Source organism: Sphaerodactylus townsendi, linkage group LG15 (genome assembly GCF_021028975.2).
Source record: "Sphaerodactylus townsendi isolate TG3544 linkage group LG15, MPM_Stown_v2.3, whole genome shotgun sequence".
Classification (NCBI taxonomy): Eukaryota; Metazoa; Chordata; class Lepidosauria; order Squamata; family Sphaerodactylidae; genus Sphaerodactylus; species Sphaerodactylus townsendi.
Window position 1 is genome coordinate 8781023 of NC_059439.1, and position 70764 is coordinate 8851786.

The following is a 70764-nucleotide window of genomic DNA, read 5'->3' on the forward strand; positions in this document are numbered from 1 at the left end:
CAGACTTACGTAGGCAAACGCATATTTTATTATTGTGTCTTTCAGCATGTCAGGATGTGATGAGTGTGTGGTCTGTCCTTGGGAGGTGGCTGCCGGCTGCTTCTGGCTTTCTGCCTGGGATGGGGATTTTCGCTTGTAGGTTATCTCTACTTGCCTGTGGGAAACTATGCTTTGTTTATTCTGTATTGCTTTGAGTATTGGCTTTGTTTATTCTGTATTGCCGGGAATGTGATATGCCACTGTGTAAAATCTTCTATCAGAGGTCTGAGGCTCTCAGACCTCGCATTGCCTGTATCCGACTATGATTGCCTGCACAATAAAGAACTGAGAACGGTTACTTTGGCCTGGACTTTGCTAGTTCATTACACAGCAGAAGAAAAAGGCTAGCGGTTGCACAAGGACTCCTTAAATTGGATGCCCTCAGCCTCACCTCTTCAGACAGCATATGGCAAATATGCTGGCGCTATTTTTCTCACTTTTGTGGACTGCTGTTAAGCCCCACCCTTTTCCTTACCCATGCAAAGAGGGACTAGAATGGCATTTAATTAGGAACTAAATTAGTCTTTAAGGTGCCACAGGTCCCTGTTTTTTCCTCTGCAATCCACTTTTTTACCAGTAATGGCCAGCTTTCTAGAGCATCTGTACTTTGCTTTTGTTTTTGTGTTTTGCTCAGGGACAAGATGTTAGATGTGTTTGTGCATAGGTGTGTTTGTGGTACCTGAAATGACTTGATGGAGCAAGTATTATTCTAGCTTCTCTCTTGTCACTTTAGCATTAACAAGATGATATACATGTAAGATTACAGCTTCATTTTATAGCCCTTTTTATCCTGTTCGTCTGACTGCAAATGTATTTCCAGTTGTAATGGTGATAGATCCTGTGATATAGGCACACAGAGCATAACTCAATATTGTGTATTCAAAAAACCTTTATCCTTGTTGTGTAATAATTACAAAAATGCAGCCATGACCCTGGATCTGTTGAAATCAAGGGTTTAGACACTGGCTTCAAGAAAATTAGAATTTCAACTTACTGGAACAAGAAATACACAATATTCAGAAGTAAGGATTTGCTAAACCAGTAAAGAAAGAATGTTATATACCCTGCACCTTCAGCAAAAAGAATGAAAAGCCTAATAAACAAATATGAGAAATCTACTTCCATTTTGAACAAATATGTGAAATCTGCTTCCATTTTGAAACAAATATATTTGAATATAGTCAAATTTATATTTGAAGGAAATCTTTCACTTGCTATAATTGAAAGTTAGAACGAAAGAGCTCACAAGAAATATATTAGTTAGCTAATTTCATATGACCCGTATCTGGCATATGGAATTTCTGGTAGAAATATTCTCATGTTTTCTAGAGGGTTTTCCAGAAAACAAGAATTCTGACATACTCACAAAAGTGAAGCCGGTTAGAGCCCCTTGTAGTAGGTTAAGAGTGTTGGCAAGATTTCTTGAATCATTCAAGAGTAAGCCCTGTTGGCCAGCTAGAAGAATTTGGTAATTCGGACATTAGTAGTACAGATATTTTATGGACAAAGAACTTTTGCTTCACCCTCAAATGGTGTATGTCACTGTGAGATTGCTAGTACCATTACATGGCAAAGTATGAATTAAACTGGCTTTTAAGGAAGCCTTGGGAAATATTTATGTCATTTTTCATTTGTTAGAATTCTCCTGTGGTGCTGCGCTGATTGCCGATCAGTCAGTTTGTACATGTGAAAGAAACAATGTGACCTTAAACTGTTTTTTAACAAAAACGTGTTCTTCAAGGGGGCCACTGTCCCATCATATGTGATGAGAATTGCCCTTTGAAGCACTGGTATGACTTTACCACTTGCCAACCATTGTCAGCCATTTGGTGTATTAATTTTGATGATGGTGCAAGCAGGCATCCGTCAGAATAGTACTAGAATGTATCCTTTAAAATGAAAGTATTTAGTTCAGCAGAGATAAATTTCTCCCCATTAGATTCTCAAATGCTTTTTAAAATTCCAAAAGTAAATAAATATTGGGAGGAAAATAAACAAAAACAAAATATATAAACAGACATATAATAATAATCTAATAAGAATTCTGGGTCTCAGTGTAAGATCTTTAACCTTCTCTTGGATCTCTAAAATAATTACTAGTTATAGGAATATATATTAGCTGATAGCATTTACTCTTAACTTTGACAGATATGAGGCAGTCATGAAGTCCATTTATGTTCTTCCTAACATTTATTTCTGAGATCCATCCATAAATAATCTTTGGGAAGTTCAATGCCGATTTAGGTTTTGATGGATGGGATACTGCAGGACCGCCTCATTACTAATCTTACTTCAATATCAGGCAGGCTTTTCTGTTTAGTCTGTAAACAACCTTCATCTGTTGCTGCTAGGTGGAGATCAAAGCGCAAAGAAACAGATTTTTTCCTTAAGCGAGGGTTGTCCTTAAAGAAAGAGCCTTCCCATTCTTTAATTACTTCATCCACTTTTTCAGTCCTGAAAGAAATCAAACATTACATACAGGAATTAATGTAAAGCATGTGCTCGAGGTAAGCTTTTTATTAAGTAATGAAAAAATTACATGCCCTGACCACACACGGAGATACATTTAATAAACCAAAGCAGCAGTACTGTGCAGAACTTCAATTGTTTGTATTCACTAGAAGGGTTGCACGGAGCCTTAAGCACGAGTGTGTGTTTTGTGACTGCACATATAAAGCCAGTGCACAAAAATGGTGCATATGTGCATTCCACTGAACATATAGGGGGCGTGGGTTTTGTAGATGTATTCCTAGAGATGGACAACTTCTAAAAATTTTGAAGCCCAGGACAAAACACCCCACATTATTTTCTGGAAAAGAATTGAAATACTGATAAAAATGAATTATATGCAAGCAGTTGAATCCAGCAGTGTGTTTCCCCATGTGAACGGAGCACAACTTTCTCACTTCTCCCCTTCCAGTTTTTTTTAAAGTTAAACCATGTGAGGGAAGTACATGCTGTAATGTTTTAAAAAAATAGAATACTGGATAAAAAGTAACTTTATACCATTAAAAACAGAAAATCTTTCAATAACGTGTTGCCATCATATATATTATATAGGCTATTGATTGTGGACAAAATTAATCACATTTAAACAATAAACTCTATAATTACTATTTTGTTTAAGACTACAGGACACCCAGGTATTATTGTTTAATGCTACGTGTTTACCTTTACACTCTGCCTCCCTTAAGAAAGACTTCTCCCCCCCAGGTTTGTGCGGAAAGGTGCGATGGAAAGCAGAAATGAGGGCAGGGGCGTCAATATTTTCGGAATAGACCCATTGATTATACCCAGAGGAATATCCCACCCAAGAGACTAAATATTGCAAGCGTTTGCGATTAAAACGAGAGTCCAGGATGGCGTCAATTTCGTAATGCTTGTGGCCATCAATTATAGTCGGCGGGGGTCTCTCCGGCGGGTCGTGCCAGGCATCGGAAACGGGACCCTCCTTGAGCAAACTGGAATGGAAGACAGGATGGATATTACTTAGAGAATTAGGCAAGTCCAATCGGGCAGTGACATCATTAATCCCTTTAGTAATCCTAACACCTCCCCCGAATCTTTTGCCCCGTTTTGAAAATTTATACGCGTCTCTGAGATTTTTGGTAGACAAATACGCCCAGAAGCCCACACGTAAAGGGAAATCCGGCGGTGCTTATCCCGCTTGAAGTTTTTTCAGGAAGTCTTTAGCCTGCTGTAAAGGCGGTCTGGACCCGTTTTGCCACCCCTCGGCCAGAGATAGAAATCCACTGTTGGAACTCCGGAGGATTCAGCTTGCTCCGCGGATGATAGTTGTGGCTTAGCGGAGAGGAAGGATCGACCAGACACAATTTCCGAAGGGGTTTTTGTACTGCCTATGAACGCCGCATTGTTATTATAGGCGTATTCTGCAAAAGCGAATTAAACCACGCACCAATTGTCTTGGTGATAGTTGGTGTAACAAGCGTAAATACTGCTCCAGGGAGTTCTGTTAAGATTTCTCTCCAGACTCACCGTCTCACTTTTGAGCGGCATTGGTAGTAGGCGGCAACTGCCGGGGCGAAATGACCCCAACAAGCCCAGGAAAGCTTTCCAGAACTTTGAAATGAATTAGGGGCCAGCGATGGGAGATACCACCTTGAGAAGGCAGAGGTGTAGGCGATAAATGTAATTAGCTGAGATCGAACAGACAGCTAACTTAGGGGCCGGAGGGGATGGAAGCACATGGGATGAAATGGGCTTGTTTAGAAAATAAGTCCACCACCACCCACAAGAACCCGTGTTGCCTTGACTTTCTGGCAAATCCGTTAATAAAATCCATGGAGATGACTTCCCAGAGGCGGGGAGGCCACCGGGAGAGGCTTCCAACAGACGCATGGGGAGTTTTCCGGGAGCGGATTTGGCTTCCGCACAAACAAGAGCAACCTTTGATATATGTCTCAATGTCTTTAGCCGTAAAATTCGTGCGCCACCAAAAGTGTTGGCAATGGGACCCAAATGCAGAAGAGTTTAAAGGAAGCCAAAATGTCCAGCCGAGCCGGGCATCCATGGCAGCGAGCCTCAAAGGAGACACCACCTGCTACGGAGGAGAGCCGCGTACCAACAATCCCCATGTAAAACACCACTTCTCCGAGGCATGGTGGAGTCACGCTTCCTCCGCTGGTGGCTCGCAGCCCCGCCCTCACTCAGAGTTCAAGTAGGAAAGGAAGGAGATCAGGCTGGGAGATGGGGCGGGGAAGAAGGAGGAGTGGGCGTCTGAGATCGGCGTGACAGCCAGCCCCAATTGGGAGGGAAGAGAACAGTCGCGCGGGATATCTGGTAAAGGCAGCTCCACCCCCCTCCCGAACGGTAGCGAGAGCGCATCAACCAGTTTATTGGTTTTCCCAGGGAAAAAAATGGACAGTGAGAAAGCGAGAAGAAATGCGGCCCAGCGGAGTTGTTTTGCAAGAACATCTTGAGGAGTGGAAAGGGCGGCCAAGATTCTTGTGATCCGACCCAAACTTGAAAGGGGTGTTTAGCCCCCTCTCCAGCCCAGTGGCGCCAGGTAGGAAAGATGCTACTTTGATGGCGCCCATGATCTCTTTATCCCCTACAGTCCAGTTGAGCTCAGCACCGGAGAATTTCCTTTGATAGAAGCCGAAAGCACAACGGAACCAGCCTATCATCTTTATTTCTCTGCAACAGGGCTGCACCAAAGCTTTGTCAGAGGCATCCACGATGAACCACAAAGGGAAGATCTGGGTCAGGGTGTTTTAGGATAGGTTAGGTAGTAAAGAAGCTGATTTTAAAAGTTGAAAGGCTGTCCTGACATTCTTTAGACCAGGAAAGGGGCCCGGGCTTGGCAGCCTGTGGATGCTTTACCCTGTGAGATGCGTAAAAGAGGTCTGTGAGTGCAGGAGAGTCAGTTCGAGCTACGAGATGGTGGGGTATAAAGAGTCACAATAGAAATTAGCAAAACCTAGGAAGATTGGAGTTCACCTTCCGATTGGTAGGGGAGGCGAGGCCATTGGAGGACTGCTTCAATCTTAGCAGGGATCCATTTTAGCCCCTCGAGGAGGAAGAGATCCGGTAGCAAATAGTCGAATAGAGGTTTGGGTGGAAACAACATTTAGAAAGTTTGGCAAAGAGGGAGTTGTTGAGCAAGCGTTTTAATGCTTCTGAACCAAGGCTTCCATGCTTTCTTCCATGGTTTGTGAATAAATTAAAACATCATCTAAGTATACCACTACTCCCCTTGTTATAATAAATCATGTAGAACTTACCGTTGATAAGGAGACCATACAAAGCTCGAGGGGGCCCCACTTAGCCAGCGAAGATGGCATTATTAAGTATTCATACTGTCAAATTTTGTGTTAAATGCAGGTCAGGAAATGTTCATAGCTAACTTCATAATCCTGAGCCCATAGTAGTAAGCTTCTCTTAAGTCCAACTTAGTAAAAAGCAGCGTCCCACTTGCCCAATGCATCCAAAGGGTCCTTGATTAATGGCAAAGGGTGTTATTTTATTGGACAGGAAACCGCATTGAGATACCTCGGTAATCCGTGCAGGAGAGCCTTGAGGCAGACCGATCCTTTTTTTTAACAAATAATGGCCACAGGAGACACAGCATGTGTGTGTGTTTGGTAGCTTCGTCATTATGAACCCACGAGCAAAAGGTTCTTGTCCTAAGAAGGCACGAAGTTCCTTCTCCTCATTAGGACTCATCGCGGTAGAATTCTACCCTTGGGCAGTTGAGCCCTGGCTGTATCTGATTTTGCCAGTCCAGTGTCTCTATGGAAGGTGGCAATTGGTCGCATTCTTGCTCCTGAAATACCACAATGGCTAAATCTTGGTAAGCCCGGTGGAATGCCGGTAGATTCGGGGAGCAATTGGAGCGTGCACGCTAGCCGTGAAACCAGGGGGGGGTATGTCATTAGGAGGTGAAGGATTTTCCCCAATTCATGTATGTTTCTCCACTAGGGGAGGGTCCAGTGAATTCTAAGATCCGTTCTTTCCAAATGAATTTTGGTTCTAATGCAACAGCAACAACCACGGCATGCCCAGGACTATGGAGTGTTTGGCCACCGGCGCCAGAATAAAACTAATTTTTTCTCCCAATGGTCGAAGCGCTTGGCTTGTGAGGAGGGACGATTTGCGCGTTTTGAACTGGGCGGTCCTTGACCCCGAGAGGAGCTGCCGATCCATTTGGGTTGAAGCGGTATGGAAGCTTGGCCAGGGGACTCCAGTCCTGGGTAGTCAAGTTCCTCCGCCACCTGGGGCCGCATTAAACAATGGGAGCACCCAGAATCTACAAGGAGCTGAGGCTATAATCACGAGTGTGCTTAAGCCAGGGGTTGGCCAGAAAGCGGCAGAATCGTAATGGGAGCGCTGCCTTCACATCACAGCATCTGGAGTCGAACCCATATCCATGGGGGGGGGGGGGCTGAAGAGAGGCAAACAGCTGCTTCCCCCTCTTCTGGGTGCGCCCGGTAACCGCCTTGGAAGCCCGAGCCGTTGAAGTGGCCCGGTTTTGCGTGGTGGTAGCTTGGCGAGATCCGGATGCCTAGCGGCCGGAAGCTGGTTAGCTTCTGTTTTACAAGGCAGTTGGCAGCTAGATGACCCGGTCCTCCCGCCAGTAAAGACACAATCCCAGGCGGCTGACGGCGGCTTCCGGAGGTGGTTTCGGTAGAGGCTGCTGGGCAGACTGCGAGTGCATAGCCCGGTGGTCGTAAATGCTTGGCCCGGGTTTTGGGCGTGGGCGGCCCCCGGCGCGGCGTAATCCAAGCGAGGGCATACTTGAGATCCCTAAGTTGAATCAATCCAGCAATAGTGCGGGGGGATCCGAATAAGGAACACCGTTTCAACGCAGTTTGCCCGTCGGCGGCATCCGAGAAGTATTCACATTTCATGCGCTCCAGGCCGCACTCAGGAGAGTCCGAGGCAGCCGCCCGCCTGAAATTCGCGAACCCAGAGCAGAATTCGGTAAAGGAAGGCGGTTGCCTTGCTGAATAGATTTGATAGTGCGGATGGCTTCATTTTTCCAGCACCGGATCTTGGAAGGCGGAGCCCTTAAGGCTTGGAGGAGCATGCAGAGCACCGTCGCGAAATATCCTCCCCTTGCAGATCAAAAGAGTCACAAACCAGTCGGCTGCCTCTCCATCCCTAAAGGCGGAACCCGATGTCCACGTATTTTTTCAGCGTTTCAGACCGGTACAAATGCGTCATAGTCCTCCCATGTGGGCATCGAGTTGTAGGATGAAAGTAGGGGAGTTTAGAAGCTGAGTCCCCACATGAAGCCGGGCAGGTATTGGAGGTCTGTAATATCCTCTCTCCACGGCCCTTGGCCACGCTGGGCCGGCGGTAGCGCATAAGGATTGAGGCAGCTGAGCGCCAGGGAGGGCGGAATCGGTGGAAGGTGGGGGGCACCAGCAGCCCGGCGCCGCTGGATGTTCTGGTGGTGAGACAGAGTCTTTGGAAGGTGGCGAATCGCAGGCGGTAGCAGGTCCCAGCAGCGTTAAGCCCCTCTGGCGTTGGCTGTACCAGTGACGAAGCGTGGAGACTCCAACCTGGGGGGGCATCTTGTCCTGCTGCTTCTTCAGCTCCCCTTTTCCAAGGCGGCTAAAGTCTCTTTCCTTGCGAGATCAAAGGCATCCTGAGTGCGCATGCAAAGCTGCTTTCTCCTGCGTTCCAGTTTTGCCAGTTCGAAATACCTCGGTTGAATAGCTGCGAAGGTTAGATTCACTTTCGCGATACAGCATGGCCTTAACGCTTCGGCGTTGGCAGCTCTAAGTCCAGTTTGGAGTGTTCCAGGACCTTATCATGGACTGATAGATTCTGCATATATTGCCGTTGCAGCTGGCGTCTTTGGCATGGTCCAATTGAGTTGGATTTCTTTCGCGGCTGCTGTTCCCGGTCTTTTGCAGGTTTTTCACGCTCTTGCTTACCGCGAAGCATGCTCCGTTCCTCTTCCCATAGCTGGCGTTCACGGGCCAGCCATGCTTCCTGGGCATCTCCGCCCAGTCGGCCCACTTCACTCATCCAGCTCTCTTTTGGCCAGGGAGGGAATAGATCCGGATGGGAAGGCAGGCTTTCTTCGGATTCCTCTTCATCAGAGATGTCACAGCACCTACGTGTCCACCGCGGCTGTCCGCGAGGCGCCTCAGGTGCAACTGCTAATCCGGGATCTAGGGGGGGGTCCCGATTCGGAAGCTTCGAAATACGGATACCTCCCAATCCCCGATACAGTCCGTGGTTTCAGCGGTGAAGGTCTTACAGGGCCGAGGGCCCCAGTTGCTATGCCGCGGTGGATTCTTAGGAGCATCCACCAGAAATCACGAGTCCAGGAATGGATTCAATGGACTCCCTGTGTTCGCCGCTATGAAAGGTGGCGTTCAGAGCCCCGTCCTCCTCCGTGACAGGTTGCATCTGAGGTTTGTAATCCACTGCGAGAAGCGGGCAGATATCCGATCCACAGGCTTCGATCCATAGACAAGCGCCCCAAGCGACTCATGCAAAAGTCCACATATGATGCGTCTCCAAAGATTCCCTACGTCCCCAGCGGAGTAAGGGGAAGACTTCGGTGTTGACGATACTAGGGCGGGGAAAAGAGTTACCAAAGCGAGACCCGTTCTCCCGCCCGGTTCCTCCAAATCCATAAAGGAAAGCTTCGGAGACCCTCTTTGGGGGCTACCGCGCACCTTCCACAGATTCAGGAATATTCAACCTCTCCATGCCCGAGACACCGAGAGGTCCGCTGCACTGGGAAGATAGATGAACTAGGTTTCCTGCCACAATGTAAGGAATTCCATAGAAGCAGAAATAAAAGGCTTTTTTTGGTGTAAAGACCCGTTTATTCCAGACATCCTAGAAAGCTCGCATTACCGCGGCGTGGCAGGAATTAAGAGTCTCCTTGCCAGAAGCACAGGTTATAACTCTGTCCATCCCATCCCCCCTCCCGGATTCCCATGGGAACGGAGTTCTCATCTCTCTCGCAGAGATAAGGTCTCCGCCAGAGTCTCCGCCGCAGATGCTGGCCCATCGCCCGGGTTATGGAATGCAGTCAAGGCCAGGCGGCTGTCCCGATCATCAACACCATTGAATCCTTTACAGTGTTTTAGTGAAGAAAATCGTGTCTTGGAAAAATTGAAGAATTGCTTGTTTGAATAGTATTTTTCTCTAATGTTCTATCCCCCCCCCACCTTCACATCAGTCTACATTCCTTTGAAAACCTCTTAAGACATTCTGTGTATTTTTCTTACATACTAAGAGGGATCCAACAGCTCAACAATTAACAATCTTAAATGCTTGTCTGTAAAATTATAATTCAGCGTTCCATGATATGAAATAGAATAAACTGTGAGAATCTGTTTTTACAGCCTTGTTTAGAGCCACAAGTACAGATAAATTCTATTGACGTAAGCATTATTTAATTACGCTTGTAATTAGTTTTTAGCCACACCCCATTTTGGTATTAATATTGCTAAATGCCTCCGTTTTCTGCATGTGGAACAAGCCTTTGAAGACCACATGCTGTTTATGTGAGTAGAAATAAGTACATCTATCCTATGGGCCCTATTTTGTCCAGAGGTGAGACAGATACCGTTGGATTTTATGGTATCCCTGTTTCGATGAATACCTTTGACCAGGCTGTTGAAAGACTGCAATCATATTTTCTTTGCAAAATTCTTGGTGTTCCAAAATGTGTCATGCGATGTGATATGCCTAGAAGCATATCAAAGACTTTTAGCAAAAAAACCCTTGGCTGCTGACAATCAAGTTTTGGCTTTCATTGCACTATGTACCTAATAGCCTTACTGCACCCATCTCCCAGGTTGCTCACCCCACCAGCACATTTGCCAAATGTGCTGGCAGGTTGGGCAAACACACCAGCATGAGGTTGCGCTGGCTCCACTGAGCCATTTGGCCCCGCATCCCTTGGATGGGGCTATAAATGTGCTACCCTCGGCAAAATTCTACAGGAAATTCCAGAAAATTCCTCTTGCAGCTAGACTATACCCTTGCGGCCAGCACCATTTAGAATTGGTGGCCCATGTTTTCCTGTACACATCATTCTGCTAGGTGATCCAGTCCAAGTTTATAACCCTTGCTTGGGAGTAAGAAATGGCCACTCTGATGAGCATAAGGTATTTTTTCTTATGGTTGCCCAATATAGTAGACTTATTTGCTAAGTTCTGCCAGCAAGCTGTGAGAAGTCGTGAATGTAATACATCACTCTCTGAATGCCTAAACATTGAATTTTATTGGTCTGATTTTATTGAACAAATATTTTATTTCATTGCAGCCTTTAATATTCCAATGAAGGTCTTGAATGAATTTGATTTGGGGTTGTGCCTTACTCTTGGAATGACCTCCCCCATGAGTTTCACCTGGTACCTACCTTTCCTTTAGGTGCCAGACTCCCAATGCAGAGACTGGGCCCACCTCTGGAGCTGGCACAAAGGGCAAATATGCCGGCGGAGGGGTACCCGAGCAGGCGCTGCGTGGCTCTGTGGTGCCCAATCTGGAACCTGCTATCCTTCCCTAGTAGCTGGCAGAAAAAGCTTCACCAGCATGGTGGAAGGTGTTTCAGGGGCAGACCAGGGGGTGGAACTGACCTTGGTCAGCTTCCACTGCCCACCCAGGCCCTGTGCCCCAACAGAGCTGGCCTTGGAGATATGCCGCTTTTTTCATGGCGTATGCTTTAACCCCGATGGGGGATTTTTGCCAGCAGGTGTTTTTTATTTTATTTTTATTTTTGGGCTTCCCTTCCTTGGTGATCTCTGATCCAGCTATCATGCTTAGCTTCTGAGATTTGACTAGTTCGGGCAATACTATGCTACTTTTCCTCCCAGGCTTTTAATTAAAGGGTTTTATATCTTTTAGCCATTTTATGGTGTGCTTGTGGCCTAAGATTTTTTTAAATCTGTATCATTTTAGTTCGCTCAGTGTTCATGTTATACTACATTTTATGACCTAGCTTATTTTTAGTGGCTGTGCTTAAATGGTTTCATTTTATTGTTTTAATTGTAAGCTGCCTTGGGCAGGTCTCTGGAAAGGTGGCATTATTTTCTAAGTAAATAATTTCAAGTGTATCTACACTCAGTAGTTTTTATCCATGCCTGAAAAATGATTCAGTGAGAAGGGGCACTTTTTCTTCAGGCAGCTGGCAAACCTAGAGGCAAGATGATGCAGTAGCTTCAGGCAAAAGGCTTTTGGTCATTGTCAAAATTATAATGGACTTATGCAGTAAGGTACGTGCAAGAGAAATTCCTGATACATTATGAAGTGTCATGTCAATGAGTTAGAAATGGAAATTTAGAATTGGTCTCACAAGCAATAAAACATTCAAGGTTGGACTTAAATAATGATTCCTTATGACTTATATATGCTCTGCTTTGCTGTTTTTTACTTACTGTATCTTGCCATGAGCTTCTGCACGCTCCTTCACAGCACCTCCATTTAAGACTGCTTGCTTGGTCAGTATTTCTACTTTTTCAATCTCATGCTTCTTTAGCTCGCTAGCTGTATAAATGAAAATAAACCCCAAAGTATTAGATTTCTTCCCACTTAGCAACAACAGACTAAATTACCAAATAAGATATGTCACATGACTTGTTCTGCTTTATCCAGTGTTCAAATGGTTCATCCAAGAATCACTTGTATTCTTGTGGTTTTTTTCTTTGCCCTGAGGCTCTGGTACAAAAGAACTGTGACATGTAGATGTGTGTATCCCCACCCACAGCCCTTGTGAAAATTCAATTAAACCTTGAAAGAAAGAGAATTGAGGAGAAGGAGGAGGTTCTTAATTTTTTCACCATAACTATTTTTGTTCAAAATGCACCACCCTCAAGACCTATTCCTCTTCCTAAGATTGTCAACCTTGAGGTAGAACTTGGGGATCTCATGGTATTACAACTAATCCCCAGATGGCTGGTGTGATAGACTGCAGAGAAAAGTATGATTTTACAAGTGCAGGTCTGTCAGGAACCATTACTGTTTACATCCAGAGTGAGGCATAAAGTCCCAGGAACAGGGAAGCCACTTGATTGGCTGAGGCAACCTGCACTCTGATTAAGTAAAAGATTTTATGACACTGAGAGGGAAAAGGATGGAGCACTGTGGAGGACAATCTGAGAGGTTTGGGGAGTTTGAAGTTCCTGAAGTAAAGAACTATTAGACTTTGCTGTGACAAAACATAATAACTCTGAGGAAAGTAGAGGTGGTCAATGTGTGATTCTGGCTTGCCTTACTGTGTGACATCCCTGTGTGCTCTGGTGGAAAGCAAATATACACAGACTAGGAAAACTGGTGGTTGGGTTATTGAGGAGCCCAAGCTGAGGAGCCACATATATATAATTAGTCAGGGATACATCTTCCAGAAAGAGGGAAGAAGAATCCTAAAGATCAGTTAATCTGCTCTATGGGGTTTTGCTTTATTTTCTTCTAAGGAGAATGTTTTTGTTTATTTTGGGGGTTCTATTTCTGAGGGCTGAGTGACAGTACTGAAGAAAATGTATCAAGCTTGATAGAACCCAGTGTTGATATCCATTAGCCAGAATATGATCTAAACAAACTGAGAACTAAGTAACGACGCCATCTTTAGAACTTCTGAATTTACCATCTACATTTACTGAAAGTGAACAAACTTATTTAAGCTTGTGCCTGAGAACAAATACTGCTTATCTACCAAAGCTCTCTTTTGTAAATACATATTTTTGCTGCCTCCTCCAGTCCTTCTACCCAGTTATTCATCTTCCTCCCTATCTTCTCTCTGTTAAATAAACCTTGTATTCTGTTTAAGATATCTATGCTTCTGTATTATTATTTGAGCCTTATAAAGTAGTTTGCCAAGAAGAGTTTTTAAATAACAGGCATCTTTCACCTCTGAGAGTACAACAGGGCTGAGGGAAAGTGCTTTCATTAACTTATGCTACCATATTAGAAGCAGCTCAGTCTCTGATGTGAAAAAGGTGGAAAAATCTGACAGCCGAGTCAGAGAGTGGTTTCCTTTCCTTGGTGATTTGAAGTCTGCCCCTCGCTAAACCCTCCCCTCCCCAAGGTCCACTCCTCAAATTTCCAGTAATTTCCCAAGCTAGAGTTAGCAAACCTATCTCTTCCCCTACAGAAGAAAAGTAGCTTTAGGTGCCCTGCTGTTAACAGGAAAACAGGGAACTTTTTCTTCAGCATCCTTTGTTCATATTTGCAATTTTGACTAATTGGCATGGACTGGATCCAGCACACCTGAGATCTTCAGGCCATGTGGGGACTGCTAGTCTAGACAGCCAGCATGTTTTTAATGCATGTGAATTGTTTTGTACCTTGTTTCTATGAATGCTAGAAACTGAGGGCTATCTTTCCTTTTTTTTTCAAGTGGGTGATTGTCCTTGAGAACCCAGATCTAATGAAGCCTTGCCTAAATTGTGTACTCCCCTTTTATTTTGTTGCTTAGTTTTAAGAAAACTCACGTGAAGGCAAGATAAATGCTATTCTGCTAGTAGTAGCCTTTTTGGCATCTTTTCTTTCTTTGTGTGCAGAACAGCGATACCTAGAAAAAAAGGGAAGAAATTAGGGGCCATTCATAGTTATATCTCTTAAGAGAATAAAACCCATGAATACTTGCAATGGATAAATTATGTACAAGAACTAGAGCTGGTCTTAATCTCTTAATATAAGAATGTGCGGATTATTGCATAAAAAATGGATTAAGTATAAACACCATGAAAACCAAAATCATGATTTTCTCCAACAAATACAAAGTACACAGATGGACTATACACAGAGTTCCCATCGAACAGGTTAAAGCCTTCAAATATCTAGGCATCCATCTACAATCCAACACCAAGTGGGTTCACCATAGAAATGCCGTGGTGAAGGGCTTCACTGCTGCCATAAGTGCTGTGTGCAACTTTTTCTACTCTAAAGGGCAAAAACACATTCCTTCAGCCCTAAAGGTATTTCAAGCCAAGGTCCTGCAGCAACTCCTGTATGGGGTCCCGATATGGATCGCCACCTGGTGTAGCGAGGTAGAAAAAGTACAATCAACGTTTCTATACAAAATATTCGGAATCCCGCATTGTGTTCCATATGCGGCCCTGTGCCTAGAAGCGGGCACCCATTTGCTAGCTACTAGGGCATGGCTCCTTACTTTTAAATTCGGGATACGGTTATGTTTCCATCTAGACCCTGGCAGCCTACTCCATAGGGCCTTAGCTAATATACAAGACTCTCAATGGTGGAATACAATTACTGCCAAACTTACCCTATTAGGCTTTTCTCTGGATGAGTTCGTGATGAGGGACCCTCAAGCAATATATAGTCTAATCAAAACTAGACTATTTGATAAGGAACAACAATATCTAATCAGCCATGCGACAACATCATGCTCCCCATTGCACCTCGGTATCACACCTGAGTTGGGTAAGATGGCCAATTATTTACTACAAATTCAAGATCCTAAACAACGCTGAGTCTTGACTAGAGCCAGGTGTAACGTCTTCTCACCTGCCCTTATACATGACCGCTTCCAGAAGCTCCCTCTATCAGATAGAGTATGCACATATTGCCCTATTCTGGTAGAAACGTTGGAACATATTATATGCCACTGTCCCAAATATAAACTACTGAGGGAAGCCCTATTAACACCGATTATGAGCAAAGTCCCTCCCAAAGTCTGCATTGTCAAATTACTGAATGGGAATGATCCTGTAATGTTAGGGAAAACAGCCCAATTTTTGTTGCAGGCCATGACATTAAGAGAAAGTAACACCACAGGCAATACTCTCTCCTTGTTACATTGATATTCAACATAAATATCTGTAGTAAAGGTCACTGGATTTGATATAGTTCTTAAGTGATTCTGTTAGATAAATGTGATAAGTGGATCAAATGTGGTTTATTGCATATTACCATCTTTGGTGCTCTTGTTTTTTTATGTATGGATCTTGGGAATATGGTTCTTGGGAGTCTATTGTTGTACTCTCCAAGTTTCATGAAAAATAGATAAATAAAGACATTCCCAGACTGTAGGGATGGTTAAACTCCTCTGAGTAAATATGCTGTCCAGTGGAGGAACCCCTATGGGATATATAAAGCCTAGAACTAGTGTACATTGGTCTATTCTTCTAATCATAACTCTCCCCATGTCATAATTGAACCAACATCCAAAATATTATCTTTATGATAAAGCTTATGCTATCCTACCAAACTGCTTATGTAAACCAACTGCAATTTTTGACACTACAACTGGATATAGATGGCAACCATATCCTTTCTAAATCTTGTACTTCTGTCTGTGTCCATCTGTATTTTACCTTGTTATGCCAATAAAGGTTTTGTATTGTATTGTATTGTATTGAATTATGTACAGAATGAGGTCACATATACCAGACAGTGTGTTGCCTGAATCCATGCAGAACTTGTCAGGTCCTCATTGCAACATGTCTGATCAAAAGTACTTCTGTTTAAGAAAAAAATGTGCCCACTGTCTTATGTGAAAGAGCATGAATATTTGTTGCTGTGCATGTGTGGATTAAGAAATGAACAAGGGAACCTATGGTGTTTTCTGCACGGAGTAATTACATTGGGGTACAACTGGCATCGTAAATTCTGGGTCAATGTTATCCTAGCACCTCCCTTTGCACAGCTGCGTGTTTCCATATAGGAATCGAGTGAAGACCGGAATGAAATACATTTCTTTTGCACGAGTGTGGTCCCCAAGCACAGCTTCTCAAGCGCACAGTATGCACAAAGAGGGGAACAGGGAAATTTCGGACCCACACTCCACATTAACTGAGGAGGAATGTCGGCGGGCCGCTGCCACGAGCAGGAAACATGCTTGGGAGGGATGTGTTGGAAAGGGCTGCAAAGATCAGCAGGAGAGAAGAATGTGATGTCAGAAGAGGAGGCGAGGGAGACAGGTTGCTGGGGCGGGGAGATCAGGGGGCGAGGCGGGAAAAATAAACCGGCTCAGCTGCCATGGTGTTTGCATGGCAGAGGGATCAGCGCAGGATATGTGAAAAGAACCACCAATTTGGCAATTTTTGAAAAACCTGGAATAAGAGAAATGCCACAGGGTGCCAGATTTAGGGCCAGGAACCATGTGAAAATCTTGCACAAACCAGGATGAGTCACTGCCCCATCCCAGGATATTTGGCCTATAAGGACTTGGGGGAATCTCATTTTCTCCCCTCCAGTGTTTCCTCTTTTTCTTCCCTAGTCATCCTTCTTAGCGTCCACCCTTTTCCTCCTTTCTTCTTTCCTCCCACCTGACCTCCTGCTTTTATCTTCTCCACTGCCTTCAGCTTTCCCTCCCCCCGGCCATCTTCTCTTTGCGAAAGGTCTGTCTGAGTTTGGTGGCCTCTGCTGGGCCAGGCCCAGTTTTAGCCTCCAAGTCCATCTGTGCCCCACTGCCCCAGTTTGGTTGACAAAAGCCAAACCTCAGCAATATTGTGATTGTCTTTCAACCTCCGGAATGGCCATTGAGTGCTCAGTTAGCACTCTTTCCTTAAAGCCACAGGTGCTATTTCTGTTATTTGGGGGTGGGGGTGGTTCTAATCCACCAGTGTATTTTATTTTAGATTTCAGATTTTTTGCAAACCTCCAACAGAAATTCCTACTATTCATCCCTAGCCCCATTTTGTGAATCTGTTTATCTATGCTTTGTGACTTAGTTCAGAATTACATAAATGATTAAATGCAGCTTGATCCACTGTGCCAGCACTAGCCATTTTAGAGCTTTGGCTGAGAAGCAAAATATAAAGAGAAGAAATGAAGTACATAATAAATAATGTGGGCCAAAGAACACTGGCTATGTTGTGGATAGTAGATGATAGGATACAAGTACCTTTTCTCTTCCTCCTCCAGAAGACTGCGATATGTATCTATCTCTTGTTCAAGCTTCATTTTAGTGTTCAGTAATTCTTCATGTTGCTGGAGCTGTTTCTCAATGCCTTGCCGCACACCTTGTAGCTCTTTCTCCAGACCTTCAATCTCTGTTTCTAAATGTTTTAGCTGAGTCTGGTACTGCTGCTCTGTGGTGCGCAGAGAATTTTCCAGGCCCTTTTCCTGCAAATTAAGATGCTATTACAGTTTGGGGGGGGGGGGATCAAACAAGCCAAAGACCCCCCACTTATTAAGGGATAGTTAACTTTCAGGAACAGAGGTTGTATCAGTATTTGTGATAGTTGTTTTTATTGCTCAGAATATAAAGTGTGGCTACATTTACTCAGGATTGGCTGTATGCCTTTAGGTGCTTGGATCAGGTCTCTGCCTGCTTATCAGATCAGCCTCTCCTTTTAGATCATCTTTCTCACTTACTTTCCAAAAATTAAGGAGACAAGGAATCAGGAGTAAGTCTGACGCAGGGACTTGTCAGGTAGGAAAAATTGACACTATGGACTTGCCATGAAGGGGTTTTCTCTACAATGGAGCTCCAGTCGTCTGGGCTGGTTAGGTCAGTCCCAGTAGAGCAGGCAGGGCGATGCAAATTTGTACAGTGTCTCCTAGACTCTATGGCAGAGGTGTCCAACTCTGGTGCTTCAGATGTTCATGGACTACAATTCCCATCAACCAATTGGCCATGCCAGCAGGGGCTGATGGATATTGTAGTCCATGAACATCTGAAGCACCAGAGTTGGGACACCCCTGCTCTAGGGGGTCAGCTTCTCCAGTCATCCCAGAACCCATGATCTCTTATACTTTCCTGGAGTTCCAGTCTTATTATTTCCACCACTCCTTTGGGCAGAATTTGGATGACTTCACCCCACTGAAGAGAAGTCACCTTCACGGGAAGTCCAATGTGTCATTCTCCTTCAGTGGGACTTTTGTCATCCAAGCTGGTGATATGCCTAAGCTAGAATACATGAGGAGGAAAAAAGGAAAGAGAGGAGTAGATGATTGTCCAGTTGCTGTGGTTCTAGGTCACCCCTCTCCCCAAAGAGACCTTGACACCACTGAAGATGCCAGCCACAGATACAGTGGGACCTCGGTTTTCTTTGGTAATCTGTCCAGCGACGCTTGGCAAAAACCGGAGGCAAAAAATGACCAGGGGCGACCACCGAAAACTGAAAACGACGATATCCGAAGGCGATGATAACCGAGGTTCCACTGTACAGGCGAAACGTTAGGAACAAGATCTATCAGACCACAGCCACACAGCCAGGAAAACCCACAACCACCAGACCTTGGCAGAGATTGCTGGTCCCGACTGTACTGCTTTACCAGCATAAAGAAGGACAGTCAGGCCCCCTTTCTGTTGATTTTCCTCGACTGGAGTCCTCGTTGAGAAGGCTGCTAACATCACCAGTGCTCTAGTGGGGGAGCCTGCCTTGTGACACCTCTAGACCCTGCATCTCATACCCTTTATGCGTACCAAGCTCAGCCCAGCTGAAGCTGTTGTGGCCTTCTTTCTATGTTATTGGCTTCCTAAAAAGTGAACGATGTATCAGAAGGACACAAGGTCTCTGTTCTGACCATGTTGACCTAGAAGGCCCCTAGGACACCCAACATGCCAGATTGTTTAGGTATATTACTTTTCATGCAAAAAGTAGTAGAATTCCCTACTAACCTGAGAGAGCACAGAATGAACATTAGCACAAAGTACAGTTCTGATCTCTGATCACAAAGCCTCTATTACATGTACCAGTTACAGAAATGCATTCGGTTGTCGCTGTTGCACCTGTGGGCCATTCCAATCCTTCCTCCATCTCAGATCAAAAGACCTGAAAAGACCTGTACCACATCAGGATGCCTATTGGTCACCTTTCCTATTTTGGAATGTCAGATTTTGTCCCATGATTCCTGGAATACCACTCAGCAAAACAAACATTCACTTGTCATTACTGCCAGCCATTTTGATCCTCCTGTCACCTCTGGCTTCCCTGCCAGGTAAGAAATCTGTATCAGTTTTGAATACTACAAGCCACATCTAGGAAAGCATATTTCCTGAAGGATTTGCAATCTTGGTTCCCAAGGCAGGACAAGAAGTGGCAAGTTAAATGTTCATAGACAGTTTCATACAGAAAATGAGACAAGCTTTAGCACTATTCCTCATGAACGTACCTCCAATATTCTGGCTCTGATATACCACCTCTCTGTTCACCTTGTGTCATGATGGTGTCGATTTGAGGGGGGGGGATTGCTTTCGCTTTTGCAGGTGCAGTATTATCACTTCTAGTTGTGGCCTTGGAGTTCTGCGGCTGGGAAGGGACTCCAGGCTGGACAATGCGAACTGTCTGCTTCTCGTGTGGGGGTGGAGATCTTACACTCACATTATCAGGAGTTTGGTGCATTTTCTGCCAGAACTCTCTTTCTATGTTCCTGACATGTCTTCAATAAAAGTCTTGAACCAATCAAGTGATTTATTGTCTGAACAGGGAATCTGACATCTTGTCTTATCCTGAGTCTCTGCTGAATGATGTGCAAAACCGCATGACAGTGATAGACATTTTCCAGATGTGATGATGCCTGGAGGTGACCCCCTATGTGCTCCTCAGCCATAACGTGCACTTAGTGTTACTGAATCTGCCTAATTTAGCAGATTGATTTAACCAGTCCAACTCTGCATTGATAGTTGCTTGAACATAGCGATCTGAGGTCCCTGAATTCAAGCTCTCTCTGTGTTATCCAAGGCCAGATGAAGCCGCATGATCTTGCCCCTGAATTCTTACCCTTTTGATGAGTAGTAGATGTGTTGGTTTTCCTCTTTTTTTGGCACCAGCTAAGAGACCTGTCAGAAAGCTTGTCAGATAACAAATTAGGCTGATGTAAGAGGTATACCTTCCAAACCATCAGCCAAAGGTTCCTGCATACTCAGGATGTTTGCCACCTGTCAGGGACATAGGTATAGATTTTTTATGGGGGGGTGTTCGGGGCTGGGGCCACACCCCCACCTGCTCCTAGGGCATGGCCACGCCTCCCCAAGCCCCGCACCTCGCCTAGCGCTTATAAAAGCAGCTCTCCGAGGTCGGGGATGGCAGACTCCCCTGCCCTGCCCTCCCCTGCCCTTCCCCTCTGAGCAGAGGAACCGGGTTTGATTCCCTGCTCTGCCACTTGAGCTGTGGAGGCTTATCTGGGGAATTCAGCTTAGCCTGTGCACTCCCACACACGCCAGCTGGGTGTCCTTGGGCTAATCACAGCTTTTCGGAACTCTCTCAGCCCCACCCACCTCACAGGGTGTTTGTTGTGAGGGAGCAAGGGCAAGGAGATTGTAAGCCCCTTTGAGTCTCCCACAGGAGAGAAAGGGGGGATATAAATCCAAACTCTTCTTCTTCTTCTAAACTGAGGATCTCAGATTCTCCCTTTAAATCCATGCCAAAGGGGGTGGATTTAAAAGGATAATCTGGGGAAATTTGGGGGGTTAAGCTAGAAGCACCAGACTTTCAGGGTATCTTTAGGAGTTTCTCCTAATGATACCACCCAGGTTTGGTGAAGTTTGGTTCAGGATGTCCAAAGTTATGGACCCTCAAAGATGTAGCCTTCATCTTCTATTAGCTCCCATTGAAAACAATGGAGGATGGGGCACTCCATTTGGGAGTCCATAGCTTTGGGCCCCCTGGACCAAACTTCACAAAACCTGGGTAGTATCAATAAGAGTCTCACCTGATAATACATCCCAGGTTTGGTGAAGTTTGGTTCAGGGGATCCAAAGTTATGGACCCTCAAAGGTGTAGCCCCATCTTCTATTAGCTCCCATTGGAAACAATGGAGGATGGGGGCACCTCCTTTGGGAGTCCATAACTCTGGACCTCCTGAACCAAACTGCACCAAACCCGGGTAGTATCATCAGGAGAGACTCCCAAACAATCACTGAAAGTATGGTGCTGCTAGCCCAAACAATACGCCCCCTGCAGGCCAAACACCAAAAAAGCACTAAAATGTTTTTAAAACCCACAATCGGAGGGGCAGAGCTTCGGACATGAATGGGGGGGTTCAAATCCGAGAAACCCCCCTTACCTACGTCCATGCCACCTGTTCTCTGGCACAGACTGGATTCAGGTCCTGTGATGTACCAGCTGTCCCTGGGCAACTCTCTGTGTTTTTAGTAAAGGTGTCTTATCCGGCATAGGATTTGAATCACGATCCTGCAACAAATGATCTGTCCCAAGACTATGACCCCTGGTAAGGATAAACACATGAAGTTACCTTCTACTGAATCAGACCATCGGTCCATCATGGTCAGTATTGTCAACCCAGACTGGTAGAGGCTCTCCAGGGTCTCAGGCTTAGGTCTAACATCACCTACTATGTAGTCCTTTAAATGGACATCCTGGTGATGATCCTCTGACCCCGAGCCATGGCCTTAGAGAGCACTGCAAAGGCCCTGATAGGTAGGGAAGCTGCCCCATGTGACACCTTCATCATGGACCCATTTGTTCTATCTAGAGGGCCCTTAAGACCATTCCTACAAAACCCATGCTGTCAGAGCTGGCTGGTGTGCGAGTTAGCCTGCAAGAAATGGAACATATTTTGGCAAAGTGGTTCTAAACTTACAAGATTGTTCCAGGATTAGAAATGGCACATTAATAGTGCACTTGCTGAAGAAGTGAACATTGGGCGATTCCCCACAGTCAATGTATCACAGTTTAAGCAAGGACTCCCCACAGCTTAAATGCTGAGCATGCATCCCCCCCCCCCTTATCACATGTTTTTTTGGAACCTAAATTGAAGTGCACCTTTTTTTAATCACGCGCTGAAGCCAGTTTTGTGGGGAGAAACAGGGGACGTGGCTTATTGTTCCCGCCCTTTGAACCTTCCAGCCAATCAGAGCACAGTGGGCTGTGTGCAGAGCGCGCGCAGCCTTTTTTGTGTATGTGCCGTGCTGGGCGTGGCTACAAAGAAACGTAAATAGGAAGCTACGGTACAATGATTTTGATAAAATTGTTTATGCGTGGCTATGTTTGAACGTTAAAACAAGAATAAGAATAACATGAATTTTCAATCGGGCCGAAGTAGTGTTCCCGCTCCAACACAATAGTCAATCAGAGAAAACCTGCTCAAACGCAGGTGCGGTGAAATTCTGCCTACACATCTACGTAGAGACGTAGCTGAGTGCAAAAAAAGTTTTTTAAAAAGTTCCTGCCCCAACACAACACAACAGCCGATCAGGATGAGGAAGAACAGACCCACAGAGCAGATCGCGTGTTCATGGGGAGTGTTTACATTGCTTGAAACTGTGATAGACATCAAGGTCTCATTAGACACATGCTGCAGTGTGGAGGGAGAAACCGTGATGAAAAAGAAGAAGAAGAAGAAGAAGAAGAAGAAGAAGAAGAAGAAGAAGAAGAAGAAGAAGAAGAGTTTGGATTTATATCCCCCCTTTCTTTCCTGCAGGAGACTCAAAGGGGCTTACAATCTCCTTGCCCTTCCCCCCTCACAACAAACACCCTGTGAGGTAGGTGGGGCTAAGAGAGCTCCGAGAAGCTGTGACTAGCCCAAGGTCACCCAGCTGGCGTGTGTGGGAGTGCACAGGCTAATCTGAATTCCCCAGATAAGCCTCCACAGCTCAGGCGGCAGAGCTGGGAATCAAACCCAGTTCCTCCAGATTAGATACACGAGCTCTTAACCTCCTACGCCACTGCTGTTTCTTTTGGAACCGTGATGTATACAGCTTAATTTCTCAGTGGGGATTCGACCATTGACTCCACAAAAAGGAGTACATACCTGGGAACTCATTCTGGATTCTCTCAGACGGGATTTTCTCACTACAACACACTTCAGATTACTGTGCCTTCCCTCTATAGAGACTTTGTATTTTCATTGTGGAAGGCTTGTGACATTTGCTGGCTTTGCTGCGGCTGCATGCACTTCATTTATTCACCTAAAATATTGTTTGTACTTGATTAAACAGCCAGGGTCTTGTGTTTTGAATAATGTTCTTTGAGTATTGTTCCCAATATGATGCAACCATCAGACCTTCCCTTGAAGGAACCCACATGCTCCCCTGGCCTCTCAAATCCAGAACTGGAACAATGGTTCCAGAGGAAGGGTTAAGGCCTGGGCTGGTTCTCGCAGCCTTGAGAACCTTAGTAGACTAGCAGCTAGGGAAACCTGATAAGCTTTAGATCGGCAATTAGAACCTCTGGTTTCTAATCCCCACCATACTGCTCTGACTTATTTAGTTAATAATTGGTGTAAGGGGACTACAAAAACCATTCTGCTTGGAACATCTTGGAGGAGTCAACCTGAAGTTTGGTTGCCTTCTCTGGCTACTTTCCTTCCCCCAGAGTAGGATCCTGTACCTTCAGGGGTCAGGAAGAGATGGAGTCCTCCAGTATTTGTCCCTGGTCAGCAATGGGGCACAAAACTCCTCATTGGAATACCTGGGTTGAATTTCCTCCGGTATGCTGCGTGGTTCGATCTGGCAGCATTTTGTGGTATCAGGAGATCTGCCAAAACTACCCTGTGGCCCAAGAAGCATTCTCGGGGGGGGTTGGGGCCTTCCAGAGCCTCTGGAAGTTCTCCCTCAACCATCTCACACTGGCACGAAATCCTCTGTCAGGGAGGATTTTTCCTTCAAGACCCAATTTTGCCCTGTTATAATGAGTTCCAAATCCTATTGTCACAGCTATGGTGCCTTCATCCCTTTATGCGTACCCTCTTTTCCCTACTTTGTGGGTGGTCCAGTTGGTGCAGCTTGGCTATTGCCAGGAACTAGATGGAACATGCATGTTACTCCCATCCTGCAGGCACCTCATTGACTACTCAGTAGTTCTTGGTCTCAGTTTAAGATATTATCTACATACTAAGTCCATGGCATCGGGCACTCATATTTGTGAGACCTTCTTCTGCCCTGTACACCACCAAGGCAGCTTCGCTCATCTGAGCAAGATTTTCTGTAGGTGCCAGTCTGCAAATAGTCAAAATCAGCAACTGCCTGTATGCATGCCTTCTCTGTTGTGGCCCCCACCCTGTGGAACAGCCAGCCTGAGGAGGTCAGGAAAATTCCTGCTCTCCTGGTTTTCTGCAAACTGTGCAAAACGTAATTATTGAAGAGGGCTTTTCTTCATAGAAGAAGAAGAAGAAGAAGAAGCAGAAGAAGAAGAAGAAGCAGAAGAAGAAGAAGAAGAAGAAGAAGAAGAAGAAGAAGAAGAAGAAGAAGAAGAAGAAGAAGAAGAAGAAGAGTTGGTTTTACATCCCCCCTTTCTCTCCTGTAAGGAGACTCAAAGGGACTTACAAACTCCTTTCCTTCCACCCTCACAACAAACACCCTGTGAAGTAGGTGGGGCTGAGAGAGCACAGAAGAACTGTGACTAGCCCAGGATCACCCAGTTGGCTTGTGCACAGGCTAATCTGAATTCCCCAGATAAGCCTCCACAGCTCAAGCATCAGAGCGGGGAATCAAACCCGGTTCCTCCAGACTAGAGTACACCTGCTCTTAACCACTATGCCACTACAGCATAATGGAGTACAAAATGATTCACAAAGGGCATCTTGGCATCTGCCACAGGCAGGCTTTAGGGTCTGTTGCCCCTGCCATTGGGCTCCACTGTGCCCCTGTAGAAACAAAGCAAGTGTGTTGTCTACACTTGTACAGACCCTTTTTACATTTTAATTTGAGGGAAATTTAAACGTTTCAGATTTTTCTGCTGATCCGGGCAGTCCCCTAAGTTCACAAAAAAGTCTGTTCAGTGGCTGTGTGGCCACGATCTGTGAATGTAGGTATGCACAGATGGGGGGCATGAGTTACTATTACGTGTATAGATTGCATTGACTCAATGCAATCGCTCTTGAATTCAAGTGAGAAAGACGAATGATAGATAACATAAATAAATACAAATAAACAAAAAGTGATTTCCATTTATAGAAAGATAGCTTGAACAGCACCCTTAATTTCTACAAAGCAGAGAAAAATTTCCTTGGAAGTCCTCTCATGGCTTTACATTAACATACAGTCCACCATAAATGACTACTTGCTTTAAAAAGTCCTTACGAAAGTACCCAATACTATTTGACTTGGGAACAAATTGTGAGCAAGTTGCATCATGATGCAGTTGCTGTAAGATAAGAGGTCTGATTAGTAAAATATACACAGGAGGCTTATGCAGGTGTGGTATGTCATATGTTACCTGAGGGAAAATAATTTTCATTTTTCAAACTTCCTGCCTGCATTTATCATTTTGGGCCTTGGAAAAGTTCCCCAAATGTCAAAACAATTAGATAGCTATTTCAGATATTTCAAATATATTTAAGCATTCTGTCAAGATGTGGTTAGTGTGTGATCTGTCCTTGGGAGGTGGCTGCCGGCTGCTTCTGGCTTTCTGCCTAGGATGGGGATTTTTGCTTGTAGGTTATCTCTACTTGCCTGTGTGAAACTATGCTTTGTTTATTCTGTATTGCTTTGAGTATTGGCTTTGTTTATTCTGTATTGGCGGGAACATGAAATGCCACTGTGTAAAATCTACTATCAGAGGTCTGAGGCTCTCAGACCTCGCATTGCCTGTATCTGACTATGACTGCCAGCACAATAAAGAACTGAGAATGGTTACTTTGGCCTGGACTTTGCTAGTTTGTTACACATTCTTTCTGAGTTTTAACAGTGCCATAGTGGGCAGTCTATTAAAGGGGGTGGCACCAAAGATGTATAGAGAAGGAATGTTGTAAATTCACACTCCCCCTTTTCCTGTATACCAGTCCAACTCCAAAGAAATTGGCTTTTTAGGTTGTCCATAGTTTCACCCAAGTACAGGCACTTCTCAGAATTTCTATCTTCACTTCCACTGAGTTCTCCACTCAGGATGGTACATTTTCTTCTTTTTTAAAAGACATTTTTAGTTTTCCCAAATGCAGCTGCTGAGGCTGCTTTTTCTGAGAGGATAATAGCATGGACCTTATCTGCTCTCCCTTCAGCACCATTGCGAGATCTCGCGGGAAGACATTTGACAGTGGGATTTTGTAATCCCATTTAAAAGTTGTAACTGTATCTTGTTTTTGTGTTGTTTGTTTTCTTATTGGTGTTTGGTGAGGGACTTGCCCCCTCACCTCCCCTTTTCCCTGCCCCTTTGCCCCTTTGAAGTTTGGGAATAAAAGTTCTTGCACTGGGTTGCAAGAGCATGATTCTCCTGCCCGAGCTGTGACCATCACTTCCAAATAAAATCCTTTGCTTTGAAGAACGCCGGCTTCCTGCGCCTCATTACATTGCTGAGCTGAAATCACTTATTGTTACCCGAGCAGCAGCGGTAACAAAACCACCTCTGACTTGCCTTGAAAACCCCTTGCTGGGGCTGCCATAAGTCAGTTGTGACTTGATGGCACTTTACACACATGCACACACCATTGTTCACCAACATAGGAGAAGTAGGAGGAGTTTGGATTTAAGGAGATTCAAGGTGATTTACAAGCTCCTTTCCTTTCCTCTCCCCACAACAGACACCTTGTGAGGTAGGCGGGGCTGAGAGAGTTTGAAGAGAACTGTGACTAGCCCAAGGTCACCCAGCAGGGATGTAGGAGTGTGGAAACACATCTGGTTCACCAGATAAGCCTTTGCCATTCAGAGGCTTATCTGAGTGGGGAATCAAACCCAGTTCTCCAGATTAGAACCCGCCTACTCTTAACCACTGCATCACACAGGCTCTCAGTAGTGTTTTAATCTTAAGCATATCCCTAATAGTATGTTTAGATCACACTTACCACAGCGTGGAGAGTGTCGATTTCTCTCTGCATCTGATGCCACTGACGTCTTGCTTCCTTTAGTTCTGCCCTAGCTGCTTTTAGAACTTCTTCGTCTTTGTCCATTCTTTCAAAGGTCGCGTCTTCAAGCTGCAAGGAAGCACTCACAGCATCAGGTCAATGGGCCAGAGTCACTGCAGATTTGATCTTTCATTTCTGAGAGGAGACAGATACTTAATGGGATGGATCTTAACAACTTTTCTCCTGGTGAGAGAGGAGGTTCCTCTTTTGACAGCCAAGGAGACTATGCCAGTAATTGGGGTATTCATGAGGGATGGGCTGCAGTGAGGATGGGATTTGGTTAAGATGGAACAGAAATGATGGCAGGATCCAAATCACTATATTCCTTCTCGTTGTTCAGAGTCGTATAGATTATTGAAACAAAGGTTGTTGGTGAGAGAATGGAACTGTTTAACTCTGGCAGCGAGGAAGACTTGTTCACCTTTGCATCTATCGATCCCCTTGCAACATAACAGAATGGCCTCCTATCTGTATCATCTGACCAATCCGGATCAGAGAAGAGTTTTTTCACTCGCTCGCTTCAATGTTTTCCCTTCTGCCATACTACGAGGTAGATATAACAACCTAGAAATGTGCAAAAGGGTGTGTTCATGTGGTGCAAATCAATTAGAAACATTAACTCACCAATTATTCCGTTGTCCTAAATCGGCAAGTATTAGAGTCAAATACTCCAGGTTGCTTTCTATGATACCTAGCGAGCTGGATGAACTAAGCAGACTATTGTTCTTATTAAATAATTCTGATGCTACATTCTGTGAAATGGCTGCGAACTTTCTGCTGGAAATATCCCACAAGCAACAGTATATATGAATCAACTTAATTTGTTATATGTTGCAAGTTTGTATTTTGATGCGATTTAGATGTGATTTTATACTTTTTATACTGTTTATGCCAAATAAAGGCTAAATGAAAAAATATTCCTTCTCTTTGTTACATTATCTGTCCTTGCAACAGAGGAGATGCAAATCTTAAACATAAAGAACTTCTATTTTCAAATTCTAACAATGAGTATGCATTGTTGGTAGTAGGACTAATAATGTGGTTAACTTCTCAACCTCTGCTATTTCCATGTTCAAAGGTGTACTGGGGCTAAATGGCACCCAGAGACAAGTTGCCTCCCCCCCCTGCTGCCACCCCCCATGCCAGGGGCACAGCCATGCCTCCCCAAGCCCTGCCCCCAGCTCAGTGCTTATAAAAGCAGCTCTCCAAGACCAGGGATGGCAGTCTCTTCTGGCCTCCTTGGAGGGGAGGGCAGAAGGGACTGCTGGCTGTTGGCTGCTAGCTTCTGGCTGGGAGCCCAGCCGGCGGGGGTGGTGGCAAGGGGGAGCAGAGCCAGGCACCCGTGACCCTGTTCATGTCAATGACAACATGGTCGGGGGAGAGGGCACTCAAAGATGATGAGGCAGCAGAAAGTCCTGCTGCCTCGTCTTTGAGTGCCCTCGACCCTGCCGATGTTGTCATCGACATGGGCAGCGTCAAGGGTGCCTGGCTCCACATCCTGCTACTGTCTTCCTGGTCATGTGGGGGACCGCTTTCGCTCCCCCTACGTGACCAGAAGAGTGGTGCCCGGGAAAATATGCCGGGAAAATATTGCACTGTCCATGTTGTTTTTGGAAACACACCTGTAATAATGCTGGTTATAACCATTTCATGATGTCCAGACCCCATAATGGGAGGCAGCAAAGTCAGTCTTATTGGATATGTGAGTGTTGCACTGTCTTTGTTTAATCCTTCTACAAACAGTGTGTGGTCTGTCGTGTGTATTCTCTGACTAAACCCTCTGGAAGGTGTCTGTGTATTCTGAGTAAACTGCTTCTTCCTCCTGGGATTCTTAATTTAAATGGTAATTAATTTTATCCTCTAGAGGAGGTATTCTTCCATTTAGTTCTTGTGCACTGTGGCCATTTATGCATACACTACTTACCCTACAGTCAACTCTATAAAAATCAGTTCTAGGACGTGATCCCCACTTCAGCAGAGTATGGACCAAGGAATTGCTTTGCCTCTTTCTTTTGGGACATTATTTTTGGAAAGGGGCTACAATATCTATATAACTACAATCACCAGTATATCATTATCAATGCATATTACAGGGTTTTAACAAAGCCAGCAATCTTGGCCTGTTGAGACTTCTGTAATCAAGTTGCAGAAAAGGCAGTGAGTGTCTCCTCACGTGTAAACAGAAAAACGCGAGAAGATCACACTACAGTTTCGCTGTGCAGCTAAGGGCCCCGAGGTAAGCATTCCGTGTATAATTGGCCTTGGTGTAGATAGCCTTTTGGTTCTTTACTGATTGGGGCAGCAAACAGGTTGAACTTCATGCAGGGGTGTGGCACCCTGAACCTGGAAGGGGAAGGGCATCAGAGAAATAAAATGATGATGACGATGATGATGTATGTCACTTTACCCAAACAAGAAAATAGTTTGAGATCTTAGTCTACAAAACACCATGCATTTATTTCTGTGAAGCTTTTGTATACTGCCTCTCCTTGCTCTTTAAGTAGCAGCTTCCAATAGAATATAAAACCCTTAAGCCCTATGAACTGTTAAACAATTAACAAGGACATTACTATCAACAAGCAAGGACATTACTATCAGCAAGCTCTGAAGACCTGAAACACCCTATTTCTATGGTTTCCTAAATACTATGCAAACTGGGGGTTTTACATTTCTGTAAAGGTTAGAGTTTTCCGAAAGGCCACTCTGTGACCTCAGGGCTTCAGTTGTAAAGGCCACGTTGGCTCATTGTCACATGTGTTTTTCCTTCCTGTAGCAAGGGAACATAACGGCCCTGACAGAGGCAAGCATTCTGTGGAGGTTTCTTGATGCTAAGACATGAAGGCTTTTAAAGGTCAAAAACAGATTTTTAATGTGGCCTTGGAAATAACCTGGCAGGCAGTATAGCTGCTGCCCAATTGGATTAATTTACTTCTGCTTCACACACTTGCCAGGAATGGGTTAAACATGAAAGAAGATGGTCGTAAAATAGATGAACAGAGATCTGTCTATGTTGCAGTTAGCGTTTCCCTTCGTTGATCCAAGTGCTCCCACTGTTTTGTTCACTTACACTTCTGTGAGACAAACGATATATAAACCTATTCTGAAATCGCAGAATACTAGAGCACCTACACACATATGTAGGTGGAACTGTACAATACTTGTGTGTTAGATTTGGGTGTGGGAGCCCCTGATTCAAACTGCTACTCTGCTATGATGCTTCCAGAGTGGGCTTTAGGCAAGTCACTGTCCCTTGGCCTAGCCTGTTGTGCTGCTGTGATGCTGGAAAAGAGAATGTTGTGTCTTTAACAAGCATTTAGGGTTCGAAAGACATCTGAACAAAGAAATAGTATCAGACAGCTGTAGAAGCAAGCCTGCCATAAATTGTAAAAAAGGACCACTCATTCTAAAATAACAGTTTCCAAACTCAGCTTCTATCCAGCTTGAATTTCTTGGTTTATGACGTTCGTGATAGATAGGCTTATCATCCAATAGTGATTCAGATATGTTTAGTTCTGTATATGAATTTTTAATGGTGTCGTGTTGACCGGGTAACCTTTAAGAAACGTGAGACTCAGAAGAAGCAACCAAACCATAGCAGAACAGTATGGCACCCACTTTTGTCTTGCAGGGGGCACCATAAACATCACCCTGAAAGTTAAACAAATGTTCTGATAATCTTAGAGGTGCTTAAAAATCAAAACTCACCTTAAAATGGTTTCTATGCATCATAATTAAATGACAATTAATTTGATTTTCCTTGGAACATTAATTTGGAAATGAGGCTAGATCATTCTTGCATTTCTGATTTTTTTTAAGATAAAAAAAGCATAACCCCTCTGTCATTCTGTTCAGGTACAGACAAAACATCTGGTTGCAAGGAGACACAACACTCCACATTTATTGTTTCTCTTATTCATATTTCCCCCTGGCTGTTTAGTCTAGAAACACTGCAGAGGATAAAAAAAACCCCTCTGATTCCCTTCCCCAATAATATGCTGCATTGAAAAGGAAATACTGTACCTCACAGAGGCTGAGAGAGGAACTGAGTACACATTGGATTGCCTCCTTATTCGGGTAGCTGCCTGTCTGTATGCAATCATTACCTGGGTCCCTGCTGAGAGGATGGTCTCTATCTGACTTCTGCTGATGAGCTTTTCATAGTTTGCCCTGAGCTCCTTGAGGAGCTGGGACAGTTCCATGTTGCTCCCATCCTCCACCTTGGCTAACTGATCCTTATTGATAGGGTGAGGAGGCTGCTGCAGAGTGTTCTCAGCCTGCAGTGAGCCAGAGAGAGGAGGGTGAAGAGGGAGAGAAACACAGATTTTTTTTAAAGCTGCAGAGTTCTATTTTTTCAGCAACATTCAAGAATCGTTTGCACAGACATGAAGTGGTCAGGCTTTATTATAGTACTAGGCACATGGTAGAAGTTTCTCCCTGGATTGTACCACGTGAGCAGGTGTCGGCAGGCTGACCCACAAAACCATGTTTGAGCAAAAAGGGGTCCCCTGAGAAAAAGTCCAGGGTTAGCTCAATCTCAGAGGTGAGATTTGCAACACATCAAGTATATTATGGTGTAGTGGTTAAGAGTGGCGGACTCTAATCTGGATTAGAATCTGGAGAATCGGGTTGATTCCCCACTCTTCCACTTGAAGCCTGCCGGATGTCCTTGGGCGGGTCACAGTTCTCTCAGAACTCCCCCAGCCCCGCTACCTCACAAGGTGTCTGTTGTAGGGAGAGGAAGGGAAGGTGATTGTAAGCTGTTTTAAAGGTAGAGAAAGGCAACTCTTGTCCTTCTACAGCAGTGGCTCTCAACCTTCCTAATGCTGCAACCCTAACATTTATCCATTTTACAGATGGAGAACACTGATGCAGAGAGTCTTAGGCAACCCCTGTGAAAGGGTTGTTTGACCCCCAAACGGGTCGCGACCCACCGGTTGAGAACTGCTACTCTACAGTGACATGAGTGCCTTTTGACTGTGCATAAGTATTGTTGTTGTTGTCGTCGTCATTGTCATTGTCGTTGTCATTGTTTGTTATTGTTATTGTTATTTATTGAACTTGATAAACCGGCCACAACAGAACAACAACTAAAAACAATAGTACACAATAAATATATTGTTGAAGGCTTTCATAGCCGGAATCACTGGGGTGCTGTGTGGTTTCCAGGCTGTATGGCCGTGTTCTAGCAGCATTCTCTCCTGCTGTTTCGCCTGCATCTGTGGCTGGCATCTTCAGAGGATCTGATGGTAGGAATGGAAAGCAAGTGGAGTATATATACTGTGAGGTGAAAAGGTGAGGCCATCTGAATAGAGTAGCCTGGCATGTGAGTTACAGAGAAGTCTGTAGCATGGGAGTAACAATGAAGCAACAAGGTCAATAGTTGAATGGATCTGAATAGAAGTATCCTGGTCTTTGTTCCCTGAGTGCCAAAGTCTATAGTTGTCCTGTGTTTGTGTGGAGCTGATCAGTCACTGTCTTGATTCTAGAGTTTTTCAACCCTGGCAGCCAAATTCTGTTCATTTTCATGGTTTCTTCCTTCCTGTTGAAATTGTCCATGTGCTTGTGAATTTCAATTAGCCATTGGGCAGTAATTGGCCAGATCTGGGCAGTAATTGGCCAGATCACCAGGATCTAAAGATGGTCTTTTCAAGAGTGGGCAGACCACCGCCTCCTTCAACCCACCCGGAAATACTCCTTGCTCAAGGGAACAATTGATGACATTCAACAGATGGGGTCGTAACTCCTCCCGGCAAGCTTTAATAAAACAAAGGGGCACGGATCCAGAGGACAGGTTGTAGGTCTAACAGCAGCCAGGACTCTGTTGACATCAGACTCAGCGAGCAGGGAAAACTGGTCCAAATAGGGACCCAAAGATGGCCACGGAGCCTCCAGTTCACTAATTGTAGCAACCGTGGGTAGAAGGTCTTGGTGGAGTGATGCAACCTTATCCACAAAAAAGCTCATAAAAGCCTCACAGCCGATAGCCAATTGAGAATTGGTAGAACCCTCAGTCAGTGAGGTAAGCGACCAAATAATCTGAAACAATTGGGCCGGGCAAGAGCTAGCAGACACGAGAGTGGACAAGAAGTACTGCTTCGCCCCCTTCGTCACTATCTCATAGGCCTTCATAAACGTCCTATAAGATGTCCGCGCAGCCTTGTCACGAGACTTCCTCCACGCTCGCTCTAGACGTCTGAGCTCCCGCTTCATACAGCGCAGTTCCTCAGTGTACCAGGGAGCAAGCCGAATCTGGATTTTGACCGAATCTGCATTGATTCGGACAGATTCGGATGAGCAGGGTCCGAATCTCAGCTGTCCGAATCCCGTCTGATCCGAATCCATAGGATTTGGATCACCAGCCGAATTGCGTTTTTATTTTTGGGTTTTTTTTCACGTTTCGGCTTGCAGGGGGTGCATTTTTAAACATATTGGCACCACAATTTCAGGGTATCATCAGGAGACTGTCCTGATGATACCTCCCAGGTTTGGTACAGTTTGGGTCAGGGGGGCCAAAGTTATGGACCCCCAAAAGGGGGTGCCCCTATCCCCCATTCTTTCCAATGGGAGCTAAGGAGATGGGGGTTACCCTTTTGAGAGCCCATAACTTTGGCCCCCCTGAACCAAACTGCACCAAACCTTGGAGGTATCATCAGAACAGTCTCCTGATGATACCCTGAAATTTTGGTACTGATACATCTAAACATGCACCCCCTGCAGGCACCTCCAGAAATTTGCCCAAGATTCTTTGTTCTGCAGTGACTTAGCTGCATTGCTGTCAATGGGGAATATCTGATAGAGGGCTGTGGAGTGCACATTTCTCATGGTAAACCCACAAAACTTTCAGGGTATTTTCAGGAGAGTTTGGGGAACTTTGGTCCAGGTTTGGGGAACTTTGCTTCAGGGGGCAATGGGAGATGGGCCCTACCCTTTTGGAGTCCCATAGAATTGAACCCCATGAAGCAAAGTTCCCCAAACCTGGATGGTGTCATCCAGAGACTCTCCTGAAGATACCCTGAAAGTTTTGTGACCGTACCTTCAGAAATGTGCACCTCACAGCCCTCTACTAGAAATTCCCCATTGACAGCAATGCAGCTAAGTCACTGCAGAACAAAGTATCTTGGGCAAATTTCTGGGGGTGCCTGCAGTGGGCGCATTTTTAGACGTATCGGCACCAAATTATGAGGATATCATCAGGTGACTGTCCTGATGATACCCACCAAGTTTGGTGCAGTTTGGGTCAGGGGGGCCAAAGTTATGGACCCCCAAAAGGGGGTGCCCCTATCCCCCATTGTTTCCAGTGGGAGCTAATAGGGGATGGGGGCAACACCTTTGAGAGTCCATAACTTTGGCTCCCCTGAACCAAACTGCACCAAACCTGGGGGTATCATCAGGACAGTCTCCTGATGATACCCTGAAATTTTGGTGTCACTAGCTTTAAAAATGCTGGTTTGTGTGTTTCACCGCTCGCTCACTCCAGCAGGCTTCATGTGCAGGAGCGGTGAAACATGCAAACCAGAATTTTTAAAGCTAGTGGCACCAAATTTCAGGGCAACATCAGGCGACTGTCCTGATGATACCCTCCAAGTTTGGTGCAGTTTGTTTCAGGGGGGCCAAAGTTATGAATCCTCAAAGGGGGGGCCCTATTCCCCCATTGTTTCCAATGGGAGCTAAGGAAATGGTGGCTACCCCTTTGAGAGTCCATAACTTTGGCCCCCCTGACCCACACTGCACAAAACTTGGGGGGTGTCATCAGGACAGTCTCCTGATGATACCCTGAAAGTTTGGTGCTGATACCTTTAAAAATGTTTGTCTCACTGCTCCTGCATATGGCGGTTCAACCCAAAAAATACCAAAAAAATTGTTTTCCAGCTAGCGACACCAAACTTTCAGGGTATCTTCTGAATACTGTCCTGATGATGTACCCCAGGTTTGGTGCAGTTTGGTTCAAGGGGGCCCAAGTTATGGATCCCCAAAAGGTTGCCCCTATCCCCAATGGGAGCGAATGGAAGTAGGGGCTATCCTTTGAGGGTCCATAACCTGGAGGTGACTGCAGGGGGCGCATTTTTAAAGGTACCAGCAAGTAAATTTCAGGGTGTCTTCTGAATACTGCCCTGATGATGTACCCCAAGTTTGGTGCATATTGGTTCAGGGGTGGCCAAGTTATGGATCCTCAAAGATAACCCCTGTCCCCCAAAGATAGCCCCTATCCCCATTTGAATTTTCCCATTGGTTGTGGTTTTTCCTCAGCAGGCGGCCTTGAGGAAATTGGTAGCTGGGGGGGGGCAGCATTTGGGCTGCCCAGCAAATAGATCAGACCCCCATGCTGTGCCTTACGCTTCTGTATACATTGATTCAATAAATAAAATGGCTATGGCTGATATGTTTTTCCCACAGTCTGGTGTGTCGTTTGGTATTGGTCTGGGACCAAAACAATACAAAAATATTTCAGGAACTGCAGGATTGTAGCAATTGCTTTACTGTTTAGGATCAACTCCCAGGATTTGGTGTCTGTGTTTTTTCTGATGTCACCTTGTCAGAACATGCACCTCTATGTTAAACTGCATTTCCTATGGTGTAGGTTTTGGCAGAAGCTCTGATGAACCTTTGCCAAGATGATGTTATTTCTATAGTTTGTATACTTGAACTGTCACATTGATAGATTGTTATCTGGGCCACCTGAGTTCATGTAGTAGAATTCTTTCTTATCACTCCTATTGTGACATTCATAGCTAGTGCTAGCAGACACAAGACTACTTGCTACAGCTTGGAACAGTAGGGTACCTTGTTCATCTTCACAAACCAAAACTGTAGCTGCGCAGATGTGATAAATGAAGGAATTTGTAAGATAGGGTTGGATAAAGAAGTTAAAAACATTAAAAGTCACAGGTACCTGAATGGGCCTGTTCTACCTGTGGGTAGAAACAAGAAACCCCCTTGTTGAGTGGAAGGCACTGTTTTCAGAAGTGGGAAGTATTTCAGATTTCTGTTGTTTTTACCCTGCAGGTGTATCCCCTATGTAAGAATGGGATGACCCAGAAAGGGGTGGAGTCTGAAAAGAAGCAGAAGGCTGCAGAACTCATGAGGTTGGAGGAAGCAAGGCTACCAGACTGAGACCTTGTTTGATTTTATTAAGCCCTTAACACCTTGTTTAAGGTAACTGCAATGTCGTTGGGAACTAGTGGGAAGGGAGTTGTTTATTTTTGCTATATTGTAAATGTTAGAATTTATTGTTTCAGGGTTTTTGTGTATGTAAATGGTGAGAGTTCTTTTGGGGACCTTCATCATCTTGAATCCAGTTCACCAAGCCTCAAGAGCCTCCATGAGCCAACCACCAGCAGGAAGAATGGACTTGGCATTATCAGACTGTAATTAGAAGGAATGAAACTTGAATGGGACCTTGGAGTGTTAAGTTAAATGTTAATGTTTGATCATTGTCATATGTTAAAGAAAGTAAACCTTTTGTTTAAAATTTAGTTGTTGCAAACTCCTTCCAAGTTCTGCCCCACAGAACCCACAAGCTGAGGTTACACAGGCACAGTCCCCCACATCACTTCCTGTGCATCTTGGAGGTTCCCAAGAGTGGGTCTTTTGGGGTATAAAGAACTACAGCAAGACGGAGGAGGCAGGAAGTCCAGCGTACAAGAGTGACTGCTCTGTTTGTTCTCTGGAACATGTGCTTGTTGGGCTTTTGGCTCCCTGGTGCTTTAAAGATGAGCTCCTTTGGGGATATTGAAAAGGCTAGTGAAACAAAAATAGACAATATCTTTCAGCCAGGATCATGGGCTCACCTACTTGCTGACTCTCTGTACCACTAGATCTGACCCAGATAACAATGGTTGTTAATTTGGTTACCTCTTGATACAGTAAGTGAGCTGGAGGGCCCTCGGCCATCTTTGGGTCCCATATTGGGCAAATTCAGTCTGCTCTGACAAGCTGAGGTGGACAAAACCCTGGCAGCTGTGAGGCCAACCACCTGCCTCCTGGACCCGTGCCCCTCCTGGCAGGCTAAAGCCTGTGGTGATGGGGTGTGATGGTCCCTCTTGGGAATTGTCAACTTATCCTTAGAGTCTGGGACATTTTCAGAAGGGCTAAACTAGGATGTAGTGGTTGAAGAAGCCACTGTTGAAGAAACCACTGTTGAAGAAGCCACTTCAACCACTGTTGAAGAAGCCACTGTTGAAGAAACCATCATTAGATCCTTTGGATCTAGTCAACTATTGCCCTGTTTTCAACTTGCCATTTCTAAGAAAGCTAGTGCAAAGAGTGGTGGCAACACAGGAACAGGTGTTCTTGGATGAGACTTCAGGATTGGCCCCATTTCAGTCTGGTTTCTGCCCTGAACATGGGACAAAGACTGTTCTGGTTTTCCTCACAGATGACCTCCAGCACCAGCTGGCTAGAGGTGGATCAGCACTGCTGTTGCTTGATCTCACAGCAGCATTTGGTATGGTATAGGTATGCCTAACTATGTACCATCAGATCGCAGCCCTTGCTGGGCTTTCAGTGCTAGAGACTAACAGAGGTGGTTCTCCATTACTTTCCTCTGCAGGGCAATCCTAGTATTCCTTGGTCGTCCAGATACTATCTAGGGGTGACCTGGTTAGTTTGCAGGATCTGAATAGATTGGGCTAGCTTCAATCCCCTGAAAACTTGCTTTTGGTCTGCAATAAGGAAAATATGAATTACCATTTACCTCCTTATTCTACTTTTTCCTTTTCGCAAGTTCTTTGTTCTTGATTCGCAAGTTTTTTGTTCTTGATTCTAACCCTGAAAATATTTTGCAAATGTATTGTCGAAGACTATTTTGCAAATGTTTGCTGGGCATCCCAATGTTGTCTGAACTGGCAGAGGTGCCACTGTCTGTCTTAAAACAGGGACCCTTCGTCCACCATAGGTCAGTCTGACAACAGGCCTGTAGATTCAATGCTACGAGGCCTCAAAACCTTGTGGTGATTCTCTAGGGGTTGTATGCATGTAACTATGTGGACGTTAACCTTGAACTTTTTTTAAAAAAAATGACGGAAATGCAGTGCAGGACTGCTGGTGTGAGCTCACAAAATAGTGTGAACAAGGAAGTCGGGGGACTACAAAGTGGCGAGGGAAATGTTTTAAAGAGATCCATGCAACAAGTGAAAATAGTTCCACAAAAGAAAGGCTTCCAGAAATCCATTTTCAGAAAAAGATAGTTTGGGACAGTATCCAAATAAGACGTTTTGAGACAGGAAATAAAATGTTTTGGAGTAAAAATCATGAGGAACTTCATGGAGGAAACTTTTTTTTCCTGCCTCAAAATGTTTGGTTTGGTTTGCGGGAAGGGCCTAGGGAACCTTTTTGAGATTTGCATTAATAGGTACCACTGTAGAATGTGAGAAGGGAATTTGCAAATCACTGAGCGATCCCGGTTTAAGCATTCTCTTATTTCCAAATAGGCACTCCCTTTGGGCCCAAAGGTAAATGTCTCTTGGGTACTTTCAAAGCATCTCTTGTTGCAGTAGGGTGGAGGTAGACAAGGAATAGCTGTTTGCTTTGGGGAAGAAGTACTTTGGAGAAAAAGCACCTGGAAGCACATCAGTAGGCACTGTAGAGAAGAAGCACCATGTTGGATATCGCTGTACCAAATGCACATCATGTAACAACCTGGCTGAAACTAAGCAGGTCTGGGTCTGGTCAGTGTGGGAATCTTATGTAGGCTCACTGGAATTCCTTGTGAGAAGAGTAGGATATAAATTCAGTGAATGAATAAAATCAACATGTCTTTCGTATTGCTCCATCTGGCTTTCAACTGCTCCTGATGGTCAGGGATGTCTGATTTCACTCTAAGTTTTAAACTAATCTCTCATTATTCTCACACTGGCAAACCCTTTCCATTAATTGAGACACATGTGCTCTAGTTATCCTCCCAGTATTATCTTGCAGTTTCACCTGACCCTAGTCTAGGTTTAAACAACAGTTGTAGTTGCAATGGTGGTTGGTATTAATTAATAGCGTTTTAGCAGTGCTTGTAAATCTTGTGGTTGTATCTACAGTGATTTTTAAAATCCAGTGGTTTTTTTTTTTATCGCCAAGGGTAAGGGAGCATGTAAGAGTTGGAAATACAATGAGTCAGACAGGTATACCTTGCAAATTAGAAAGTTTAGTGTATTGCATGAGTAAACAGAATATAGTTCTCAATACCATAAAAAGAATACACCTCTGAATAATGATAAGACAAGCATATTGTATTTTTTTAGACTCCTTGTTTGCAAGAAACTACTAAGCTGCAATTGATTCTGGTTTCAGGAAATTGTCTTCTGGGTTCTACCTTGCTGGCATGCATTGGCAGGCCCCTGAATTTCTTTTTTACGCCTCTCACTTAGTTGCCCTTTCTTCAATGGATTTCACTTGAGAAGAGACTACTTTGCCATCCACCATCTCTTCCACAATGGTCTTAACTACCCTGGTTTTTGTTGGTTCTGAAAGGGACAAATGTTAAGACAGTGTTAGCCACTAAAAATAATCAACATGAAAACCAACACAAAGTAAAATGAAGTGCATTCACACAACCTGTCTATCTACCGTACACTAATGTGAGGCAACTGCCAGAGCTGAGTTGAGAAAGACCAAAAGTTGTAGGGGGAATTGTAGGCCAGGACAAATTTTTGCAAACCTCGAAAATCTGGTTTGGTCTGCAAGCGAAAACATTATCAACTTCCCACTGGCCAATTACATCTCATAATGTCACCCAATTTTCAGCAACTGCTAAAAGTTATCTTGGAAGTCATTACTGAAACAATAAATTGTAATTACCTCTGACGTGTTTAGTTTCGTATGAAGATCGGAAACTGTTATAAAGAAATAACATAATAGTTTTTAGTCCTCTTACAGTGTTGAAGGAAGTCTATAAAATGGCAGTGGAGAAGGTTAATAAAGGTCTTTGTAGAAGGCTCTATTAGTAATTATGTGACTCATATTTATTTTTATTGATACTAACAGTGACCCTATTAGTAATTATGTGATTCATATTTGTTTTTATTTTAAGTTTATTACATTTGATATCCCACTCTTTGCTTGATAAAGGGCCGGGCTCAAGGTGGCTGACAATATTGAAAGGCATCATATCCATTACATTTAACAATAAAATCATCTATAAAACAACAATTTCAGAACATACAGCACTAAAATTCCACAATAATCATCTAAAGTTCCTATAAATTCTCATGGCACCAATATTTCCCAATTTAATTTATGTTGCCCAATTAAAAATTAACATTGAATTTATAATCTTAAAAAATCCCTCCCTCCCCATATAATTGTAGATCACATGAGTGGGGAAGGGAGGGTAGGGAATGGGTGAATTGGGATGGTTAGGGTTGTCGGAAAGCCATTGCTGCCTCAACCACACCACGGTGGCAGAGTAGGCTCTCAAGTTGATATCTGCTGCTGCTGCTACCACCCATTTGCTTACCTTTCTCCATCCAGCAGGCGCCTGTATGTTTCTATTTCCATTTCCAGGCGGGTCTTGATGCCGAGGAGTTGCTGATACTCTGAATTTTGGCACTCTGTTTCAGCCCTGATCTGCTGCAGCTGATCCTCCAGGCTGCTGACTTGCTGTTGGAGCTGGGAAAGCTGAGAGCTGTAGCTTGCTTCTGTTTCCATGAGAGTACCTTCCAGCGAGGCTTTCTGTTAGTGAGAGAATTATACAGTTGGAAGGGGAGGGGGGTTGGCTGTCAAGTCACGACCTCATCGGGTTTTCAAGGCAAGAGATGTTGGGAAGTGGTTTGTCATTACCTGTTTCCGCATCACACCCCTGGTATTCCTTGGAGGCCTTCCATCCAAATACTAGACAGGGTCAAGGGTGGCCCACAGCCACCCAGCAAGTTTCTGTGGCAGAGTGGTGATTTGAACCTGAGTTCCCAGACCCTGGTCCAACACCCTAACTACGACACCATGCTGGTATCCTAGAAGTAGTGTCAGTTTTAAAGGATAATCCTTTGATTTATATCCTCTAATTATCAAATTGGAATACTTTTAAAATAGAGAACCAATTTGTATGTTTCAAATGTTCTTAAGGACTGCTGAGTAAATCTAGAATGTTGCTTCTGGTATAGAATTTGGCACCTCTGCAGTCTCGAATTGAACACCTAGACAATACATATGATTGTTATTAAAATGTTGCAGAGAAACTAGAACTACAGCAGATAGCGCGAGGGACCCACTTTCTTCCTGCAATTTAACGGACTAGTTGAACTGAATGGCAGTTTCGCTAAAGTGAGAAGCCGTTCAAAACTATTCAAGCTGGACATCCATCCTTTAGACATGCTGTTCAGGAGTGTTGCCCTGGAGCAAAGTATTTCTGATTTTGAGTGCAGTAGATTGTATTTATGCCGGAAGCTAAGGGTAGGGAGAATGTGCTCTGTGCTGTTTAGAATTTGGGATCTTTTAATTCTTCCTTGAGAGTGTGCTTTTTTGCTGTGACTAGCTTTCTTAGTGTATGGATTTAGGAACATACTTTTTTAAAAAAAGACATTTGCCTCCAGCGCTCTGTTCTCTAATGGAAAGTGATTGTACAGATGCATGCTACTGTTCAAAGATTGATAAAAATACAAACCTTAGCAATGAGGGATTGCAACTCGATTTCCAGTGCTTGGAAGGAGCGTTTCAGCTCCATTAACTCATTCCTGGCCGAGTTTGCAGCTCCAGCATCATCGTAGATCTGTTGCTGCAGTGGTTGACTCTAGGGCGGAAATCAGTAAACTTTAAATTAAGAAAAGAAATGCATTTGTTGTTGTACAGTGTGCTTCTGTAATGCCATTTTATTAATTTTATTAATATGCTGTTTTTATTAATATGCTGATTTTATTAACATGCTGTTGACAGCCTGGTTCTGCTGTTTATATTGCATTTCACAATTTACACTTTGCATTTTAGAATAGGACAGACATACTGTAAATTAAACTATAGGCAAACTGTTAATCGTAATTGATTTTAGAAACACAGGGTTTCGGGTTTTTTAAATAATTAAAAGACATGGAGGTTAATTTCTTCTTTCAGTAGGAAGAGAATTGCAAAGGTGCTTTTAAAAGAGTTCATTATTGAAATGGTTAATAAAAGGTCCCCAAAGGCAAGATTGTTTGTTATTGTTTTCTGGTGTGTAGGAAGGTAAGGTAAAAATGATAAAGGTGTTTCACCATCCATCACAAAAGAACAGTAAATGTTTGATGGTTACAATGCTTAACTTTGGTATCTTTTTTTCTCCAGAAGATCCAGTTACCCACTCTAGGAGCAGATGTTTTAAGTTGAGTGCACAGTTGAGAGTTCAATTGTGATTCTTACCATTTTGTTAAACTGTTCTTCAGCCTCTTGGCGATTTTGTTCTGCAAGGTCTTCGTACTGCGCTCTCATGTCGTTCAGTAACTTAGTTAAGTCGATTCCTGGAGCGGCGTTCATTTCCACAGTCACATCACCGGTACAACTGCTCTTCAGTAAGTTAATTTCCTGGGGAAGAAGATGACAGTATTCAAGCAGATTATTCTTGAGTTAAAGCATAAGCATTGAGTTCAGCACCCGTTGTCCTCCTGGAAAAATGTCTACTAAAATCTATGGTCAATTCTTAACAAAGTTTTCATAATGGTCTTCTTAAGGCACATCCACACATAGTCTATGTCTTTCTTACAATCATTATATAAACTTTATTCTATTACAAATCATGTGTTGATTGGTCACTTAGCAATAAAACTCAGTTCTTCGTTTTCCTAGATGCTGTTCACATGTTGCTATGGTGAAAGTCTCCACTGTGCTGGCCTATGGGTATTGCAGTTTGGGGGGCAGGTAGATTCCAGGCAAACCAGAAAACAGGGTTGGCACAGGTTTCTCTGAAATACAGTGTTAGCAGCACTTGACATTGTACCTTTTGGCATTTTGAATATTGAGCAGATAATCATTATAAAAGCAATTTTGTTGACTGAAGAACATTGGGTTGATTGAGACTTGTGCAAACTTCTATCGGGTAAAATTAAGAGTTCTCTGTGACTGTAGAATGCATGCACATTTAGTGCCACCCTTAACAGAAGTAATGAAGCAATTCTGCTAACTTTTTTCTGTCTCTGTTAGCCAGGTATTGGGATTTTTAATTGCTCCTTAACTATGTTTCTTAATTTATATTTGTTGATGTTTTGCCAGAATAAAATACAACAGAGAGAAGACTTTTTGTATCTCATGAATCCAAATTAGGTGCAGAGCCTGTACAGCTATGATTCACCCCCCTCCCCCCCGAACAGCTACCAAGCATGATAGTTCTAAGTAAGGGAAGGCATCTCAAACAGCTCAAAAAAATGAACTCATTCCAGTAGTACTTATCTGAAATCTAGATATCCCAGTTTTACTTTATTGGTCGAAAGTGTAAGATGATGATTTGCTTGGGGCTATGGTGGAATGGGGTGGAGAAGAAACACCATCCCTAACCACATTTATTTTGTTTTAAATATTGGACCACACAGGTAGTAATGGATAGTCATTGTAAGAAAGTGAACTAATGAATAAGCTAATTTATGACACTATCTAAACTCAGGCAGCAATCCAGGGTCTCAGGCATAAGTCTTTCACATCATTTAGACCAGCGATGGCGAACTTTTTTGAGACCGAGTGCCCAAATTGCAACCTGAAACCCACTTATTTATGGCAAAGTGCCAACACGGCAATTTAACCTGAATACTGAGGTTTTAGTTTAGAAAAAACGGTTGGCTCCGAGGCATGTGTTACTCGGGAGTAAGCTTGGTGGTAGTTGGTGGCTTTGCTTTGAAGCAACCACGCAACTCTTCCAACAGATGAATCACGACCCTAGGAGGGTTTACTCAGAAGCAAGCCCCATTGCCAGCAACCGAGCTTATTCCCAGGTAAAGAATCGTGCTTTAATTCTTCGCATGAAAATCAGTGGGGTTTAACAGCACTTAACAGGGTTGCCTACACTGCTTCCCCAAAACCAGGTCTTAAGTTTAATGCTAATAATCGAGCCCAGCAGCCCAGGCCAGCCTAGATGTGTGTGTGTGGGGGGCTCTGTTTGCACGTGCCCACAGAGAAGGCTCTGAGTGCCACCTCTGGCACCCGTGCCATAGGTTCGCCACCACTGATTTAGAAGATGAAGAAGAGTTTGGATTTAGACCTTGCTTTTCTCAACCATAAGGAGTCTCAAAGTCACTTAAAAACTCCTTCCTTTCCGCTACCTACAACGGACACCTTGTGAGGCAGGTGGGGCTGGGAGAGTTCAGAAAGAACTACGACTAGCTCAAGATCACCCAGCTGGCTTCATTTGCAGGATTGGGGAAACAAATTCAGTTCACTAGATAAGAGTTCACCACTCATGTGGAGGAGTGGGAAATCAACCCCAGTTCTCAAATCTACTGCTCTTAACCACTCTTCTACTTATAATATAAACTCATCTTATTGAGGAGTATGAGTGAAATGTTTTAATGGTAATCTGTATAACTATCCCAAAATACTTCTCTGAGGTTACTTTGAATCTTATCATTTCCCCAGAAACATTCTAAAGGTATCATTTAAACATAATTTAGGAATTACGTAAGATCTGTTATTTGAGCAAGTTTTAGTTTTTAAAAACCCTCACACTCATATCTTCTAATGAGATTTTATTTCTTCTGTTATTGTTTCTCATCCCAAATCTTTAGGTTTATATGGGTTATGCATTCAGTTCATTAACCCTGAGTTTAGGGTTAAGGCTAACTTGCCAGTGAGCTTCATGACTGAGGGAGAATTTGAAGATGAACTTCCCCACAGAATAAAACAATCGTTGCAAAAGGGATAACATAATTTTCTTTACCTCCTCATGATTCTTCTTCAGGTAAGCCAGTTCCTCTGAAAGACTTTCAAGCTGTGACTCCAGGTCAGATCTGTTCATGGTCAAATCATCAAGAACTCTCCTCAGGCCATTGATATCAGCTTCAACACTCTGGCGAAGGAAGAGCTCATTTTCAAATCTGAAAATGGGGAGCAGAGTAACACATGTTCAGTGTGCGAAAACAGCTCAGTTGTTACTAAAAATCAACATTGGAAATCGCTTTGCAAATAAAAAGGTCCTGAAAACAATATGGAGGTTAAAAATAAATTCCTTTTCCATATAGTGTGCAAAAATAAAGAATAGTCTCCTATGATATTAAAAAAAATGTTTAGGCATCTGTGAAGTCAATTTCATTTGGAATCAGATTAGATGCCCTGGTAAGGTCCATTCTAACTCTAAGATAAATATATCAGATGGGTCATGTACTAAATTCCAGGAGATGAGTTGTTAGACACGAACCTGAGAATTATGGCTTCAAATTCTCACTCAACTTGTATATGGTATTTTTCACAACCAATCCTATCAAGAATTGGCTAAAACGAATAAACATTTTTATTGATATGTATGAGTTGGATACTAGGGGTATCATACGTATCTGACACCTGAAACTGTATTCAGATTCATGTATAGCTGGTGACTGCCAATTTTGTTCTCTACAACAAATTCCACCTGTAATGCTGTGGTCTGCTCTTATATACACTGTGCTCAATCTCAGACGCACAGCGAAGTTTTTATACACAGTACTGTAAACAGAATTTTGGTTTCAGCTGTGTGTTTGTGAGTCTTGTTAATGGAAAGGGGAAGACTAAAGTACTCCAATACACACTAGAATTTTAATAAGCAGAAAAGTTTGCCTATAGCCTACTTCAGTCTAAAGTCATCAGCAGCCAGGCGGGCATTGTCAATCTGCAAAACTACATTGGCATTTTCAGTTGTCACATTGATGATCTGAAATGAAATATGAAAAGAAGAAAGCTTTATTTAATTTTGTGGCAATTTCCCCTTTGTAAGTTAGCAGTTAATGCATTTACATGTTATGAAGAATTGGTGAAAATTAACACAGAGCAAGAATGTATTTTTATTTTTAAATAAACATTCTTCTTTGGGAACATTTTAAACAACTCCCTGTCTTAAAATGTGATGATTATGAAGAAATAAGGACAGGGAATAAAGCTTGGATTTTATAGTTTTTCATCTGAACAATTTGAAGTTATTTTTGCTATAATCCATGCAGGATGAAAATCATTCAAATACTTTCATTTAACTAATTAATACCAACATTTTCAATGTTATCATTTGGCAGAATCACACATTAGAATGATACTTTTCTAACAATCCAGCAATTCAGCAAACAACCCAGCTATGTGATCAGCTTGAGCTTAAATCAGTTGAGTTCTGTTAACTTGATTGTTCACTTGTAGATTTGGGCAACTAGTTCCCTGAATAAGAAATTCCACTCTTGGATTTACTCATCTGGCCTCAAAGTATATTTAATATAATTAGTAGTCACTGAGTCTTAGGCTCATTCCGCACATGCAGAATAATGCACTTTCAAACTGCTTTCAGTTCTCTTTGAAGCTGTGCGGAATAGCAAAATCCACTTGCAAACAATTGTGAAGGGGCCTTAGAGAAATAAATGTGATAAACTGGGTCTTTTACTGATCTTCTTCTATGTGTGTTTGTGTGTGTATTGTATATAACTTTTGTATATATTTTAGTATATACAATCAAAGACAGCACTATTGGGGTTTTTATGTCCTGTATATACAGCAGAAGGTGGTCCTCAGGCAATCTCTCCATCACTTGTGCAGATTTAGTTCATTTAAATCTGAATTACCCTGAACATCACTGAGGTAGTCTGCCCGAACTGTACATGCTGCTGAACATTTGTATTAATTGATTGATTAATTGATTGACTGACTGATTGATATGCCGCCCTTCCCCTTCTGGGCTTGGGACAGCTTACATCGTGTCCAAATACAATAAATGCTCCAGATTAATTTTTAAAAACAATTAACTTTCAAACTCTGACTCAGATGGAGCAACCACTTCTCACCTGGTTCCGAAGATCTTCAATTATGTGGTGATATTTGCTGTAATCACGGGTAACTCCAGGCGCCCCAGGTCCGTTTTTCTCGTACCAGTTGCGAATTTTTCGCTCAAGTTCAGCATTGGCCTCCTCCAGAGAACGCACCTTTTCTAAGTAGTTTGCTAGGCGGTTATTGAGGTTCTGCATAGTTTCCTTTTCAGCACCAGCCAGGAGGACACTCTCGCCCCCTCCAACACCACCCCCCAAAGCCACAACCGAGCTCGACCGGTAGCCTCCTCCATAGTTGCCACCGGACAAGGAGGCACTACCAAAGCCGGCTCCACAGTAGCCACCCCCTGCACCTCCTGCAAAGCCTAGCCCTCCTCCATAGCCTAGTCCTGCTGCAGATCCCCCACCAAAGCCATGCAGACTGCCTCCTCCAAAGCTCGCCATTTTGACACCTCCATCTCCCCCGAGATGCGAAGAAATTCTCCTGGATGCAGTAGAGATCCGAAGAGACATTGTAGACAATTGATATGCTTTGCTAAAACTTGGCAGGAAGAATCAAAGGGCAAGCAGTCAAAAGAGAGACAGACAGTGAGCCAGCGGGCCAAGTTACTCTGCCTTTTATGTGGGATCATTAGGGTGTTGCTTTGTAATTCCTCCTACCCGTGGCAAAATGTTTTTTTTGTCTGTTCAGCGGATCTATGCTGTAACTGGTTCTCTCTTTTTCCCCTCCCATGGTTAGCATTTAATTTCATATTGTGGCTATTTGTGCTGTTAGGTGCCCTGAGGGTGTTTGTTATGCCAGGGGCGGAGTAGGGTGGAACAAAGTTAAAAATTCATTATTATATTGTAATTGCAGGTGAGTAATTCTTTTCTTCTTCTTCGTCTAGACCCCAGGCATAACTCTTCTCATTCCCAGAGCAAGTCTCTAAGTGACATGCACTTTCAGTAATTACTTAAGAAATTTCTTTCATTCATTCACCTAACAAAGAAGTGGCAGGCGTCAGTGCTTGTTTTAAATATATATTTTTTCTTGTCAGAGTTTGCAGTAGTGGGATGACATTCCTTTTTGCTTAATCCACTCCATGTTGTCCCCAATTGCTTGAAAATGTGCTGGAAGAGCCCCAAATACTTTAAGATGTACATAGCCATCATCTTTCATAGTAGACTTCTCTACTCCAGGTTTTTAAAAGGAGGGTCATAATCCTTCTAAATCATCATAAACTAAAAGACTGACATCAACATTACTGTTAAAAATTAGTGGACGCTATGGCCGCTTCCGCACGGCCACGCTGGGGGGGTGCGTCGGCGTATACGACGCAGACACACACACCCCGGGACCGCTCGCACGAATGGTCCCGGTAAAGACAGGGAAGACGGTGCAGCGCTGCCGATCGACTTACCTTCCCTGCGACCTTCCGGCGCGTCACCAAGGCCAGGGGACATGCCCCCCTGCCCTGCGCGACCGGTCTGGAGTCTTAGGGCAGGGGGGCGTGTCCCCAGGCCTCAGTGACGCGCCGGAAGGTTGCAGGGAAGGTAAGTCGATCGGAAAAGGGGGATGGCGCCTTCCAGCTGCTGCCGTTTGCACGGCAGCGGCTGGAAGCCACTGTTTCCAGAAAACCTCCCTCGGGGAGTGAGGTTTGGAAACAGTGGCTTCGCGCCATTGGGGGGGAGCGAGGGCGGCGTGGCTGCGATGCAGCTGCGCCCCCCATGTGAACAGCTCCTTAGGGATGGCGTTTTTGCTGTTCCTAGGGCGCTGTAAAAGGCCCGTGTGGAAAGGGCCTATGACTGATTTGTTATACACCAGCTGGAGATTTTATTTGGAAACTATAGAAGTTAAGAGCCTTTTTTCTTCTGGATGAATACTCTGCCTAATGTAGAGATTCAATTAGAATTAAGATGTAAAAAGTGTTTAAATCAGTACATGCTAAAGGAAAACGTCCTAAATTGTAGAACCAGTCTAAAGATGTTAGACTTGCCTTTCCAGCATGGAAATAATTGAGATAGTAGGTGCGAAAGCCTCATGGGTTTTAAAGTGATTTGAAGCAATGAGCCATGTACTTCTACTCAGACAAAAGTCTGAGTTCAGTAACTTACACCCAAGTGTAAAGTATCAGGTTGCAGCAATTTTCAGGCCACCCAGTTGACTTTTCCAGGGCTAGAGACTCACAACTGGTTTTCCATTGCCTTCCACTGCGTAATGATCATAAAATCATATAGTTGGAAGATACCCCAAGGGCCATCAAGTCCAACCCCCTGCAATGCAGGAACACACAATCAAAGCTCTCCCGACATATGTTCATCCAGCCTCTGTTTAAAAAACCCCAAAGAAGGAGACTCCACAACTCTCTGAGGCAGTGAATTCCACTGTCAAACAGCCCTGACAGTTCTTCCTAATGTTTAGGATAATGACCCTGATATTCGTTGGCAGTCTCCCATCCAAGTGCTAATGGGAGCCAACCCTGCTTCTGAGACCTAACAAGATCAGACCCAGGAGTATAACCTTGGAAGCTGTTTTTTCAGGATTGTTCCTAGAATGATGATTTCGTAGGACAATGTTTATTCTATAGAACAGGAACATTACACACCTAAAAGCTACCGATTCCTGCAAAAGATAGAAAGTTTAAAATTTCCCAGGAAATGTTCAGTGTTTTGATGGGTATTAAAATGATGTTATTAGGAGAACAAAAGCACATGATGAATATTTGAGATAATAGAAAAGGAGGACAAGTTGGAGGAATTGCCTAAAAGAATAAGATTAAAATTGGGAGAATATTTTACATTCAGGAACAGTGGTAAGGATTGCATTAGAACTCAGCAAGAGCGATGCTCTCCCATAGCGTTGTATGCAGTTAACCAGCAATGTCTCAGAAGTCATATTTTGGTACTCCTTAAAGATCCAGCAGTATCATTTCAACATAAAAATAAAGCATTAGAAGATTGTGAAGATTCAAGCTATCATCTCAGCCTTTTATTTGGCCAATGAAATAAATTGGTAGGATATGTTTTTTCATCTTCATCCTTCACTCATGTTGCAGGAATATGAGATAGTCACAAGATTTTCTCAAGAGTAATTAAAAGGCTCAATGGAACTGAATGCTCAGCTACTGTTGAAGCAAAGCAGTGTTCCTGATTGATACGGAAGTAAGAGTAGGACTTGGCCCTAATATTGAGGGTTTGGAATTGGTACTTCAGTTTTGTGCAGCAGTTTAGCAATAACTCATTCCCACCAGACCTGTAGCTGATAATATCTGTAGGAATGGAGTAAGCTCTGTAGCTTTGGTCATAAACTCTTCAGGGTTTTGACCACAGGACTGTTCATTATGGCTTGCAGGCAAGTGTGTGAAAAATTATTTGAGTGAGCCTCAGATGCATATGTTGAATTCAGTACTACTGGATCACCATTCCAAGAACAAGAGAAGGAAGAATAATACATCTGTGTGCAATGAAAACATTTTTATCCTGTTTTTAATAAATACTTTGTTATTACATCGGTGGGTTTGAGTCACTCGTTCATCTCTATTATACTGACAAAGCTCTCTTCCTTTCTTTTTCAAACTGAAGATGACTATGAGGAACATCTTTCAAATTAAGGAATATTTGCTGAAATATAAATATATATTCGGGGGAAGCCTGAAGACTCTTTCATGCAGGACTTAACAAATCCCAGGTGCCAGGTTGCCATGAAGCCAAGGAATTTCATTGTATTTTCACCATTTTACTGTAGTGTTTTTTGGTAATCCTCAGTTTTGGTAATCCTCAGTTTGTACAAAGTATGAAGTCCATTTCTCATCAGAATATGCTTTGTTGTGTGACATAAAAACGCACGTGCATGAATTTCTTGTCATTGCTTGTTAATGTGTTAACTTTGTACCCTTCCGTGATAATGGATAAAATAATTTCTTAACCAGTTTCTTTCTATACTGGCTCCAGTATTAATTTAAATAGGGTTTTTAGAGCAATGCAATTATGAGAAATTCAGATGAGGTTAAGTTAGGGTTAGAGGAAAGCATTTTGTTATAGTGAGGGCAACTGAAGTTACTTCTATATTTATTTATGTCATGTCAATGCATATGTCACAAGGAACTGTGAAGGTGCTAGGTAGGACTATGGTTTGTGGTAGCAGTAATTGGGAAAAATACAAAGTCCTGGAGACTTCTAAATTTTGTGCCCAGCTCCTCAAACCAAAGAAAATTTGCCAGGGGCTTCTTTAACTTAAAATTTTTCCATAAATGCATGTTTTAAGCTGCGAACTTGGGAATTGCTTGACTTTCATGAAAGGTCCATTTATAAGTCCAGTCATGAATTCTAAGTACATTGTACTTGGTGTACATTCTTCATTGCAGGAATAGCTGAGGACCTGTGATTTTGGAATTTAGTATCAGGCTTCTCAGTGTGTGCTGGAAATTCCATATGGCTTGTTTCTGATGTGTTGCTGTCCTTCCACCAATGTTATTTAACTTTAAACATCAGTCAATTATTTCTCAGAAAGAAAACATCAAACTCTTGTGTTCCTGACATTATTATCAGCGGAGGGGTATCCAGGGGGGAAATGGCATCCAAAGACAACTCCTTCTCCAAGCACCCCCCCACCCCTGCCCGCCGCCAAACTCTGCCCCCTGGCCTCCATGATGGCTGGTAGGGCCTGGGGAGGGCAAAAGTCAGCCTGCATGGAGGCTGGAAGTGCAAGGCATGGTGGCAGGTGGTTCAGGCAGGAACCGCGGCTTCCCGCCGCTGAGCCCTGCCCCCGCCTCCCTGCAGGCCAGCTCCTGAGCCAGTCTGCAGGGAGGTGGGGGCGGGGCTCGGGGCTGTGTGGCTGGGGCGCACACCTTTTGGTTATGTGGGGGGGGGGCAGCACCCAAGCCCCATGACCAAAAGTGGCCAAAAGGCATGCAACTGTACGCCTCTGATTATCAGTGAAAGAAAATGTCTTAAAAAGAACGAACTGTACAGTGCAGATATAAGGAAAACTGTGCAACATAGTGATAAGGATCTAAGGAATTACAGTAAACGGAGTTACACCAATGGCATATCTAATTTCAGAGCTGTCTCACCGATGATTCTGAATGGAAGATGGCCCTTTGAAAAGAAATGTTTTACCTAATGTTTCTTGTTATAGGACATTGCTGTAACTTGTATGGGGATTTAAGATAACCTCCCCTTTTTGATGGCATATCTGGGGGGAAAACTCAAGTCTTGCAAGTCTTGCTGTATCTTGAGTTGTGGGTGGACTCCCTGTAACACAATGCATGCTTAATTGGCCATCATAAAAGACAAGAGTGGTGGAGGCTTATCTGTTGAACCAGATGTGTTTCTGCACTCCTGCATTCCTGCTGGGTGATCCTGGGCTAGTCACAGTTCTTCGGAACGTCCCCACCCACCTCACAAGGTGTCTGTTGTGGAGAGAGAAGGGAAAAGGAGCTTGTAAGCCACATTGAGTCTCCTTATAGGAGAGGAAGGTGGGGTATAAATCCAAACTCTTCTTCTTCACTGTACCATCTTGCAAAGTACAGCATCTTGCAGTATTTTAGACTACATTGGCTGAAGTCAACGCTGTCGTTTCTCTTCAGACCGATTAGTGTCCTAAGAAGATCAGTGCTCATGAAAGATGGCAGCTTTATTTCATAAGTGTATGATAACCTCTGATAAGAGCCATGTTCTGACTCAGTTGATGATGGGATAATTTTTTTTCACAAGAGATTAGATTAAAAGTTTGGCAACTAGCCGGTGCTAAACCCTTTGAAGTGGTTGCAGCTACTGTGAGAACAGCCCTAGAGCAAGGGAGGGAATGACGTTTAGCAAGAGTATCTCCAGAGGTTCGCTAGGGAGCAGTATTGGTGCATTAGAGCAGATCTTTTAATTAAACCCCAAACCCTTTTCTTAGGACCTGTAATATATAAAATTGTGCTTATCTCTGAGATAGTTCATACGAGGTAAGACCACTCAATTGTGCAAATGCAACACTTGCTTTCTGGCGATTCTTAGTTTGCTTGCTCAATATTCTGATCTCGGTAAAGTTTGGCAAATTTGGTTAGTTTAAAAAACAGGGGAACTCTCAATTGGAGGTTCAGGAGGAAGATAAGTACGAAGCTGCCTCATTAAAATTTGTTATCCTGTTTCCTTATCTAGTGCATCTTTAATTTTGATCTCCCTTTTCAGAATCATTAGAATAGGCTCAAATTACATGTGATTGTACGAGGCCCGTTGTTTTAAACCTGGATCTGCCCTCATTTAGTTGTTTATTATTTATTTAAAAAATTTATGTTACTTCTCCAAATGCAAAATAAAACAATAAAATAAAAGAATGACAATAATAAAATCTGCCAGGGGTCTAAAACAACATCAATTCAATGTATCAGCAAAAGCTTTCATGGCCACAATCAACTAAGCTTTGTAGGTTTTCTGGACTGGGTGGCCATGATCGGTAGGGGTAAGAACAGCAGTGGCATAGCGATAAAAGGGTGCACCCCCACCCTGGGTGCATGCCATTGGGGCCACATGGGGGCAGAAATTTCCCCACATCCATCCCCCCTCCTCACCCCGCCCCACCAGCCAGGCCCCTGCGGCCAGAGCTGGCTGTTTTTTCAGCAGGCTGAAATAAAGTAAGGGGGCGGGGGCGGGACTCCAAGGGAGGGCGGGGGCTGGTGGAGGGGTGGGGCTTGGGCGCCATTTTCCCCAGGTGCCATTCCCTCCCTTACGCACCCCAGGAGCACAGTCTTTTTTATTTGGTAAATTTTGGGTTCAGGTTTTAAAAACCTAGAAATTTTTGGTAAAACTGAATAAAGTTAATAACCTTTGGCTTTATTGGGCTTTTTATTGAAAATCTTTGGGATTCTAAAACCTGACGTCGAATATTACTAAATAAAAACATTGTGCCTACCCCTTGCCCTGCTGCTGTTTCCCAGGTGACCAAGGCAGGGGAGTTCAGCATTCAATTGAAGCTCTATACTCCCCAATGCTGCCCCAAATCTATGTGGACCGGGAAGTGGCAGTGGCTAGCGGTTCAGTTGAAACTCTTGCCCCCCCCCCCCCCCCCGCAAGCTGAAAAGTCCCTGAGGTGCCAGGACCAAGGCTATTCTGCCAAATGCTTTAGTTTTTGTAATCAGTAAATTAACAACCTGAAAAAGTAAACCTGGCTTTTCTTGTGTTTTTAAGGTCATTCTTATGGATTGATGGTTTTAGATCATAACATTTTACCCACATCTGTGGATACCATCTTCAGAGGCCTGTCTCAGTACCTGTGATGTTAGCACTAGATGCAGGCGAAACATTTGGAACTTAACCAGCGACCACCGGCACACAACCTGGAAAACCCACAACAGCCAACATTCATTCGCCAATTGGCCATACTGGCAGGGGCTGATGGGAATTGTAGTCCATGAACATCTGGAGTGCCATAGGTTCGCCACCACGGACCTAAAACAATATTCATAAAGCAGTTCTGAGACTAGAAGCAGACCATAAAAACAGCTAAAATAGATGGAACCCCACAGTTAAAACCTGAGGTGAAAAGAAGTGTTTTGTTCTTCTACCTCAGGGACTGTAAGGTGAACATCAGTGGGGAGGGTATACCATAGGCATGGTGCCATCACTGAAAGAGGCCTGTCTGCTTTGCCATTCACCTCACTTCCAGTAGTGAGGGAACACAGTACTGGTGGTCTGGACAGTATGGGAGCAGGGGTTCCTTCAAGAAGTCCTGCCTCAAGCCACTTAGGGCTATAAAAATAAGAAACCAGCATTTTGGATTATACATTTTAGTAATCTAATTTGAATAAAATAAGAATATGAATCACCAAGACTCAATCACACCTTTCAAGTTACAGTCATAGTTTGCGAGTACATTTCGATGGCACCTCAATTATTTTTAAAGCATAAGGGGGGGAAATTTTGAGCCCGCAGATTGCCTTTTAAAAGGCCTCCCTCTTTTCTCCAATTGCAGACACTCTTTTCAGAGGACGGATTGATGCAGAGGAAATGGCTCTTTACCCTTCGGTTGCTGTTTTCTTGATGAACACCAGCACTCCTTGCACGTACCTATATTTTTGCCTCGATTGGGGTGGGGGGAATGGCTTAAGGGAGTATTTTCAGCAGGAAAATTATGGGTGGGGAAGGTTAGAGTGTCCCTCCTTCTAAGCTGTTCCTTGTGTGGGGTGGGATGCCTCATTACCTGCATTTACAAAAAACACACACCCTCTCTTAAAATTATCACAGTACTAAATGACTGTGTGTAGTTCTGTCTTGAGCAGATTTGGCATGAACCTGGAGAGGATAAATGCGGAGCACAACAGGCAGACCCTCTTCAGAAGTTGTGATGCCTAAGGCCCCTTACGCACATGCAGAATAATGCACTTTCAATCCACTTTCACAATTGTTTGAAAGTGAAGTTTCTATTCTGCACAGTACAATCCAGCTACAAAGTGCATTGAAAATGGGTTGAAAGTGCATTATTCTGCATGTGCCCTTTCCTCTTTCTTGACTGTTATTTGTTGCTATTAATTTAAATGTTTCATCATTTTGGTTTCACACTGTTCTCCGGCTTTATGCTTGAGTTTTATGATCTTGCAAATCATTGATGCTTTTGGTTGGATTTTAATTTGTTTTAAATTAGATTACTGGTAATTGCTTGGTGTGAAGTAACTGAGCCTATGGGAGACACACGTTTTAAATTGTTGGTGGTGTGTGTATAATGTATATATTAGCTTGTCAAAATTAAGTCCTCCCCAACACATTACCATGTGTTTTCAGAGACATCTTTCCTCTTTACACTTTATGTAAGTATAAAACTCACATCTGTTGCGGAAAGTGTTAATTCAGTTTTTAATTGGCATTGATGGTTAAGGGTATGCTGATGATATTTGGTTATACAGTTTGATCCTCTACCAGAATGTTTGAGCTGCCTGTTTCCATCTTTTGCTATTAAATACAAATTTCATGAGACCACAAGTAGTATCAGTAGTAATTACCGCCCAGTTTCAAATCTCTCGTTTCTAGGGGAGGTAATTTAGAGAGTGGTGTTGGAGCTGCTTCAGGGCTTTCTGGAGGACACATCAGCACTCAATCCCTTCCAGTCCGGCTTCCGTGCTGGGCGTGGGACGGAGACCGTCCTCGTTGCTGTCACAGATATGCTCCGCATGCAACTCGACCATGGCGGATCTGGGCTGTTGGCATTATTAGATCTTACTGCAACGTTTGACGTGGTCGATCATGACCTTTTGGTCCACCAACTGGCCGTTTCCGGGGCATTGTCCTTCAGTGGATTGCCTCGTTCCTCCGGGATAGGGGTCAGCAGGTGTGGCGTGGGGACCAGGTTTCCCGAAGGTGCCCGCTGGATTGCGGTGTGCCCCAAGGGGCCTTGTTACCCCCGCTCTTATTTAACATCTACATGCGACCCCTTGCTCAGTTGGTGCGGAGCTTTGGGCTGGTTTGCCATCAATATGCTGATGACACCCAGCTCATTCTGTTGATGGAGGGAGGGGAGCGACCTCGGCCCCTGCGGCTCTACAGCATTGTTTGGAGGCAGTCGCTGGTTGGTTGAAGCAGAGCAGGTTAAAGCTAAATCCATCGAAGACGGAGGTCCTCTGGCTGGGCCGTGGCAGGGGACACGGGGGATTTCAGCCGCCAGTATTGGAAGGGGTGTCTCTAACTCCTACTCCCCTGGGCTGCAGCCTGGGGGTCCGCCTGGACTCTTCCCTTTCCATGGAGAGCCAGGTGGCCCATGTTACCAGACTGCTTTTTTCCATCTTTGCCAGGTCCGGTGACTGAGCCCCTATCTCTCCCAGGCCGACCTAGCCACTGTGATCCATGCAACGGTCACCTCCAGGCTAGACTATTGTAACTCGCTCTACGCGGGCCTCCCCTTGCGGTTGATCTGGAAATTGAAACTGGTCCAGAATGTGGCAGCACAGCTTTTGGTGGGTGGTTCTTTTCGAGAGCATATCACCCCCATATTGTGCTGCCTACACTGGCTCCCAGTGGAATTCCGGGTCACCTTCAAGGTGTTAACCTTTAAGGCCCTTCGCGGCTTGGGAACTCTCATACCTTTGTGAACGTCTCACCCCATATGTCCCAGGTAGGTCTCTGCGGTTGGCAGAGGCCAATTTACTGGTGGCCCCTGGTCCCTCCATGATGTGGCTGGCCTCTACCCGTGCCAGGGCTTTTATAGCTCTGGCCCCTGCCTGGTAGAACACCCTTCCATCAGATGTGCAGGCCCTGTGGGATCTTGGCGAATTCTGCAGGGCCTGTAAAGCAGTTTTGTTCCACCGGACCTTTGGTGAAGCCAGCCGCGGACTCCCCCTCTGGGATGCCCCTGTGTTGCGTGCCATTCCATCATTGGCATGCCCAATTTAACACCTAAGTTACACTGCTGCCCCCGCCTGGCCTTGGGACCGGGTGCCACACTCTTATAATCCTGTTGAACTGTATTGTGTTGTACTGATGCTGCTAGGTTTTATGAATTTGTGAACTGTTTTTAGCTTAATTTAAGTTATTTTATGATGTGTAATGTTGTCTTTGGCCACTGTGTGAAATACTGTTTTGGCCTGGTGTACACCGCCCAGAGCCCTTCGGGGGTGGGCGGTTTAAAATTTTAATATAAATAAATAAATAAATAAATAAATAAATAAATAAATAAATAAATAAATAAATAAATAAATAAATAAATAAATAAATAGGGTTGCCAAACTCCAGGTGGGGCCTGGATATCTTGCAAAATTTCAACTGGGCTCCATAACACAGAGATCAGTTCTCCACAGAAAATAACAGCTTTGGAGGGTGGACTATATGGCATTTTACCTGGTCAAAGCTGCTTTTAGATTTTGATGGGCCCTGGGCAGAGAATGATTAGGGGTCCCCCTCAACTCCCGTTCTCCCACCAAGACTCCCTGCTTACACCTCCCTTCCCACCCCATTTACACACCTCATCTTCCTGTGCACCTTCCTGTTTGCCTGCTAATGACCCCTCCAACAGCCACCTGTATGCCCTTTCTGGTGTGGGACTAGGATGTGTCTGCAGCTGAGAGGGCCATTGCTGTGACTGTCACCACCCCTATACTCTGGCAGTGCTGGTCAGTCCAAGTAGCTAGAGGTGCAGAAGGCAGAGCCCTACAATGCTTGCAAACAAGTGGGTGGAGAAATGGCATGATGCCAGGTGGCAGGGGCTGGTGGCAGTGAGCCCTGGCAAATGCCCCACCTGTGGGCATGCTGATGCCAGCCTTGTACTTGGTTTAGATCTCGCTCTTTCCCATACCTCAGCCTCCACACTCTGTACCCCTAAATCTTCAGGAATCTCCTGGAGTTGGCAACAATAAACATATTTACTTGCACAGAGTCCTGGGAAAGGGGTTTCCATAGGTATCTGCTCATGGTTCAACACATTCTACCTTTTAAGTACTGACACAGGGTGGTAAGGTGTCAAAGCTCTGCTCACAACCTGAGTTTGATCCCAGCAGAAGTCGGCTTCAGGTAGCTGGCTCAAGGTTGACTCATTCTCCTGTCAAGGTCAGTAAAATGAGTACCTGACTTGCTGGGGTTACAGTGTAGATAACTGGGGAAAGCAATGGCAAATCGTCCTCTAAACAAAGTCTACCTAGTAAAAATCATGATGGGATGCCACCCTATGGTTCAGTAATGAGCCGGTGTTTCCACAGGGAACTACCAATACTTTCTCTTGGAGATAAACATATAGCAAGTGAGGAATGTATACGATGGCATCTTGGAAACCATTGTGGCTGTGTGGAGTTGAGGTCACTGAATACACCAGAGCACTTGTAATATGCAAATAGTAAAAAGGTTTATTGAACTATTTCAGCTACAGGAAATCAGAATTTCAGAATGCAGTTTTGAGCTCTGCTTAAAGAAAAGTGATAAGAAAAGACAAACGCTTAGAAAAAGGCCTTTCAAAATTTGTTGCATAATTCTTGACATTCCCAAGAGGGGATTCTTTGCTAGGATGTGAATGAAAAAGAAGGACCTTTTCGCACTCTTCTAGTGTTTATTTAGTTGGTTTTTCTTCAACTGTTTTGACCTGGGATGAGACAACCCTGCCATCAACCACTTCCTCTACAATCGTTTTAACCATTCTGGTTTTCGTGGACTCTGTAAATTAAAAAAAAAATAGTTGTAGTATAAGATCACTGTCCTTTCTTCTGTTATATAAATTTTACTCAGTTCTGACAGAAGTAGACTATTGTTAAACTGCAGTATGGGCAGCCCCATCCAAACGGGTGGGCTCAGATGCGGTTCTACAGCTTCCAGTGCCCTGCTATTCCTAAGAGTGCTTTCCAGTGGCGTGGAGAGCCAAGAAGGGAAACAAGACCTTGCCACTGGAAAGTTCTCCATAGGGCTCCCGTGGACTATGGGAGCTATGTCCAGGAGCTGGGTACCAGCATTTCCAGTGGTGAAGTGGGGGTAGAAGCTGACTAACATCCGCTACGTCCCCAGCTATGCTTCCAGAATGACCCCATGACACCGGCGTAGGCAACAGGTGTGCGTACTGCCACGTCTGGCCACCCCTGTGCTGGGGCAAGAGCACAGAAGAGGGCAATTCTGCTGGCATAGGCCTGCACTGCCTCCATTGATGGATTTGCCTTCCCCCTTTTGGATGGGGCTGAGAGAGAGCCTAATTAATCTTAATACTGGCAGATTACGGTTTGAGATCTGGCTTGTTACCAGTTGTCTGAAAATTAAGGTGGATTTTTAAAAGTATGCCAGAGATGTATTGGAGAGGGAACGAAATTATTTTCCCCTCTTTGCTTTTCTCCCTGAAATGGCTACTCAGCATCCACTTTTCTCTTTCTTATTGATTGACTGAATCTCTATAGCGCTCTCCCTGTTATCAGAGGCTCAGGGTGGTTCCCAACATTCCAGTAAAGCACATACTATAATTGGCCATTGAAGATGCAATTAAAAGGGCTGATTAGAATACAGCTGTTTCAGAAGCATTGTACAGTCTATCTTTTAAAATTAAATTACCTCTCTTCTCCTCATGTATTTGGGTTTTCTCTGTATGCATCTCAGCTTCCTTCAACGGCCACCACCTGAGGTAGCCATTTTGTGGTTATGCCCACCACTCTGTGCCAGAATTCAGAAGGTGCCCATAGGCTCAAAAAGAGTGAGAGCCTGTTGCAATCAATCTTTGACAACTGTGCCAGAAGGAAAGCTCAGGAAGAGGCCAAAATAACCCATAAGAGATCCTGGTTCAAATCCCTACTTGCCATGATACTCAAACTACGTATTATGACTTTTAATGGTTATTGTCTGGATTCCTCCCCTCTATTTGACTTAAACAATCACACTTCAGGTGCAAGGAGCTTAGTTTCTTGGGGGGGCACTGAGCACAGATTTGTATCAGAACCACAGGACAAGAGGAGGAGGAGGAGGAGGAGGAGTTTGGATTTATATCCCCCCTTCTCTCCTGTAGGAGACTCAAAGGGGCTTACAATCTCCTTGCCCTTCCCCCCTCACAACAAACACCCTGTGAGGTGGGTGGGGCTGAGAGAGCTCCGAGAAGCTGTGACTAGCCCAAGGTCACTCAGCTGGCGTGTGTGGGAGTGTACAGGCTAATCTGAATTCCCCAGATAAGCCTCCACAACTCAAGCAGCAGAGCTGGGAATCAAACCCGGTTCCTCCAGATCAGAGTGCACCTGCTCTTAGCCACTGCTACTACGCCACTGCTGTTTTTAGCCCTCCCCTCCAATTCAGAATGACCTGGAGGTGCTGTTTGCTTCACTGGGGGACATAAATGCCATCAGTAGACTGTGGCCTGCCAATGAATCCTGGACCATTTCAGGTCAGGAAAAATGCATTGGGCTCACGGTCCTAGTCCAAATGAGTGCCTTGCTTGCTTGACCCAAGCCTGACCTAACTCACAGGGTTCTTGGACAGGCAAAATGGAGGAAAGGAGAATCATATATGTTGCCCTGAGCTAACTGGAGATAGGGTGAGATAAAACAATGCAGTGCATTGGACTCGGAAGGGTGGAACTCCGTTTAGGATTGCACTGTAAAATTAATGAAGTAGCTAATGAGAAACAGTTTCAGGGAGGAAAGTGTGGGTTCATCCAGCCACCCCTGCTGTTCTGGGTGATCCAAGACCTGGGTCGGATCTTGCCTCATTACAACAAGTTGTGCCATGTCAGACTAGTAAATTATTTGTGTGGTGTCAAGCCTGTTAGGTTTTAGGCACAAGGCATTTGAAAGGTGGCAAAAATCATATTCCTTCAGTGATTTTAAAGTTTGACATGGGGTACAGACAGTAAGCTGAGTTGCTTGAGTTGTGAATAGTTTGTGGTAAAACTCAAAGCATATCTATTAAAGAACCTTAAAAGTAGTTTTGGAAGAATTCACCAGGATATCTTGGAAACTCTAGTTCTGTGAAGGTAGGTTTCTATTCATATAGCCAAACTAGACATTAGAGCCTCCATAGATCCAACCAGTAGCCATGGATACCATTTTAGTGAAGATTTTGGCTGTTTAAGATATGCTGTGAAAAAAATGGTGCAGTGGGACCAGCAGAACTTGTGCCTGCCCTGTGCATTTTCATGTTCCAAAGCAGAAAAACAGTTTAAGGCACCTTTAAGACCAACAAAGTTTTACTCTTGTTATAAGCTTTTGTGTGCATGCAAAAGCCTTCAGTGCCAAAACAGCAGCGGTGTAGCACCAAGGGGGCGAGGGGAGTGGGCACGTGCCGGTGCAGGGGCATGGTGAAGGCATAGTTCCCCCTCACTATGGCTTGCAAAACAGCACCCTCCAAGATTGTTTCAATACTTGAGAAGGTGTGTGTGTGAGAGAAGAGATCTCCAGGGCCTCCCTTGTAGCATTTTTGAATGGCCAGAATCTTCTCTAAAATGGCATCAGTTACTTCAGGTTCTACCCATGCCAACTCTAACGTCTGGATTTGCACATTGAGTTGGGGAAAAAGCTGGATCAAAAAGAAAGGGGAAATGGGAAAGTATCATCTTGCGCCCAGGGCTAAGTTTGGCAGCATACCTGGAATAAGAAAGAAAGCAGCCTTTGAACCCAGAGGTCTGCAGGCTGGATATTGTGCCATGTGTTCTTATGCCTCAGTGAGCAGGTGGTGCGGGCGGATGCTGAGTTTCAACAGTGATATGAAGCAATCAGTCAAAATGTTCTCTGTATATGGTATATGTACCTTTGCCAGAACCTCCTGAAACTGTAGAACTGTAGCTTGCAGATCCGGAACCTCCAGATGCAAAAGTACTGCTGGGAAGAAAAAAAGTACATGGTTTCAAACTAGGTAGTCCTGTTCTCTTTTTTTTAAAGGAAGCAGCTGTAAAATGATTGTATCGTTCTGTTGAAGGTAGTTTGATGATCTGTTCAGATTTGGTTTTGACTTTTTTGCATTAGGGGATCATTTTTTTAAATTATTATTTTTTGCTGTCACATTGCAGATGACTTATGGCAACCCCTGGTGGAATTTGCAAGGCAAGAGACATTTCGAGATGGTTTGCCATTGCCTGCCTCTGCTTAGCAGCCCTGGACTTTTTTGATGGTCTTCCATCTTTCTTGGTGCTCTCCTTAACCAGGGCCAGCCCTACTTAGCCTCTGAGATCTGGTGAGGTTGGGCTGGCAGGATTATTTATAACCCTGTACAACTTCAGGTGGTGAGCCAGCTGTATCCCTTCCTGGGCAGAAAAAAATCTTGTCACCTTGGTGCATGCCCTGGTAACATCTAGATTAGATTGCAGCAATGCACATTACATGGGACAGTTCTTGAAGACTGTCCAGAAGTTACAATTGGTACAAAATGCTGCAACTAGTGTTGACTGGAACACATCATAGGGACCATATTACTCCAGACTTGTTTATTTATTTTTGTTTATTTTTATTTATCTTTATTTATTTGTATTTAAATTTATATGCTGCTCTCCCTGAATTTTTCTGGTTTCTAAGTTCCATTTCTTTGCCCCCCCCCCCCCCGCAGTGTTCAGATATTTTGCTCCCTCTAGTGGTCAATTTGATATCAAAATGCTTTAAATCTAGCATAAAAGCCTGTAGTTTAAATCCACAGAGACGTACACTGGACTTGAAGCTGTTTGATATCAAATCAACCACTAGAGGGAGCAAAACACATACACCCCCCTCTCCCAAAGAAATGGGAACTCAGAAGCAAGGAGAATGAGAATTCAGAAAAGTCCACTGTCTCCCTTTATTGGTGTATTTTGCCATCAGGTGTGGAGGTTTTTTTTTATTTTGTCTGGCATACTTACAAATAACAGTTACTGGCCATTCTTCTAGTGTTATGTATTTTTAACTGAATTATTTTATAATTTAAATTGAATTTTTAATTATTCAAATAGGTTTTTTTAAATGTTTACCTACCTTGTGGACCCTAATTGGGTGGAAAGGAAACATAAAACTGTTTAAACTAAATACATAATATGACTGATATGGATGGGATGTGAATGTAGACATGGAAGGTGGTTGGGAGATCTGACTGAAATGGGAAATGCTCTGTCTTCTATTATGTATTTTTGTTTGTTTGTTTTCACTTGATAAGGACAGGGATGCAGGGCTAGAGGGCCCACTTTTTGCTTCACGTTTGATTTGTACTGCTATAAAAAGGGGATAGCCCCAGGCTAGCCTGACTCTTCAGATCACAGAAGCTAAGCAGGGTCAGCCCTGGCAAGTACTTGGATGCAGAGGCGTAGCTGGGCCATACTGTGGGCTGTGTGTGCACACTCTGTGTTTTCCACCCCCCTCCATGGTGCCCTGCCCCCATGCCCCCCAACCCCCCCCCCCACACCTACCTTAGTGAAACATTGCAGGCTGGAAAAACAGCCTGGTGGGAACTACACTTCCCATAAGACTTTAGGGCTTCCAAGGTCTCCTGGGAAGTGTAGTTCCCACCAGGCGGTTTTCCGCCTGAAGGGAACAGGCCGCTTCTTTAGCCTGCACTGTTTCACTAAGGTAAGTGCGGGGGGGGGGGCACCATGGGGTTACCATGCGGGGGAGGGGGAATTTTCTGGCGCTCCAGGCGCATGCCCAGTGCATCGTGCACTTCCCGCCCCCTGGTAGCTCTGCCTTTGCTTGGATGGCAGTCTTCCAAGGAATACCAAGGTTGTGACACAGAGGCAGGGAATGGCAAACCACCTCTGAGCATTTCTTACCTTGAAAACCCCAGTAGGTCAGATGTGACCTGACCAAGGGTAGTGGGGAGAAAAGGGTCACAAATGGTTTGGCTTAAAACCTGCCACAATGGCTTTAGTTAAACAGGAACAGGAATCTGCATTATAATTTTTCTTGCAGGTGATGGGAGAAGTCTTTTGCAAGTATCTATTGTTGCAAACAAATGTTGAGTCCCAAGAGGAATCTGTTACTGACATGACTCTGGGTTCTTCAAGTTGGATGTGAAATCCTTACCTTCCTTCTCCATCCAGCAGGCGACGATAGGTTTCGATTTCCCTCTCCAGACGTGTCTTGATCCCTAAAAGCTGCTGATATTCTGCGTTCTGGTTCTCCATTTCAGCCCGGAGCTGCAACAGCTGTTCCTCTAAGCTGCTGATCTGAATTTGTATTTGGCTGAGCTGATCGCAGTAATTGTGTTCTGTTTCTGCCAAAGTACCTTCAAGGGATTGTTTCTGCCATGCAGCATTTGGGGCAAGGGAAAAGTAATGGGTTAGTGAATTAGTGAATACAGAAGTTTGTGAATACAGAAGAAGAGATATTTCAGCAAAATAAATTAAATATTAAAAGATAAGCATCTTGATTCCAACTAAGAGTATGAAATCGTTCCATTGTAAAATTTCCATTGCCTGTTTAGATTTTATTAAAAGATTGTAGCTTGCGTTGTGATCTTTAAAATGCTTCCCTTTTACTTTCTTTCCTTTTCTTAATCTCCTGTTTTTCTCCCCCGTTTCTCTTTGGGCCATGCACATTTAATTGTGCATTATTGTTACTATGAATGGATTACGTTAGTTGATGTGAATGTGTCACAATTTGAGATAGTTGTACACCATCTCCTGGAAAGCCTTCAAAATGTGGATAATGTTGAAAGATGCCCATATTGTCAACCTATTGTACAATGGAATACTTGTCAAGCAAACTATTGTGCCAACTAATCCATTACATTACATTATTGTTCCCCCCAATAAAATAGTAGATCCTTTCACTAGCATAATTTTTGCAGTGTTTTCCTTTGCTGTTTTAAATAACTGGCCTGTTATCATGATATATCTACCATGGCAAGTTGGGCCTGCAATTCCAGTTCTAGGGCCTGCAGAGTCCTCTTCAGATCAGTGATTTCACTCTTGCTGGAGCTCAGTTGATCCACATTGGCAGATATCTCTTGCCTCAGAGCTCCAACCTGAGAGGACAGCCAAACAGGAAAAAAACCATCTTAGTTGTTTAGTAAAAAGGAACATTTCCTGTGTGTTTTGGGTTAGGATGCTTCCTTGCCTGTTTGTTGAACTGGTCTTCCGCCTCTCTGCGATTCTTGTCCGCAAGTTCTTCATACTGGGATCTCATGTCGTTCAGTAGCTTAGTCAGGTCAACTCCTGGCGCAGCGTCCATTTCAACATTGACATCGCCACTAGCCACCCCTCGGAAGCTCATCAGTTCCTGTAGAAACAGAAGCCAAATAGATTTTCAGTGTGGCTATTACAGGCTATCACAGTACGGACCACAGTGCTCTGAGAAAAGGTGATCTTCCATCTGCAAATCTCTTTGGGATGGATCCAGTTGCTTCCTTTGGCTATGTGAGTAGTCTGGTGGAAGAAAATTACTCGCTTAGCAGAAGGGATTTGTTGTGTTGGGCCATACCTGCTTTTCTGCTGATAAAAATGGCAGCAAATTTCTGTTTTGACCACCAAAAACATTTTGCCAGGGATTATAGGATAGGTATGGGTAAATGTCATACAGGACTGTCTGTAATGGGGAGGGAAATGAGTGAGACCTATAGGAAAAGTAGGTAGGATTTAACCCCATGAATGTTGAGATGGTGTGCACCACTCCAAAATGTTTCTAAAGAAACCAGAACAAGCTCAAAATGGTTTCTGCAGGAGGTGGAACCAAACGTTTTCCCAAATCCTATTCCCACCCCTTAACCACTACACCACGCTGGCTCTCTTAACATATCATATATACACAATCATATGGTGCTGAAAGTTTCCTTGTCTGGAATGTTTTGTGGGATGGCAGATCTACCTTCTCTGCAAGTAATGAGAAGTTGAATGGGTGAAGGTGTAGGGAGAGGAAGAACTGTGATGATCCAAAAAAGATAAATGCATGGCATTTTTGGACAATAGCTCTACTTAACCTTGTTTGATTAAGAATTTAGGTGGGCTAAACGAGGAAGAAGACGTCAGTGAAAACCTATCTCTGTGTTCTCTTATATAACCACAAGATGGCAGACATAACTGACCTTATGGAACTTACTTTTGATGGGATAAAAATAAGGGTCTGAACAGGGACGTAGGTATAGATTTTAATGGGGGAGGCTCGGGGGGGCCACACCCCCACCCGCGCCTAGGGCATGGCCACGCCTCCCCAAGCCAGGCCCCGGCCTAGCAGCTTCCCGAGGCCGGGACGGCAGACTCCCCTGCCCTGCCCTCCCCTGCCCCCCACCAGCTGGGCTCCCAGCTGGCAGCTGGAAGTTCTTTCTGCCCTCCCCTCTGGAGGAGGAAAATGGAGCCCGCCCACCCCCACCCCCGGGCAGCCGCTGTGATGCTGGAATCCACCCCCAAACAGCATCACTTTCAATGGCGTTTAACTAGAGAGCCCAAATTCTCCTTTTAAATCCACCTTAAAGGGAGAATCATTGAAAGTGATGCTGTTTTGGGGTGGAATATCCCCCATCCTGAAACAGCATCACTTTCAATGTGGTGTAGTGGTTAAGAGCAGGTGCATTCTAATCCGAAGGAACCGGGTTTGATTCCCTGTTCTGCCACTTGAGCTGTGGAGACTTATCTGGGGAATTCAGATTAGCCTGTGCACTCCCACACATGCCAGCTGGGTGACCTTGGGCTAGTCACAGCTTTTCGGAGCTCTCTCAGCCCCACCCACCTCACAGGGTGTTTGTTTTGAGGGAGGAAGGTCAAGGAGATTGTAAGCTCCTTTGAGTCTGCTACAGGAGAGAAAGGGGGGATATAAATCCAAACTCTTCTTCTTCTTCTAAACTGAAGACCTCAGATTCTCCCTTTAAATCCATGCCAAAGGGAGTGGATTTAAAAGGAGAATCAGGGGAAATTTGGGGGGTGCCTGCTGTCAGGGGTGCAATTGTTAAGCTAGAAGCACCAAACTCTCAGGGTATCTTTGGGAGACTCTCCTAATGATATCACCCAGGTTTTGTGAAGTTTGGTTCAGGGGGTCCAAAGTTATGGACCCTCAAAGGTGTAGCCCCATCTCCTATTAGCTCCTTTTGGAAACAATGGAGGATGGGGGCACCCCTTTTGGGAGTCCATAGCTTTGGACCCCCTGGACCAAACTTCACAAAACCTGGGTGGTATCAATAAGAGACCCTGCTGATGATACCTCCCAGGTTTGGTGAAGTTTGGTTCAGGGTGTCCAAAGTTAGAGACCCTCAAAGATGTAGCCCCCATCTTCCATTAGCTCCCATTGGAAACAATGGAGGATGGGGGCACCCCCTTTGGAGGTCCATAACTTTGGAACCCCTGAACCAAACCTCACCAAACCCAGGGAGAGTCCCCCAAATAATCCCTGAAAGTTTGGTGCTGCTAGCTCAAACAATGCGCCCCCTGCAGGCCAAAAACCGAAAAAACACTAACAATGTTTTAAAAACCCACAAATGGAGGGTCGGAGCTTCGGACATGAATGGGGGGGCTTGAACCCAAGGAACCCCCCCCCTTACCTACGTCCTTGAGTCTGAAATAAAAGTGAGGGAATTGTAATTCCTAAATTTCTATACAGAATATGTTTTTATAGTGAATGCAGGTTGTATTGAGTAGCACATTTAAATTATTTAAAATCAGAATGTATTTGAAATAGGGCAATTTAATCTTTTTTGTGATCATTATGTATTTATTTGAGACATTTATGGGCCACCTCTCCAGAGAGCTGCTGTTTTTGTCTTATATTTTTATGGTGAAAAATTTTACATCAGGAAAAATTAAGAAAGCAAGACTGTTTTCCCAACTGTTTGGTAATCTTTTCTCAGCACAAGTTTATATTTTACTGCTTTACAGCGTAATCCGGGGGGGGGGGGGGGGGGGGGGGGGAAATCTACCTATGGAGGTAGTGCGAGGCTGCGCCGGTAGATTTGATCTTTCCAGGGCACTTATCTTGGTGGAGGGGCAAGTCCACCAGAGGGCGGCCACCATGGCCCTCCACGGTGGGTAGACACGGTGCAGAGTTCTGCGTTGGCACTCATGCACTTCCACTGCCTCCGCCAGCATAGCGGGGGCATTCTGGAGACATGGTCACCGGGGATGGAGCCAACATTAGTCAGCTTCTATTTGGCCTTTGCCTGTCAGAATACTGGCACCAGGGGCTTGGGCTTATGTCACTCAAAAGGGTGACGATAGAGCCCAACAGAGGTCTTTTTGGCAGTGTGTGTGTGTGTGGGGGGGGGGTGTTTTTTCACCTCCCATGCCTCCGAGAAGTCCTCCTGGAGGTGGCAGGGTGGCACCGCCATGCAGTGGTGGGATTCAAATAATTTAACAACCGGTCCTGGTGGTAGGATGCAAATAATTTAACAACTGGTTGTTTACAAGCACCATTTTAATAACCGGTTCTGCCAAAGTGGTGCGAACCTGCTGAATCCCACCACTGCTGCCATGGCGCTACATCCTGCTCCGGATTGGGCTGTTCAAGCAGCTAAGTGTTTTGCATCTTTGTTGTAATACAATACAGGTTCTTTAAAACTACTCAAATGCTTCTGTTCCATGATTTTACATTTTTAAACAAGTAAACAATCGACTGTTGCTTTACTAACACACATCCTGCTTCAGAATCTAGTGCCAGAAAGAGTGAAGGAATACAGCAGGCAAATAAGAGGCTGTAGCAGTGTGAAACAGTGACGGGAAAATGAGCAGCACTGAAGAGAGGAAACTTTGCAGTGAGAATAAGGGTATCCTGAAAGTATACAAACATGTCTCTTTTCTTCAGCATAATGCTGAGGGTGTGTCTATACATGCTAGGTCACGTGGGGGTTGCCTGGTGGACCTGTGGCAGGCTCCCAGTTTGGCTGCTCCTAGCAGCTGGGCTGGGAGCCTGCCATGGGCCGTCCCTCGGCCTGGTTCTGCCAGGCTAGTCCTTTGCTGGCTGAAAGAGCAGCCCGGTGGGCCCATGGCAGGCTCCCAGCCTGGCTGCTCCTTCAGGGCTCCTTCAGGAGCAGCCAGGTTTGGAGTCTGCCACAGGCTGCTCCTCGGTCCAGCCCCCCTGGCTGAAGGAGCAGCCTGCCGCGGGCCTGCTGGTAAGTGGGGCACGGGGGGGGGGGGGCACTCAGAGCAGTTGTTGACCCGGGCATCAATTTCCCCAGAACGCCTCTGCTCTTCCTTGCTGAGGAGTGGCAAAGTAGCTTTAAAGTAGAGTTTTCTCATACCTCTTCATGGTTCTTCTTGAGGTAGGCAAGCTCCTCGTTCAGGCCTTCGATCTGCAACTCTAAGTCTGATCTATTCATGGTTAAGTCATCCAAGACTCTCCGTAAGCCATTTATGTCACTCTCCACACTCTGATGTAGGAACAATTCATTTTCAAACCTTTAAAGTGAATGCAGGAATTAAAATGACGGAACATATCAACTCCAAATCACATTATTTAAAATTGCCCTTGATTTTTTCACAGCATTATGTGCTGGGTTTTTCCTTCTTGCCAAGTTGGAGAAGGAACTGTGCATGAATGGAGATCTAATTTCCTTGCCCTTACCAGGAATATGATACTTACTTGAGTTTGAAATCATCAGCAGCCAGTCGAGCATTGTCAACTTGCAAGACGATTCTGGCATTGTCAATAGTAGCTGCAGCTATCTACAATCAAACATATATAAAGGAGTTGCAGTAATTCCTAAGCATTGGATTATTCTTATCATCATCAACATTGTTTAACTTCTTTATTTGCTTTATAGCACAATATTTATGTAGTTCATTTTTAACACCAGTGTGTCATCCACAGCTAACCCCACCCTAGCAATGTTTGGCACTCGGGACATTTTACACTAAAATAATACAGTCAGATCATATCTTTTAAAAGCTATTGGTAGGCTTGAGAACTGGGAGGAGAAAGAGAGTGGTTTAATTAATTTCACTGAACTTAGACTGGTTTCAGAAGGCTGAAAATGGAGTAGCTCTTCATAGGTTTTCACAGCTCCATTTGCAGGAATTTTGATGGTGTAGATATCAAAATAGAGAGAGCTATTCAGAAGGGTTGTGCCTCAACAAAGAGCACAAAAGGCCTCTTTGTTGAGATTACAGAGTACAGTACAGTACAGTAAACCTTTATTAGGCATAAATAATTCTGCATACAGTATGTTTGTATGATAAACAGCAATACAACGAGGAATCCAGTACACCAAGTTAGGACAAATCCTTACAAACTCTCCGAGACACACCACACATCCATATGTTAATCAAAACTGATTTGAATGACTTCCCATGTTCACCACAATGACCTGAGCCTCAGACATCAAATCAATGTAATTTAGATGATTTGATACATTGAGGGACACATTTTAGTACCGTCTTTGGGATATTACTTCCGCTAGATATGTAGCTTAAATTCCAAAAGTTATCTCAGAAGATGCATCA

The 70764-nt window shown here is 44.2% G+C and overlaps 3 protein-coding genes across 5 annotated transcripts in view; all 3 read right to left on the minus strand.

Annotated features, from left to right (window-relative positions):
* Nucleotides 1-268: 268 nt before the first annotated feature.
* KRT222 (keratin 222) lies at nucleotides 269-31448 on the minus strand. 2 transcript variants are annotated; one of them, XM_048517281.1, is made up of 6 exons: nucleotides 31287-31448; nucleotides 27124-27252; nucleotides 17342-17562; nucleotides 13965-14044; nucleotides 11913-12021; nucleotides 269-2493 (listed from the first exon to the last, which is right to left on the minus strand). In XM_048517281.1, exons 1-6 carry the CDS (start codon nucleotides 31380-31382, stop codon nucleotides 2280-2282), a joined length of 849 nt encoding a protein of 282 aa, XP_048373238.1. In that variant the 5' UTR covers nucleotides 31383-31448; the 3' UTR covers nucleotides 269-2279. The 2 variants fall into 2 exon arrangements, with proteins under 2 accessions (XP_048373238.1, XP_048373239.1); XM_048517282.1 differs by having other exon boundaries at nucleotides 31204-31329.
* Nucleotides 31449-39296: 7848 nt separating this feature from the next.
* Nucleotides 39297-47654, minus strand: LOC125444693 (keratin, type I cytoskeletal 24-like). The gene is made up of 8 exons (XM_048517275.1): nucleotides 47070-47654; nucleotides 45879-45961; nucleotides 44996-45152; nucleotides 42496-42657; nucleotides 41771-41896; nucleotides 40628-40842; nucleotides 39970-40004; nucleotides 39297-39635 (listed from the first exon to the last, which is right to left on the minus strand). The coding sequence occupies exons 1-8, from the start codon at nucleotides 47562-47564 to the stop codon at nucleotides 39532-39534; spliced, it is 1377 nt and encodes a 458-aa protein (XP_048373232.1). The 5' UTR covers nucleotides 47565-47654; the 3' UTR covers nucleotides 39297-39531.
* An 11160-nt stretch (nucleotides 47655-58814) lies between these two features.
* Nucleotides 58815-70764, minus strand: part of LOC125444692 (keratin, type I cytoskeletal 24-like) — a 15087-nt gene continuing 3137 nt past the window's right edge. Inside the window, exons 2-8 of one of the 2 annotated variants that reach the window (XM_048517274.1) lie at nucleotides 69905-69987; nucleotides 69564-69720; nucleotides 65462-65623; nucleotides 65244-65369; nucleotides 64427-64644; nucleotides 62196-62263; nucleotides 58815-59141 (exon numbers count right to left, since the gene is read on the minus strand). In XM_048517274.1, coding sequence (XP_048373231.1) covers nucleotides 59038-59141; nucleotides 62196-62263; nucleotides 64427-64644; nucleotides 65244-65369; nucleotides 65462-65623; nucleotides 69564-69720; nucleotides 69905-69987 — 918 coding nt within the window. In that variant the 3' untranslated portion in view covers nucleotides 58815-59037. Of the gene's footprint in view, nucleotides 59142-62195; nucleotides 62267-64426; nucleotides 64645-65243; nucleotides 65370-65461; nucleotides 65624-69563; nucleotides 69721-69904; nucleotides 69988-70764 lie in introns of both variants that reach the window. The other variant, XM_048517273.1, reaches the window with a different exon arrangement.

Coding starts and splice junctions, on each gene's coding strand:
- KRT222 (XM_048517281.1), bottom strand. CDS start 31,382: ATGGAACTGTCCCAGCTCCTCAAGGAGCTCAGGGCAAACTATGAAAAG. Junction 27,253..31,286: donor TCCTCTCAGCAGGGACCCAG/GTAATGATTGCA, acceptor GCTTCCTTGCAG/CTTGAAGACGCGACCTTTGA. Junction 2,494..11,912: donor GAAGCTCATGGCAAGATACA/GTAAGTAAAAAA, acceptor GATTTCTTTCAG/GACTGAAAAAGTGGATGAAG.
- LOC125444693 (XM_048517275.1), bottom strand. CDS start 47,564: ATGTCTCTTCGGATCTCTACTGCATCCAGGAGAATTTCTTCGCATCTC. Junction 41,897..42,495: donor AAGAACAGTTTAACAAAATG/GTAAGAATCACA, acceptor TTTCCGCCCTAG/AGTCAACCACTGCAGCAACA. Junction 40,843..41,770: donor TGCAATCCCTCATTGCTAAG/GTTTGTATTTTT, acceptor TCTCACTAACAG/AAAGCCTCGCTGGAAGGTAC.